We start from the raw sequence: 72,089 nt of genomic DNA on the forward strand, positions 1-72,089 counted from the left end.
TGAATCGGGACGCAGTTTGAGTGATCCATCGTCATTAGGAGGCCCTGAACGTTACAATTCACTATCAGTTTTTTGTCCCATTCGATAATCTAGACTCACAGCAGAACGTCTATAAGGTGCCCGAGGCAGCAATAGACCCATGGAGTAAAGTCGGCTGGAGGACGATGTATTGAATCGGGCCGCAATTTGAGAGATCCATCGTCATTAGGTGGCCCTGAACGTGACAATTCACTATCAGTTTTTCGACCGATTCGAAAATCTTTGACTCACAGCAGAACGGCCATAAGGTGCCCGAGGCAGCAATAGACCCATGAAGTCAAGTGTGCTGGAGGACGATGTATTGAATCGGGACGCAATTTTAGTGTTCCATCGTCATTAGGAGGCCCTGAACGTTACAATTCACTATCAGTTTTTCGTCCGATTCGAAAATCTTTGACTCACAGCAGAACGGCCATAAGGTGCCCGAGGCAGCAATAGACCCATGGAGACAAGTCGGCTGGAGGACGATGTATTCAATCGGGACGCAATTTGAGTGATCCATCGTCATTAGGTGGCCCTGAACGTTACAATTCACTATCAGTTTTTCGTCCGAATCGAAAATCTTTGACTCACAGCAGAACGGCCATAAGGTGCCCGAGGCAGCAATAGACCCATGAAGTCAAGTCTGCTGGAGGACGATGTATTGAATCGGGACGCAATTTTAGTGTTCCATCGTCATTAGGAGGCCCTGAACGTTACAATTCACTATCAGTTTTTCGTCCGATTCGAAAATCTTTGACTCACAGCAGAACGGCCATAAGGTGCCCGAGGCAGCAATAGACCCATGGGGACAAGTCGGCTGGAGGACGATGTATTGATTCGGGACGCAATTTGAGTGTTCCATCGTCATTAGGAGGCCCTGAACGTTACAATTCACTATCAGTTTTTCGTCCGATTCGAAAATCTTGGAGTCACAGCTGAACGGCCATAAGGTGCCCGAGGCTGCAATAGACCCAAGGAGACAGTCTGCTGGAGGACGATGTATTGAATCGGGACGCAATTTGAGTGATCCATCGTCATTAGGTGGCCCTGAACGTTACAATTCACTATCAGTTTTTCGTCCGATTCGAAAATCTTTGACTCACAGCAGAACGGCCATAAGGTGCCCGAGGCAGCAATAGACCCATGGAGACAAGTCTGCTGGAGGACGATGTATTGAATCGGGACGCAATTTGAGTGATCCATCGTCATTAGGAGGCCCTGAAAGTTACAATTCACTATCAGTTTTTCGTCCGATTCGAATATCTTTGACTCACAGCAGAACGGCCATAAGGTGCCCGAGGCAGCAATAGACGCATGGAGACAAGTCTGCTGGAGGACGATGTATTGAATCGGGTCGTAATTTGAGTGTTCCATCGTCATTAGGAGGCCCTGAACGTTACAATTCACTATCAGTTTTTCGTCCGATTCGAAAATCTTTGAGTCACAGCAGGCCTGCCATAAGGTGCCCGAGGCAGCAATAGACCCATGGAGACAAGTCTGCTGGAGGACGATGTATTGAATCGGGACGCAATTTGAGTGATCCATCGTCATTAGGTGGCCCTGAACGATACAATTCACTATCAGTTTTTCGTCCGATTCGAAAATCTTTGACTCACAGCAGAACGGCCATAAGGTGCCCGAGGCAGCAATAGATCCATGGAGACAAGTCGGCTGGGGACGATGTATTGAATCGGGACGCAATTTGAGTGATCCATCGTCATTAGGTGGCCCTGAACGTTACAATTCACTATCAGTTTTTCGTCCCATTCGATAATCTAGATTCACAGCAGAACGGCCATAAGGTGCCCGAGGCAGCAATAGACCCATGGAGTCAACTCGGCTGGAGGACGATGTATTGAATCGGGACGCAATTTGCATGGTCCATCGTCATTAGGTGGCCCTGAATGTTACAATTCACTATCAGTTTTTCGTCCGATTCGAAAATCTTTGACTCACAGCAGAACGGCCATTTGGTGCCCGAGGCAGCAATCGACCCATGGAGACAAGTCTGCTGGAGGACGATGTATTGAATCGGGACGCAATTTGAGTGATCCATCGTCATTAGGAGGCCCCGAACGTTACAATTCACTATCAGTTTTTCGTCCCATTCGATAATCTAGACTCACAGCAGAACGGCCATTTGGTGCCCGAGGCAGCAATCGACCCATGGAGACAAGTCTGCTGGAGGACGATGTATTGAATCGGGACGCAATTTGAGTGATCCATCGTCATTAGGAGGCCCTGAACGTTACAATTCACTATCAGTTTTTCGTCCCATTCGATAATCTAGACTCACAGCAGAACGGCCATAAGGTGCCCGAGGCAGCAATAGACCCATGGAGACAAGTCGGCTGGGGACGATGTATTGAATCGGGACGCAATTTGAGTGATCCATCGTCATTAGGTGGCCCTGAACGTTACAATTGACTATCAGTTTTTCGTCCCATTCGATAATCTAGATTCACAGCAGAACGACCATAAGGTGCCCGAGGCAGCAATAGACCCATGGAGTCAACTCGGCTTGAGGACGATGTATTGAATCGGGACGCAATTTGAGTGATCCATCGTCATTAGGTGGCCCTGAACGTCACAATTCACTATCAGTTATTCGTCCGATTCGATAGTCTTTGACTCACAGCAAAACGGCCATAAGGTGCCAAGGCAGCAATAGACCCATGGAGACATGTCGGCTGGAGGACGATGTATTGATTCGGGACGCAATTTGAGTGTTCCATCGTCATTAGGAGGCCCTGAACGTTACAATTCACTATCAGTTTTTCGTCCGATTCGAAAATCTTGGAGTCACAGCTGAACGGCCATAAGGTGCCCGAGGCTGCAATAGACCCAAGGAGACAGTCTGCTGGAGGACAATGTATTGAATCGGGACGCAATTTGAGTGATCCATCGTCATTAGGTGGCCCTGAACGTCACAATTCACTATCAGTTTTTCGTCCGATTCGAAAGTCTTTGACTCACAGCAGAACGGCCATAAGGTGCCAAGGCAGCAATAGACGCATGGAGACAAGTCTGCTGGAGGACGATGTATTGAATCGGGACGTAATTTGAGTGTTCCATCGTCATTAGGAGGCCCTGAAAGTTACAATTCACTATCAGTTTTTCGTCCGATTCGAAAATCTTTGACTCACAGCAGAACGGCCATAAGGTGCCCGAGGCAGCAATAGACCCATGGACACAAGTCGGCTGGTGGACGATGTATTGAATCGGGACGCAATTTGAGTGATCCATCGTCATTAGGTGGCCCTGAAAGTTACAATTCACTATCAGTTTTTCGTCCGATTCGAAAATCTTTGACTCACAGCAGAACGGCCATAAGGTGCCCGAGGCAGCAATAGACCCATGGAGACAAGTCTGCTGGAGGACGATGTATTGAATCGGGACGCAATTTGAGTGATCCATCGTCATTAGGAGGCCCTGAACGTTACAATCCACTATAATTTTTTTGTCCCATTCGATAATCTAGACTCACAGCAGAACGGCCATAAGGTGCCCGAGGCAGCAATAGACCCATGGAATCAAGTCTGCTGGAGGACGATGTATTGAATCGGGACGCAATTTGAGTGATCCATCGTCAGTAGGTGGCCCTGAACGATACATTTCACTATCAGTTTTTCGTCTGATTCGAAAATCTTTGAGTCACAGCAGAACGGCCATAAGGTGCCCGAGGCAGCAATAGATCCATGGAGACAAGTCGGCTGGGGACGATGTATTGAATCGGGACGCAATTTGAGTGATCCATCGTCATTAGGTGGCCCTGAACGTTACAATTCACTATCAGTTTTTCGTCCCATTCGATAATCAAGATTCACAGCAGAACGGCCATAAGGTGCCCGAGGCAGCAATAGACCCATGGAGTCAACTCGGCTGGAGGACGATGTATTGAATCGGGACGCAATTTGAGTGATCCATCGTCATTAGGTGGCCCTGAACGTCACAATTCACTATCAGTTTTTCGTCCGATTCGAAAATCTTTGACTCACAGCAGAACGGTCATAAGGTGCCCGAGGCAGCAATAGACCCATGGAGACAAGTCTGCTGGAGGACGATGTATTGAATCGGGACGCAATTTGAGTGTTCCATCGTCATTAGGAGGCCCTGAAAGTTACAATTCACTATCAGTTTTTCGTACGATTCGAAAATCTTTCACTCACAGCAGAACGGCCATAAGGTGCCCGAGGCAGCAATAGACGCATGGAGACAAGTCTGCTGGAGGACGATGTATTGAATCGGGACGTAATTTGAGTGTTTCATCGTCATTAGGAGGCCCTGAACATTACAATTCACTATCAGTTTTTCGTCCGATTCGAAAATCTTTGACTCACAGCAGAACGGCCATAAGGTGCCCGAGGCAGCAATAGACCCATGGAGACAAGTCTGCTGGAGGACGATGTATTGAATCGGGACGCAATTTGAGTGATCCATCGTCATTAGGTGGCCCTGAACGATACAATTCACTATTAGTTTTTCGTCCGATTCGAAAATCTTTGACTCACAGCAGGCCTGCCATAAGGTACCCGAGGCAGCAATACCCATGGAGACAAGTCTGCTAGATGACGATGTATTGAATCGGGACGCAATTTGAGTGATCCATCGTCATTAGGAGGCCCTGAACGTTACAATTAACTATCAGTTTTTCGTCCCATTCGATAATCTAGACTCACAGCAGAACGGCCATAAGGTGCCCGAGGCAGCAATAGACCCATGGAGTCAACTCGGCCGGAGGACGATGTATTGAATCGGGACGCAATTTGCGTGGTCCATCGTCATTAGGTGGCCCTGAATGTTACAATTCACTATCAGTTTTTCGTCCGATTCGAAAATCTTTGACTCACAGCAGAACGGCCATTAGGTGCCCGAGGCAGCAATCTACCCATGGAGACAAGTCTGCTGGAGGACGATGTATTGAATCGGGACGCAATTTGAGTGATCCATCGTCATAAGGAGGCCCTGAACGTTACAATTCACTATCAGTTTTTCGTCCCATTCGATAATCTAGACTCACAGCAGAACGGCCATAAGGTGCCCGAGGCAGCAATAGACCCATGGAGTCAAGTCGGCTGGAGGACGATGTATTGAATCGGGACGCAATTTGAGAGATCCATCGTCATTAGGTGGCCCTGAACGTTACAATTCACTATCAGTTTTTCGTCCGATTCGAAAATCATTGAGTCACAGCAGGCCTGCCATAAGGTGCCCGAGGCAGCAATAGACCCATGGAGACAAGTCTGCTGGAGGACGATGTATTGAATCGGGACGCAATTTGAGTGATCCATCGTCATTAGGTGGCCCTGAACGTTACAATTCACTATCAGTTTTTCGTCCGATTCGAAAATCTTTGACTCACAGCAGAACGGCCATAAGGTGCCCGAGGCAGCAATAGACCCATGGAGACAAGTCGGCTGGGGACGATGTATTGAATCGGGACGCAATTTGAGTGATCCATCGTCATTAGGTGGCCCTGAACGTTACAATTCACTATCAGTTTTTCGTCCCATTCGATAATCTAGATTCACAGCAGAACGTCCATAAGGTGCCCGAGGCAGCAATAGACCCATGGAGTCAACTCGGCTGGAGGACGATGTATTGAATCGGGACGCAATTTGCATGGTCCATCGTCATTAGGTGGCCCTGAATGTTACAATTCACTATCAGTTTTTCGTCCGATTCGAAAATCTTTGACTCACAGCAGAACGGCCATTAGGTGCCCGAGGCAGCAATCGACCCATGGAGACAAGTCTGCTGGAGGACGATGTATTGAATCGGGACGCAATTTGAGTGATCCATCGTCATTAGGAGGCCCTGAACGTTACAATTCACTATCAGTTTTTCGTCCCATTCGTTAATCTAGACTCACAGCAGAACGGCCATAAGGTGCCCGAGGCAGCAATAGACCCATGGAGTCAAGTCGGCTGGAGGACGATGTATTGAATCGGGACGCAATTTGAGTGATCCATCGTCATTAGGTGGCCCTGAACGTTACAATTCACTATCAGTTTTTCGTCCCATTCGATAATCTAGACTCACAGCAGAACGGCCATAAGGTGCCCGAGGCAGCAATAGACCCATGGAGACAAGTCTGCTGGAGGACGATGTATTGAATCGGGACGCAATTTGAGTGATCCATCGTCATTAGGAGGCCCTGAACGTTACAATTCACTATCAGTTTTTTGTCCCATTCGATAATCTAGACTCACAGCAGAACGGCCATAAGGTGCCCGAGGCAGCAATAGACCCATGGAGTCAAGTCGGCTGGAGGACGATGTATTGAATCGGGACGCAATTTGAGTGATCCATCGTCATTAGGTGGCCCTGAACGTTACAATTCACTATCAGTTTTTCGTCCGATTCGAAAATCTTTGACTCACAGCCGAACGGCCATAAGGTGCCCGAGGCAGCAATAGACCCATGGAGACAAGTCTGCTGGAGGACGATGTATTGAATCGGGACGCAATTTGAGTGTTCCATCGTCATTAGGAGGCCCTGAACGTTACAATTCACTATGAGTTTTTCGTCCGATTCGAAAATCTTTGAGTCACAGCAGGCCTGCCATAAGGTGCCCGAGGCAGCAATAGACCCATGAAGTCAAGTCTGCAGGAGGACGATGTATTGAATCAGGACGCAATTTGAGTGATCCATCGTCATTAGGTGGCCCTGAACATTACAATTCACTATCAGTTTTTCGTCCCATTCGATAATCTAGACTCACCGCAGAACGGCCATAAGGTGCCCGAGGCAGCAATAAACCCATGGGGACAAGTCGGCTGGGGACGATGTATTGAATCGGGACGCAATTTGAGTGATCCATCGTCATTAGGTGGCCCTGAACGTTACAATTGACTATCAGTTATTCGTCCCATTCGATAATTAAGATTCACAGCAGAACGGCCATAAGGTGCCCGAGGCAGCAATAGACCCATGGAGACAAGTCTGCTGGAGGACGATGTATTGAATCAGGACGCAATTTGAGTGAACCATCGTCATTAGGTGGCCCTGAACGTTACAATTCACTATCAGTTTTTCGTCCCATTCGATAATCTAGACTCACCGCAGAACGGCCATAAGGTGCCTGAGGCAGCAATAAACCCATGGAGACAAGTCGGCTGGGGACGAAGTATTGAATCGGGACGCAATTTGAGTGATCCATCGTCATTAGGTGGCCCTGAACGTTACAATTCACTATCAGTTTTTCGTCCCATTCGATAATCTAGACTCACAGCAGAACGGCCATAAGGTGCCCGAGGCAGCAATAGACCCATGGAGACAAGTCTGCTGGAGGACGATGTATTGAATCGGGACGCAATTTGAGTGATCCATCGTCATAAGGAGGCCCTGAACGTTACAATTCGCTATCAGTTTTTCATCCCATTCTATAATCTAGACTCACAGCAGAACGGCCATAAGGTGCCCGAGGCAGCAATCGACCCATGGAGACAAGTCTGCTGGAGGACGATGTATTGAATCGGGATGCAATTTGAGTGATCCATCGTCATTAGGTGGCCCTGAAAGTTACAATTCACTATCAGTTTTTCGTCCGATTCGAAAATCTTTGACTCACAGCAGAACGGCCATAAGGTGCCCGAGGCAGCAATCGACCCATGGAGACAAGTCTGCTGGAGGACGATGTATTGAATCGGGACGCAATTTGAGTGATCCATCGTCATTAGGTGGCGCTGAAAGTTACAATTCACTATCAGTTTTTCGTCCGATTCGAAAATCTTTGACTCACAGCAGAACGGTCATAAGGTGCCCGAGGCAGCAATAGACCCATGAAGTCAAGTCTGCTGGAGGACGATGTATTGAATCAGGACGCAATTTGAGTGAACCATCGTCATTAGGTGGCCCTGAACGTTACAATTCACTATCAGTTTTTCGTCCCATTCGATAATCTAGACTCACCGCAGAACGGCCATAAGGTGCCTGAGGCAGCAATGAACCCATGGAGACAAGTCGGCTGGGGACGAAGTATTGAATCGGGACGCAATTTGAGTGATCCATCGTCATTAGGTGGCCCTGAACGTTACAATTCACTATCAGTTTTTCGTCCCATTCGATAATCTAGATTCACAGCAGAACGGCCATAAGGTGCCCGAGGCAGCAATAGACCCATGGAGTCAACTCGGCTGGAGGACGATGTATTGAATCGGGACGCAATTTGCGTGGTCCATCGTCATTAGGTGGCCCTGAATGTTACGATTCCCTATCAGTTTTTCGTCCGATTCGAAAATCTTTGACTCACAGCAGAACGGGCATTAGGTGCCCGAGGCAGCAATCGACCCATGGTGACAAGTCTGCTGGAGGACGATGTATTGAATCTGGACGCAATTTGAGTGATCCATCGTCATTAGGAGGCCCTGAACGTTACAATTCACTATCAGTTTTTCGTCCCATTCGATAATCTAGACTCACAGCAGAACGGCCATAAGGTGCCCGAGGCAGCAATAGACCCATGGAGTCAAGTCGGCTGGAGGACGATGTATTGAATCGGGACGCAATTTGAGTGATCCATCGACATTAGGTGGCCCTGAACGTTACAATTCACTATCAGTTTTTCGTCCGAATCGAAAATCTTTGACTCACAGCAGAACGGCCATTAGGTGCCCGAGGCAGCAATCGACCCATGGAGACAAGTCTGCTGGAGGACTATGTATTTAATCGGGACGCAATTTGCGTGGTCCATCGTCATTAGGTGGCCCTGAATGTTACAATTAACTATCAGTTTTGCGTCCGATTCGAAAATCTCTGACTCACAGCAGAACGGCCATTAGGTGCCCGAGGCAGCAATCGACCCATGGAGACAAGTCTGCTGGAGGACGAGGTAGTGAATCGGGACGCAATTTGAGTGATCCATCGTCATTAGGTGGCCCTGAATGTTAAAATTCGCTATCAGTTTTCCGTCCGATTCGAAAATCTTTGTCTCACAGCATAACGGCCATTAGGTGCCCGAGGCAGCAATCGACCCATGGAGACAAGTCTGCTGGAGGACGATGTATTGAATCGGGACGCAATTTGAGTGTTCCATCGTCATTAGGAGGCCCTGAACGTTACAATTCACTATGAGTTTTTCGTCCGATTCGAAAATCTTTGAGTCACAGCAGGCCTGCCATAAGGTGCCCGAGGCAGCAATAGACCCATGAAGTCAAGTCTGCAGGAGGACGATGTATTGAATCAGGACGCAATTTGAGTGATCCATCGTCATTAGGTGGCCCTGAACATTACAATTCACTATCAGTTTTTCGTCCCATTCGATAATCTAGACTCACCGCAGAACGGCCATAAGGTGCCCGAGGCAGCAATAAACCCATGGGGACAAGTCGGCTGGGGACGATGTATTGAATCGGGACGCAATTTGAGTGATCCATCGTCATTAGGTGGCCCTGAACGTTACAATTCACTATCAGTTATTCGTCCCATTCGATAATTAAGATTCACAGCAGAACGGCCATAAGGTGCCCGAGGCAGCAATAGACCCATGGAGACAAGTCTGCTGGAGGACGATGTATTGAATCGGGACGCAATTTGAGTGATCCATCGTCATTAGGAGGCCCTGAACGTTACAATTCACTATCAGTTTTTTGTCCCATTCGATAATCTAGACTCACAGCAGAACGGCCATAAGGTGCCCGAGGCAGCAATAGACCCATGGAGTCAAGTCGGCTGGAGGACGATGTATTGAATCGGGACGCAATTTGAGTGATCCATCGTCATTAGGTGGCCCTGAACGTTACAATTCACTATCAGTTTTTCGTCCGATTCGAAAATCTTTGACTCACAGCCGAACGGCCATAAGGTGCCCGAGGCAGCAATAGACCCATGGAGACAAGTCTGCTGGAGGACGATGTATTGAATCGGGACGCAATTTTAGTGTTCCATCGTCATTAGGGGCCCTGAACGTTACAATTCACTATCAGTTTTTCGTCCGATTCGAAAATCTTTGAGTCTCAGCAGAATGGCCATAAGGTGCCCGAGGCAGCAATAGACCCATGAAGTCAAGTCTGCAGGAGGACGATGTATTGAATCAGGACGCAATTTGAGTGATCCATCGTCATTAGGTGGCCCTGAACATTACAATTCACTATCAGTTTTTCGTCCCATTCGATAATCTAGACTCACCGCAGAACGGCCATAAGGTGCCCGAGGCAGCAATAAACCCATGGGGACAAGTCGGCTGGGGACGATGTATTGAATCGGGACGCAATTTGAGTGATCCATCGTCATTAGGTGGCCCTGAACGTTACAATTCACTATCAGTTATTCGTCCCATTCGATAATTAAGATTCACAGCAGAACGGCCATAAGGTGCCCGAGGCAGCAATAGACCCATGGAGTCAAGTCGGCTGGAGGACGATGTATTGAATCGGGACGAAATTTGAGTGATCCATCGTCATTAGGTGGCCCTGAATGTTACAATTCACTATCAGTTTTTCGTCCGAATCGAAAATCTTTGACTCACAGCAGAACGGCCATTAGGTGCCCGAGGCAGCAATCGACCCATGGAGACAAGTCGGCTGGAGGACGATGTATTGAATCGGGACGCAATTTGAGTGATCCATCGTCATTAGGTGGCCCTGAACGTTACAATTCACTATCAGTTTTTCGTCCCATTCGATAATCTAGACTCACAGCAGAACGGCCATAAGGTGCCCGAGGCAGCAATAGACCCATGGAGACAAGTCTGCTGGAGGACGATGTATTGAATCGGGACGCAATTTGAGTGATCCATCGTCATAAGGAGGCCCTGAACGTTACAATTCGCTATCAGTTTTTCATCCCATTCTATAATCTAGACTCACAGCAGAACGGCCATAAGGTGCCCGAGGCAGCAATCGACCCATGGAGACAAGTCTGCTGGAGGACGATGTATTGAATCGGGATGCAATTTGAGTGATCCATCGTCATTGGGTGGCCCTGAAAGTTACAATTCACTATCAGTTTTTCGTCCGATTCGAAAATCTTTGACTCACAGCAGAACGGCCATAAGGTGCCCGAGGCAGCAATAGACCCATGGAGACAAGTCTGCTGGAGGACGATGTATTGAATCGGGACGCAATTTGAGTGATCCATCGTCATTAGGTGGCCCTGAAAGTTACAATTCACTATCAGTTTTTCGTCCGATTCGAAAATCTTTGACTCACAGCAGAACGGTCATAAGGTGCCCGAGGCAGCAATAGACCCATGAAGTCAAGTCTGCTGGAGGACGATGTATTGAATCAGGACGCAATTCGAGTGAACCATCGTCATTAGGTGGCCCTGAACGTTACAATTCACTATCAGTTTTTCGTCCCATTCGATAATCTAGACTCACCGCAGAACGGCCATAAGGTGCCTGAGGCAGCAATAAACCCATGGAGACAAGTCGGCTGGGGACGAAGTATTGAATCGGGACGCAATTTGAGTGATCCATCGTCATTAGGTGGCCCTGAACGTTACAATTCACTATCAGTTTTTCGTCCCATTCGATAATCTAGATTCACAGCAGAACGGCCATAAGGTGCCCGAGGCAGCAATAGACCCATGGAGTCAAGTCGGCTGGAGGACGATGTATTGAATCGGGACGCAATTTGAGTGATCCATCGTCATTAGGTGGCCCTGAACGTTACAATTCACTATCAGTTTTTCGTCCGAATCGAAAATCTTTGACTCACAGCAGAACGGCCATTAGGTGCCCGAGGCAGCAATCGACCCATGGAGACAAGTCTGCTGGAGGACGATGTATTGAATCTGGACGCAATTTGAGTGATCCATCGTCATTAGGAGGCCCTGAACGTTACAATTCACTATCAGTTTTTCGTCCCATTCGATAATCTAGACTCACAGCAGAACGGCCATAAGGTGCCCGAGGCAGCAATAGACCCATGGAGTCAAGTCGGCTGGAGGACGATGTATTGAATCGGGACGCAATTTGAGTGATCCATCGTCATTAGGTGGCCCTGAACGTTACAATTCACTATCAGTTTTTCGTCCGAATCGAAAATCTTTGACTCACAGCAGAACGGCCATTAGGTGCCCGAGGCAGCAATCGACCCATGGAGACAAGTCTGCTGGAGGACTATGTATTTAATCGGGACGCAATTTGCGTGGTCCATCGTCATTAGGTGGCCCTGAATGTTACAATTAACTATCAGTTTTGCGTCCGATTCGAAAATCTTTGACTCACAGCAGAACGGCCATTAGGTGCCCGAGGCAGCAATCGACCCATGGAGACAAGTCTGCTGGAGGACGATGTAGTGAATCGGGACGTAATTTGAGTGTTTCATCGTCATTAGGAGGCCCTGAACATTACAATTCACTATCAGTTTTTCGTCCGATTCGAAAATCTTTGTCTCACAGCATAACGGCCATTAGGTGCCCGAGGCAGCAATCGACCCATGGAGACAAGTCTGCTGGAGGACGATGTATTGAATCGGGACGCAATTTGAGTGTTCCATCGTCATTAGGAGGCCCTGAACGTTACAATTCACTATGAGTTTTTCGTCCGATTCGAAAATCTTTGAGTCACAGCAGGCCTGCCATAAGGTGCCCGAGGCAGCAATAGACCCATGAAGTCAAGTCTGCAGGAGGACGATGTATTGAATCAGGACGCAATTTGAGTGATCCATCGTCATTAGGTGGCCCTGAACATTACAATTCACTATCAGTTTTTCGTCCCATTCGATAATCTAGACTCACCGCAGAACGGCCATAAGGTGCCCGAGGCAGCAATAAACCCATGGGGACAAGTCGGCTGGGGACGATGTATTGAATCGGGACGCAATTTGAGTGATCCATCGTCATTAGGTGGCCCTGAACGTTACAATTCACTATCAGTTATTCGTCCCATTCGATAATTAAGATTCACAGCAGAACGGCCATAAGGTGCCCGAGGCAGCAATAGACCCATGGAGACAAGTCTGCTGGAGGACGATGTATTGAATCGGGACGCAATTTGAGTGATCCATCGTCATTAGGAGGCCCTGAACGTTACAATTCACTATCAGTTTTTTGTCCCATTCGATAATCTAGACTCACAGCAGAACGGCCATAAGGTGCCCGAGGCAGCAATAGACCCATGGAGTCAAGTCGGCTGGAGGACGATGTATTGAATCGGGACGCAATTTGAGTGATCCATCGTCATTAGGTGGCCCTGAACGTTACAATTCACTATCAGTTTTTCGTCCGATTCGAAAATCTTTGACTCACAGCCGAACGGCCATAAGGTGCCCGAGGCAGCAATAGACCCATGAAGTCAAGTCTGCTGGAGGACGATGTATTGAATCAGGACGCAATTTGAGTGAACCATCGTCATTAGGTGGCCCTGAACGTTACAATTCACTATCAGTTTTTCGTCCCATTCGATAATCTAGACTCACCGCAGAACGGCCATAAGGTGCCTGAGGCAGCAATAAACCCATGGAGACAAGTCGGCTGGGGACGAAGTATTGAATCGGGACGCAATTTGAGTGATCCATCGTCATTAGGTGGCCCTGAACGTTACAATTCACTATCAGTTTTTCGTCCCATTCGATAATCTAGATTCACAGCAGAACGGCCATAAGGTGCCCGAGGCAGCAATAGACCCATGGAGTCACCTCGGCTGGAGGACGATGTATTGAATCGGGACGCAATTTGCGTGGTCCATCGTCATTAGGTGGCCCTGAATGTTACGATTCCCTATCAGTTTTTCGTCCGATTCGAAAATCTTTGACTCACAGCAGAACGGCCATTAGGTGCCCGAGGCAGCAATCGACCCATGGTGACAAGTCTGCTGGAGGACGATGTATTGAATCTGGACGCAATTTGAGTGATCCATCGTCATTAGGAGGCCCTGAACGTTACAATTCACTATCAGTTTTTCGTCCCATTCGATAATCTAGACTCACAGCAGAACGGCCATAAGGTGCCCGAGGCAGCAATAGACCCATGGAGTCAAGTCGGCTGGAGGACGATGTATTGAATCGGGACGCAATTTGAGTGATCCATCGTCATTAGGTGGCCCTGAACGTTACAATTCACTATCAGTTTTTCGTCCGAATCGAAAATCTTTGACTCACAGCAGAACGGCCATTAGGTGCCCGAGGCAGCAATCGACCCATGGAGACAAGTCTGCTGGAGGACTATGTATTTAATCGGGACGCAATTTGCGTGGTCCATCGTCATTAGGTGGCCCTGAATGTTACAATTAACTATCAGTTTTGCGTCCGATTCGAAAATCTTTGACTCACAGCAGAACGGCCATTAGGTGCCCGAGGCAGCAATCGACCCATGGAGACAAGTCTGCTGGAGGACGATGTATTGAATCGGGACGCAATTTGAGTGTTCCATCGTCATTAGGAGGCCCTGAACGTTACAATTCACTATGAGTTTTTCGTCCGATTCGAAAATCTTTGAGTCACAGCAGGCCTGCCATAAGGTGCCCGAGGCAGCAATAGACCCATGAAGTCAAGTCTGCAGGAGGACGATGTATTGAATCAGGACGCAATTTGAGTGATCCATCGTCATTAGGTGGCCCTGAACATTACAATTCACTATCAGTTTTTCGTCCCATTCGATAATCTAGACTCACCGCAGAACGGCCATAAGGTGCCCGAGGCAGCAATAAACCCATGGGGACAAGTCGGCTGGGGACGATGTATTGAATCGGGACGCAATTTGAGTGATCCATCGTCATTAGGTGGCCCTGAACGTTACAATTCACTATCAGTTATTCGTCCCATTCGATAATTAAGATTCACAGCAGAACGGCCATAAGGTGCCCGAGGCAGCAATAGACCCATGGAGACATGTCTGCTGGAGGACGATGTATTGAATCGGGACGCAATTTGAGTGATCCATCGTCATTAGGAGGCCCTGAACGTTACAATTCACTATCAGTTTTTTGTCCCATTCGATAATCTAGACTCACAGCAGAACGGCCATAAGGTGCCCGAGGCAGCAATAGACCCATGGAGTCAAGTCGGCTGGAGGACGATGTATTGAATCGGGACGCAATTTGAGTGATCCATCGTCATTAGGTGGCCCTGAACGTTACAATTCACTATCAGTTTTTCGTCCGATTCGAAAATCTTTGACTCACAGCCGAACGGCCATAAGGTGCCCGAGGCAGCAATAGACCCATGGAGACAAGTCTGCTGGAGGACGATGTATTGAATCGGGACGCAATTTTAGTGTTCCATCGTCATTAGGGGCCCTGAACGTTACAATTCACTATCAGTTTTTCGTCCGATTCGAAAATCTTTGAGTCTCAGCAGAATGGCCATAAGGTGCCCGAGGCAGCAATAGACCCATGAAGTCAAGTCTGCAGGAGGACGATGTATTGAATCAGGACGCAATTTGAGTGATCCATCGTCATTAGGTGGCCCTGAACATTACAATTCACTATCAGTTTTTCGTCCCATTCGATAATCTAGACTCACCGCAGAACGGCCATAAGGTGCCCGAGGCAGCAATAAACCCATGGGGACAAGTCGGCTGGGGACGATGTATTGAATCGGGACGCAATTTGAGTGATCCATCGTCATTAGGTGGCCCTGAACGTTACAATTCACTATCAGTTTTTCGTCCCATTCGATAATCTAGATTCACAGCAGAACGGCCATAAGGTGCCCGAGGCAGCAATAGACCCATGGAGTCAACTCGGCTGGAGGACGATGTATTGAATCGGGACGCAATTTGCGTGGTCCATCGTCATTAGGTGGCCCTGAATGTTACGATTCCCTATCAGTTTTTCGTCCGATTCGAAAATCTTTGACTCACAGCAGAACGGCCATTAGGTGCCCGAGGCAGCAATCGACCCATGGTGACAAGTCTGCTGGAGGACGATGTATTGAATCTGGACGCAATTTGAGTGATCCATCGTCATTAGGAGGCCCTGAACGTTACAATTCACTATCAGTTTTTCGTCCCATTCGATAATCTAGACTCACAGCAGAACGGCCATAAGGTGCCCGAGGCAGCAATAGACCCATGGAGTCAAGTCGGCTGGAGGACGATGTATTGAATCGGGACGCAATTTGAGTGATCCATCGTCATTAGGTGGCCCTGAACGTTACAATTCACTATCAGTTTTTCGTCCGAATCGAAAATCTTTGACTCACAGCAGAACGGCCATTAGGTGCCCGAGGCAGCAATCGACCCATGGAGACAAGTCTGCTGGAGGACGATGTATTGAATCTGGACGCAATTTGAGTGATCCATCGTCATTAGGAGGCCCTGAACGTTACAATTCACTATCAGTTTTTCGTCCCATTCGATAATCTAGACTCACAGCAGAACGGCCATAAGGTGCCCGAGGCAGCAATAGACCCATGGAGTCAAGTCGGCTGGAGGACGATGTATTGAATCGGGACGCAATTTGAGTGATCCATCGTCATTAGGTGGCCCTGAACGTTACAATTCACTATCAGTTTTTCGTCCGAATCGAAAATCTTTGACTCACAGCAGAACGGCCATTAGGTGCCCGAGGCAGCAATCGACCCATGGAGACAAGTCTGCTGGAGGACTATGTATTTAATCGGGACGCAATTTGCGTGGTCCATCGTCATTAGGTGGCCCTGAATGTTACAATTAACTATCAGTTTTGCGTCCGATTCGAAAATCTTTGACTCACAGCAGAACGGCCATTAGGTGCCCGAGGCAGCAATCGACCCATGGAGACAAGTCTGCTGGAGGACGATGTAGTGAATCGGGACGCAATTTGAGTGATCCATCGTCATTAGGTGGCCCTGAATGTTAAAATTCGCTATCAGTTTTCCGTCCGATTCGAAAATCTTTGTCTCACAGCATAACGGCCATTAGGTGCCCGAGGCAGCAATCGACCCATGGAGACAAGTCTGCTGGAGGACGATGTATTGAATCGGGACGCAATTTGAGTGTTCCATCGTCATTAGGAGGCCCTGAACGTTACAATTCACTATGAGTTTTTCGTCCGATTCGAAAATCTTTGAGTCACAGCAGGCCTGCCATAAGGTGCCCGAGGCAGCAATAGACCCATGAAGTCAAGTCTGCAGGAGGACGATGTATTGAATCAGGACGCAATTTGAGTGATCCATCGTCATTAGGTGGCCCTGAACATTACAATTCACTATCAGTTTTTCGTCCCATTCGATAATCTAGACTCACCGCAGAACGGCCATAAGGTGCCCGAGGCAGCAATAAACCCATGGGGACAAGTCGGCTGGGGACGATGTATTGAATCGGGACGCAATTTGAGTGATCCATCGTCATTAGGTGGCCCTGAACGTTACAATTCACTATCAGTTATTCGTCCCATTCGATAATTAAGATTCACAGCAGAACGGCCATAAGGTGCCCGAGGCAGCAATAGACCCATGGAGACAAGTCTGCTGGAGGACGATGTATTGAATCGGGACGCAATTTGAGTGATCCATCGTCATTAGGAGGCCCTGAACGTTACAATTCACTATCAGTTTTTTGTCCCATTCGATAATCTAGACTCACAGCAGAACGGCCATAAGGTGCCCGAGGCAGCAATAGACCCATGGAGTCAAGTCGGCTGGAGGACGATGTATTGAATCGGGACGCAATTTGAGTGATCCATCGTCATTAGGTGGCCCTGAACGTTACAATTCACTATCAGTTTTTCGTCCGATTCGAAAATCTTTGACTCACAGCCGAACGGCCATAAGGTGCCCGAGGCAGCAATAGACCCATGAAGTCAAGTCTGCTGGAGGACGATGTATTGAATCAGGACGCAATTTGAGTGAACCATCGTCATTAGGTGGCCCTGAACGTTACAATTCACTATCAGTTTTTCGTCCCATTCGATAATCTAGACTCACCGCAGAACGGCCATAAGGTGCCTGAGGCAGCAATAAACCCATGGAGACAAGTCGGCTGGGGACGAAGTATTGAATCGGGACGCAATTTGAGTGATCCATCGTCATTAGGTGGCCCTGAACGTTACAATTCACTATCAGTTTTTCGTCCCATTCGATAATCTAGATTCACAGCAGAACGGCCATAAGGTGCCCGAGGCAGCAATAGACCCATGGAGTCACCTCGGCTGGAGGACGATGTATTGAATCGGGACGCAATTTGCGTGGTCCATCGTCATTAGGTGGCCCTGAATGTTACGATTCCCTATCAGTTTTTCGTCCGATTCGAAAATCTTTGACTCACAGCAGAACGGCCATTAGGTGCCCGAGGCAGCAATCGACCCATGGTGACAAGTCTGCTGGAGGACGATGTATTGAATCTGGACGCAATTTGAGTGATCCATCGTCATTAGGAGGCCCTGAACGTTACAATTCACTATCAGTTTTTCGTCCCATTCGATAATCTAGACTCACAGCAGAACGGCCATAAGGTGCCCGAGGCAGCAATCGACCCATGGAGACAAGTCTGCTGGAGGACTATGTATTTAATCGGGACGCAATTTGCGTGGTCCATCGTCATTAGGTGGCCCTGAATGTTACAATTAACTATCAGTTTTGCGTCCGATTCGAAAATCTTTGACTCACAGCAGAACGGCCATTAGGTGCCCGAGGCAGCAATCGACCCATGGAGACAAGTCTGCTGGAGGACGATGTATTGAATCGGGACGCAATTTGAGTGTTCCATCGTCATTAGGAGGCCCTGAACGTTACAATTCACTATGAGTTTTTCGTCCGATTCGAAAATCTTTGAGTCACAGCAGGCCTGCCATAAGGTGCCCGAGGCAGCAATAGACCCATGAAGTCAAGTCTGCAGGAGGACGATGTATTGAATCAGGACGCAATTTGAGTGATCCATCGTCATTAGGTGGCCCTGAACATTACAATTCACTATCAGTTTTTCGTCCCATTCGATAATCTAGACTCACCGCAGAACGGCCATAAGGTGCCCGAGGCAGCAATAAACCCATGGGGACAAGTCGGCTGGGGACGATGTATTGAATCGGGACGCAATTTGAGTGATCCATCGTCATTAGGTGGCCCTGAACGTTACAATTCACTATCAGTTATTCGTCCCATTCGATAATTAAGATTCACAGCAGAACGGCCATAAGGTGCCCGAGGCAGCAATAGACCCATGGAGACAAGTCTGCTGGAGGACGATGTATTGAATCGGGACGCAATTTGAGTGATCCATCGTCATTAGGAGGCCCTGAACGTTACAATTCACTATCAGTTTTTTGTCCCATTCGATAATCTAGACTCACAGCAGAACGGCCATAAGGTGCCCGAGGCAGCAATAGACCCATGGAGTCAAGTCGGCTGGAGGACGATGTATTGAATCGGGACGCAATTTGAGTGATCCATCGTCATTAGGTGGCCCTGAACGTTACAATTCACTATCAGTTTTTCGTCCGATTCGAAAATCTTTGACTCACAGCCGAACGGCCATAAGGTGCCCGAGGCAGCAATAGACCCATGGAGACAAGTCTGCTGGAGGACGATGTATTGAATCGGGACGCAATTTTAGTGTTCCATCGTCATTAGGGGCCCTGAACGTTACAATTCACTATCAGTTTTTCGTCCGATTCGAAAATCTTTGAGTCTCAGCAGAATGGCCATAAGGTGCCCGAGGCAGCAATAGACCCATGAAGTCAAGTCTGCAGGAGGACGATGTATTGAATCAGGACGCAATTTGAGTGATCCATCGTCATTAGGTGGCCCTGAACATTACAATTCACTATCAGTTTTTCGTCCCATTCGATAATCTAGACTCACCGCAGAACGGCCATAAGGTGCCCGAGGCAGCAATAAACCCATGGGGACAAGTCGGCTGGGGACGATGTATTGAATCGGGACGCAATTTGAGTGATCCATCGTCATTAGGTGGCCCTGAACGTTACAATTCACTATCAGTTATTCGTCCCATTCGATAATTAAGATTCACAGCAGAACGGCCATAAGGTGCCCGAGGCACCAATAGACCCATGGAGTCAAGTCGGCTGGAGGACGATGTATTGAATCGGGACGAAATTTGAGTGATCCATCGTCATTAGGTGGCCCTGAATGTTACAATTCACTATCAGTTTTTCGTCCGAATCGAAAATCTTTGACTCACAGCAGAACGGCCATTAGGTGCCCGAGGCAGCAATCGACCCATGGAGACAAGTCGGCTGGAGGACGATGTATTGAATCGGGACGCAATTTGAGTGATCCATCGTCATTAGGTGGCCCTGAACGTTACAATTCACTATCAGTTTTACGTCCCATTCGATAATCTAGACTCACAGCAGAACGGCCATAAGGTGCCCGAGGCAGCAATAGACCCATGGAGACAAGTCTGCTGGAGGACGATGTATTGAATCGGGACGCAATTTGAGTGATCCATCGTCATAAGGAGGCCCTGAACGTTACAATTCGCTATCAGTTTTTCATCCCATTCTATAATCTAGACTCACAGCAGAACGGCCATAAGGTGCCCGAGGCAGCAATCGACCCATGGAGACAAGTCTGCTGGAGGACGATGTATTGAATCGGGATGCAATTTGAGTGATCCATCGTCATTGGGTGGCCCTGAAAGTTACAATTCACTATCAGTTTTTCGTCCGATTCGAAAATCTTTGACTCACAGCAGAACGGCCATAAGGTGCCCGAGGCAGCAATAGACCCATGGAGACAAGTCTGCTGGAGGACGATGTATTGAATCGGGACGCAATTTGAGTGATCCATCGTCATTAGGTGGCCCTGAAAGTTACAATTCACTATCAGTTTTTCGTCCGATTCGAAAATCTTTGACTCACAGCAGAACGGTCATAAGGTGCCCGAGGCAGCAATAGACCCATGAAGTCAAGTCTGCTGGAGGACGATGTATTGAATCAGGACGCAATTTGAGTGAACCATCGTCATTAGGTGGCCCTGAACGTTACAATTCACTATCAGTTTTTCGTCCCATTCGATAATCTAGACTCACCGCAGAACGGCCATAAGGTGCCTGAGGCAGCAATAAACCCATGGAGACAAGTCGGCTGGGGACGAAGTATTGAATCGGGACGCAATTTGAGTGATCCATCGTCATTAGGTGGCCCTGAACGTTACAATTCACTATCAGTTTTTCGTCCCATTCGATAATCTAGATTCACAGCAGAACGGCCATAAGGTGCCCGAGGCAGCAATAGACCCATGGAGTCAACTCGGCTGGAGGACGATGTATTGAATCGGGACGCAATTTGCGTGGTCCATCGTCATTAGGTGGCCCTGAATGTTACGATTCCCTATCAGTTTTTCGTCCGATTCGAAAATCTTTGACTCACAGCAGAACGGCCATTAGGTGCCCGAGGCAGCAATCGACCCATGGTGACAAGTCTGCTGGAGGACGATGTATTGAATCTGGACGCAATTTGAGTGATCCATCGTCATTAGGAGGCCCTGAACGTTACAATTCACTATCAGTTTTTCGTCCCATTCGATAATCTAGACTCACAGCAGAACGGCCATAAGGTGCCCGAGGCAGCAATAGACCCATGGAGTCAAGTCGGCTGGAGGACGATGTATTGAATCGGGACGCAATTTGAGTGATCCATCGTCATTAGGTGGCCCTGAACGTTACAATTCACTATCAGTTTTTCGTCCGAATCGAAAATCTTTGACTCACAGCAGAACGGCCATTAGGTGCCCGAGGCAGCAATCGACCCATGGAGACAAGTCTGCTGGAGGACTATGTATTTAATCGGGACGCAATTTGCGTGGTCCATCGTCATTAGGTGGCCCTGAATGTTACAATTAACTATCAGTTTTGCGTCCGATTCGAAAATCTTTGACTCACAGCAGAACGGCCATTAGGTGCCCGAGGCAGCAATCGACCCATGGAGACAAGTCTGCTGGAGGACGATGTAGTGAATCGGGACGCAATTTGAGTGATCCATCGTCATTAGGTGGCCCTGAATGTTAAAATTCGCTATCAGTTTTCCGTCCGATTCGAAAATCTTTGTCTCACAGCATAACGGCCATTAGGTGCCCGAGGCAGCAATCGACCCATGGAGACAAGTCTGCTGGAGGACGATGTATTGAATCGGGACGCAATTTGAGTGATCCATCGTCATTAGGTGGCCCTGAAAGTTACAATTCACTATCAGTTTTTCGTCCGATTCGAAAATCTTTGACTCACAGCAGAACGGCCATAAGGTGCCCGAGGCAGCAATAGACCCATGGAGACAAGTCTGCTGGAGGACGATGTATTGAATCGGGACGCAATTTGAGTGATCCATCGTCATTAGGAGGCCCTGAACGTTACAATCCACTATAATTTTTTTGTCCCATTCGATAATCTAGACTCACAGCAGAACGGCCATAAGGTGCCCGAGGCAGCAATAGACCCATGGAATCAAGTCTGCTGGAGGACGATGTATTGAATCGGGACGCAATTTGAGTGATCCATCGTCAGTAGGTGGCCCTGAACGATACATTTCACTATCAGTTTTTCGTCTGATTCGAAAATCTTTGAGTCACAGCAGGCCTGCCATAAGGTGCCCGAGGCAGCAATAGACCCATGGAGACAAGTCTGCTGGAGGACGATGTATTGAATCGGGACGCAATTTGAGTGATCTATCGTCATTAGGTGGCCCTGAACGATACAATTCACTATTAGTTTTTCGTCCGATTCGAAAATCTTTGACTCACAGCAGAACGGCCATAAGGTGCCCGAGGCAGCAATAGATCCATGGAGACAAGTCGGCTGGGGACGATGTATTGAATCGGGACGCAATTTGAGTGATCCATCGTCATTAGGTGGCCCTGAACGTTACAATTCACTACCAGTTTTTCGTCCCATTCGATAATCTAGATTCACAGCAGAACGGCCATAAGGTGCCCGAGGCAGCAATAGACGCATGGAGTCAACTCGGCTGGAGGACGATGTATTGAATCGGGACGCAATTTGAGTGATCCATCGTCATTAGGTGGCCCTGAACGTCACAATTCACTACCAGTTTTTCGTCCCATTCGATAATCTAGATTCACAGCAGAACGGCCATAAGGTGCCCGAGGCAGCAATAGACGCATGGAGTCAACTCGGCTGGAGGACGATGTATTGAATCGGGACGCAATTTGAGTGATCCATCGTCATTAGGTGGCCCTGAACGTCACAATTCACTATCAGTTTTTCGTCCGATTCGAAAGTCTTTGACTCACAGCAGAACGGCCATAAGGTGCCAAGGCAGCAATAGACCCATGGAGACATGTCGGCTGGAGGACGATGTATTGAATCGGGAAGCAATTTGAGTGATCCATCGTCATTAGGTGGCCCTGAACGTTACAATTCACTATCAGTTTTTCGTCCGATTCGAAAATCTTTGACTCACAGCAGAACGGTCATAAGGTGCCCGAGGCAGCAATAGACCCATGGAGACAAGTCTGCTGGAGGACGATGTATTGAATCGGGACGCAATTTGAGTGTTCCATCGTCATTAGGAGGCCCTCAAAGTTACAATTCACTATCAGTTTTTCGTACGATTCGAAAATCTTTCACTCACAGCAGAACGGCCATAAGGTGCCCGAGGCAGCAATAGACGCATGGAGACAAGTCTGCTGGAGGACGATGTATTGAATCGGGACGTAATTTGAGTGTTTCATCGTCATTAGGAGGCCCTGAACATTACAATTCACTATCAGTTTTTCGTCCGATTCGAAAATCTTTGACTCACAGCAGAACGGCCATAAGGTGCCCGAGGTAGCAATAGACCCATGGAGACAAGTCTGCTGGAGGACGATGTATTGAATCGGGACGCAATTTGAGTGATCCATCGTCATTAGGTGGCCCTGAACGATACAATTCACTATTAGTTTTTCGTCCGATTCGAAAATCTTTGACTCACAGCAGGCCTGCCATAAGGTACCCGAGGCAGCAATCTACCCATGGAGACAAGTCTGCTAGATGACGATGTATTGAATCGGGACGCAATTTGAGTGATCCATCGTCATTAGGAGGCCCTGAACGTTACAATTAACTATCAGTTTTTCGTCCCATTCGATAATCTAGACTCACAGCAGAACGGCCATAAGGTGCCCGAGGCAGCAATAGACCCATGGAGTCAACTCGGCTGGAGGACGATGTATTGAATCGGGACGCAATTTGCGTGGTCCATCGTCATTAGGTGGCCCTGAATGTTACAATTCACTATCAGTTTTTCGTCCGATTCGAAAATCTTTGACTCACAGCAGAACGGCCATTAGGTGCCCGAGGCAGCAATCTACCCATGGAGACAAGTCTGCTGGAGGACGATGTATTGAATCGGGACGCAATTTGAGTGATCCATCGTCATAAGGAGGCCCTGAACGTTACAATTCACTATCAGTTTTTCGTCCCATTCGATAATCTAGACTCACAGCAGAACGGCCATAAGGTGCCCGAGGCAGCAATAGACCCATGGAGTCAAGTCGGCTGGAGGACGATGTATTGAATCGGGACGCAATTTGAGAGATCCATCGTCATTAGGTGGCCCTGAACGTTACAATTCACTATCAGTTTTTCGTCCCATTCGATAATCTAGACTCACAGCAGAACGGCCATAAGGTGCCCGAGGCAGCAATAGACCCATGCAGACAAGTCTGCTGGAGGACGATGTATTGAATCGGGACGCAATTTGAGTGATCCATCGTCATTAGGAGGCCCTGAAAGTTACAATTCACTATCAGTTTTTTGTCCCATTCGATAATCTAGACTCACAGCAGAACGGCCATAAGGTGCCCGAGGCAGCAATAGACCCATTGAGTCAAGTCTGCTGGAGGACGATGTATTGAATCGGGACGCAATTTGAGTGATCCATCGTCATTAGGTGGCCCTGAACGATACAATTCACTATCAGTTTTTCGTCCGATTCGAAAATCATTGAGTCACAGCAGGCCTGCCATAAGGTGCCCGAGGCAGCAATAGACCCATGGAGACAAGTCTGCTGGAGGACGATGTATTGAATCGGGACGCAATTTGAGTGATCCATCGTCATTAGGTGGCCCTGAACGTTACAATTCACTATCAGTTTTTCGTCCGATTCGAAAATCTTTGACTCACAGCAGAACGGCCATAAGGTGCCCGAGGCAGCAATCGACCCATGGAGACAAGTCTGCTGGAGGACGATGTATTGAATCGGGACGCAATTTGAGTGATCCATCGTCATTAGGAGGCCCTGAACGTTACAATTCACTATCAGTTTTTCGTCCCATTCGATAATCTAGACTCACAGCAGAACGGCCATAAGGTGCCCGAGGCAGCAATAGACCCATGGAGTCAAGTCGGCTGGAGGACGATGTATTGAATCGGGACGCAATTTGAGTGATCCATCGTCATTAGGTGGCCCTGAACGTTACAATTCACTATCAGTTTTTCGTCCCATTCGATAATCTAGACTCACAGCAGAACGGCCATAAGGTGCCCGAGGCAGCAGTAGACCCATGGAGACAAGTCTGCTGGAGGACGATGTATTGAATCGGGACGCAATTTGAGTGATCCATCGTCATTAGGAGGCCCTGAACGTTACAATTCACTATCAGTTTTTTGTCCCATTCGATAATCTAGACTCACAGCAGAACGGCCATAAGGTGCCCGAGGCAGCAATAGACCCATGGAGTCAAGTCGGCTGGAGGACGATGTATTGAATCGGGACGCAATTTGAGTGATCCATCGTCATTAGGTGGCCCTGAACGTTACAATTCACTATCAGTTTTTCGTCCGATTCGAAAATCTTTGACTCACAGCCGAACGGCCATAAGGTGCCCGAGGCAGCAATAGACCCATGGAGACAAGTCTGCTGGAGGACGATGTATTGAATCGGGACGCAATTTGAGTGTTCCATCGTCATTAGGAGGCCCTGAACGTTACAATTCACTATGAGTTTTTCGTCCGATTCGAAAATCTTTGACTCACAGCAGAACGGCCATAAGGTGCCCGAGGCAGCAATAGACCCATGGAGACAAGTCGGCTGGGGACGATGTATTGAATCGGGACGCAATTTGAGTGATCCATCGTCATTAGGTGGCCCTGAACGTTACAATTCACTATCAGTTTTTCGTCCCATTCGATAATCTAGATTCACAGCAGAACGTCCATAAGGTGCCCGAGGCAGCAATAGACCCATGGAGTCAACTCGGCTGGAGGACGATGTATTGAATCGGGACGCAATTTGCATGGTCCATCGTCATTAGGTGGCCCTGAATGTTACAATTCACTATCAGTTTTTCGTCCGATTCGAAAATCTTTGACTCACAGCAGAACGGCCATTAGGTGCCCGAGGCAGCAATCGACCCATGGAGACAAGTCTGCTGGAGGACGATGTATTGAATCGGGACGCAATTTGAGTGATCCATCGTCATTAGGAGGCCCTGAACGTTACAATTCACTATCAGTTTTTCGTCCCATTCGATAATCTAGACTCACAGCAGAACGGCCATAAGGTGCCCGAGGCAGCAATAGACCCATGGAGTCAAGTCGGCTGGAGGACGATGTATTGAATCGGGACGCAATTTGAGTGATCCATCGTCATTAGGTGGCCCTGAACGTTACAATTCACTATCAGTTTTTCGTCCCATTCGATAATCTAGACTCACAGCAGAACGGCCATAAGGTGCCCGAGGCAGCAATAGACCCATGGAGACAAGTCTGCTGGAGGACGATGTATTGAATCGGGACGCAATTTGAGTGATCCATCGTCATTAGGAGGCCCTGAACGTTACAATTCACTATCAGTTTTTGTCCCATTCGATAATCTAGACTCACAGCAGAACGGCCATAAGGTGCCCGAGGCAGCAATAGACCCATGGAGTCAAGTCGGCTGGAGGACGATGTATTGAATCGGGACGCAATTTGAGTGATCCATCGTCATTAGGTGGCCCTGAACGTTACAATTCACTATCAGTTTTTCGTCCGATTCGAAAATCTTTGACTCACAGCCGAACGGCCATAAGGTGCCCGAGGCAGCAATAGACCCATGGAGACAAGTCGGCTGGAGGACGATGTATTGAATCGGGACGCAATTTGAGTGTTCCATCGTCATTAGGAGGCCCTAAACGTTACAATTCACTATGAGTTTTTCGTCCGATTCGAAAATCATTGAGTCACAGCAGGCCTGCCATAAGGTGCCCGAGGCAGCAATAGACCCATGGAGACAAGTCTGCTGGAGGACGATGTATTGAATCGGGACGCAATTTGAGTGATCCATCGTCATTAGGAGGCCCTGAACGTTACAATTCACTATCAGTTTTTCGTCCGATTCGAAAATCTTTGACTCACAGCAGAACGGCCATAAGGTGCCCGAGGCAGCAATAGACCCATGGAGACAAGTCGGCTGGGGACGATGTATTGAATCGGGACGCAATTTGAGTGATCCATCGTCATTAGGTGGCCCTGAACGTTACAATTCACTATCAGTTTTTCGTCCCATTCGATAATCTAGATTCACAGCAGAACGTCCATAAGGTGCCCGAGGCAGCAATAGACCCATGGAGTCAACTCGGCTGGAGGACGATGTATTGAATCGGGACGCAATTTGCATGGTCCATCGTCATTAGGTGGCCCTGAATGTTACAATTCACTATCAGTTTTTCGTCCGATTCGAAAATCTTTGACTCACAGCAGAACGGCCATTAGGTGCCCGAGGCAGCAATCGACCCATGGAGACAAGTCTGCTGGAGGACGATGTATTGAATCGGGACGCAATTTGAGTGATCCATCGTCATTAGGAGGCCCTGAACGTTACAATTCACTATCAGTTTTTCGTCCCATTCGATAATCTAGACTCACAGCAGAACGGCCATAAGGTGCCCGAGGCAGCAATAGACCCATGGAGTCAAGTCGGCTGGAGGACGATGTATTGAATCGGGACGCAATTTGAGTGATCCATCGTCATTAGGTGGCCCTGAACGTTACAATTCACTATCAGTTTTTCGTCCCATTCGATAATCTAGACTCACAGCAGAACGGCCATAAGGTGCCCGAGGCAGCAATAGACCCATGGAGACAAGTCTGCTGGAGGACGATGTATTGAATCGGGACGCAATTTGAGTGATCCATCGTCATTAGGAGGCCCTGAACGTTACAATTCACTATCAGTTTTTTGTCCCATTCGATAATCTAGACTCACAGCAGAACGGCCATAAGGTGCCCGAGGCAGCAATAGACCCATGGAGTCAAGTCGGCTGGAGGACGATGTATTGAATCGGGACGCAATTTGAGTGATCCATCGTCATTAGGTGGCCCTGAACGTTACAATTCACTATCAGTTTTTCGTCCGATTCGAAAATCTTTGACTCACAGCCGAACGGCCATAAGGTGCCCGAGGCAGCAATAGACCCATGGAGACAAGTCTGCTGGAGGACGATGTATTGAATCGGGACGCAATTTGAGTGTTCCATCGTCATTAGGAGGCCCTGAACGTTACAATTCACTATGAGTTTTTCGTCCGATTCGAAAATCTTTGAGTCACAGCAGGCCTGCCATAAGGTGCCCGAGGCAGCAATAGACCCATGAAGTCAAGTCTGCAGGAGGACGATGTATTGAATCAGGACGCAATTTGAGTGATCCATCGTCATTAGGTGGCCCTGAACATTACAATTCACTATCAGTTTTTCGTCCCATTCGATAATCTAGACTCACCGCAGAACGGCCATAAGGTGCCCGAGGCAGCAATAAACCCATGGGGACAAGTCGGCTGGGGACGATGTATTGAATCGGGACGCAATTTGAGTGATCCATCGTCATTAGGTGGCCCTGAACGTTACAATTCACTATCAGTTATTCGTCCCATTCGATAATTAAGATTCACAGCAGAACGGCCATAAGGTGCCCGAGGCAGCAATAGACCCATGGAGACAAGTCTGCTGGAGGACGATGTATTGAATCGGGACGCAATTTGAGTGATCCATCGTCATTAGGAGGCCCTGAACGTTACAATTCACTATCAGTTTTTTGTCCCATTCGATAATCTAGACTCACAGCAGAACGGCCATAAGGTGCCCGAGGCAGCAATAGACCCATGGAGTCAAGTCGGCTGGAGGACGATGTATTGAATCGGGACGCAATTTGAGTGATCCATCGTCATTAGGTGGCCCTGAACGTTACAATTCACTATCAGTTTTTCGTCCGATTCGAAAATCTTTGACTCACAGCCGAACGGCCATAAGGTGCCCGAGGCAGCAATAGACCCATGGAGACAAGTCTGCTGGAGGACGATGTATTGAATCGGGACGCAATTTTAGTGTTCCATCGTCATTAGGGGCCCTGAACGTTACAATTCACTATCAGTTTTTCGTCCGATTCGAAAATCTTTGAGTCTCAGCAGAATGGCCATAAGGTGCCCGAGGCAGCAATAGACCCATGAAGTCAAGTCTGCAGGAGGACGATGTATTGAATCAGGACGCATTTTGAGTGATCCATCGTCATTAGGTGGCCCTGAACATTACAATTCACTATCAGTTATTCGTCCCATTCGATAATCTAGACTCACCGCAGAACGGCCATAAGGTGCCCGAGGCAGCAATAAACCCATGGGGACAAGTCGGCTGGGGACGATGTATTGAATCGGGACGCAATTTGAGTGATCCATCGTCATTAGGTGGCCCTGAACGTTACAATTCACTATCAGTTATTCGTCCCATTCGATAATTAAGATTCACAGCAGAACGGCCATAAGGTGCCCGAGGCAGCAATAGACCCATGGAGTCAAGTCGGCTGGAGGACGATGTATTGAATCGGGACGAAATTTGAGTGATCCATCGTCATTAGGTGGCCCTGAATGTTACAATTCACTATCAGTTTTTCGTCCGAATCGAAAATCTTTGACTCACAGCAGAACGGCCATTAGGTGCCCGAGGCAGCAATCGACCCATGGAGACAAGTCGGCTGGAGGACGATGTATTGAATCGGGACGCAATTTGAGTGATCCATCGTCATTAGGTGGCCCTGAACGTTACAATTCACTATCAGTTTTTCGTCCCATTCGATAATCTAGACTCACAGCAGAACGGCCATAAGGTGCCCGAGGCAGCAATAGACCCATGGAGACAAGTCTGCTGGAGGACGATGTATTGAATCGGGACGCAATTTGAGTGATCCATCGTCATTAGGAGGCCCTGAACGTTACAATTCACTATCAGTTTTTTGTCCCATTCGATAATCTAGACTCACAGCAGAACGGCCATAAGGTGCCCGAGGCAGCAATAGACCCATGGAGTCAAGTCGGCTGGAGGACGATGTATTGAATCGGGACGCAATTTGAGTGATCCATCGTCATTAGGTGGCCCTGAACGTTACAATTCACTATCAGTTTTTCGTCCGATTCGAAAATCTTTGACTCACAGCCGAACGGCCATAAGGTGCCCGAGGCAGCAATAGACCCATGGAGACAAGTCTGCTGGAGGACGATGTATTGAATCGGGACGCAATTTTAGTGTTCCATCGTCATTAGGGGCCCTGAACGTTACAATTCACTATCAGTTTTTCGTCCGATTCGAAAATCTTTGAGTCTCAGCAGAATGGCCATAAGGTGCCCGAGGCAGCAATAGACCCATGAAGTCAAGTCTGCAGGAGGACGATGTATTGAATCAGGACGCATTTTGAGTGATCCATCGTCATTAGGTGGCCCTGAACATTACAATTCACTATCAGTTATTCGTCCCATTCGATAATCTAGACTCACCGCAGAACGGCCATAAGGTGCCCGAGGCAGCAATAAACCCATGGGGACAAGTCGGCTGGGGACGATGTATTGAATCGGGACGCAATTTGAGTGATCCATCGTCATTAGGTGGCCCTGAACGTTACAATTCACTATCAGTTATTCGTCCCATTCGATAATTAAGATTCACAGCAGAACGGCCATAAGGTGCCCGAGGCAGCAATAGACCCATGGAGTCAAGTCGGCTGGAGGACGATGTATTGAATCGGGACGAAATTTGAGTGATCCATCGTCATTAGGTGGCCCTGAATGTTACAATTCACTATCAGTTTTTCGTCCGAATCGAAAATCTTTGACTCACAGCAGAACGGCCATTAGGTGCCCGAGGCAGCAATCGACCCATGGAGACAAGTCGGCTGGAGGACGATGTATTGAATCGGGACGCAATTTGAGTGATCCATCGTCATTAGGTGGCCCTGATCGTTACAATTCACTATCAGTTTTTCGTCCCATTCGATAATCTAGACTCACAGCAGAACGGCCATAAGGTGCCCGAGGCAGCAATAGACCCATGGAGACAAGTCTGCTGGAGGACGATGTATTGAATCGGGACGCAATTTGAGTGATCCATCGTCATAAGGAGGCCCTGAACGTTACAATTCGCTATCAGTTTTTCATCCCATTCTATAATCTAGACTCACAGCAGAACGGCCATAAGGTGCCCGAGGCAGCAATCGACCCATGGAGACAAGTCTGCTGGAGGACGATGTATTGAATCGGGATGCAATTTGAGTGATCCATCGTCATTAGGTGGCCCTGAAAGTTACAATTCACTATCAGTTTTTCGTCCGATTCGAAAATCTTTGACTCACAGCAGAACGGCCATAAGGTGCCCGAGGCAGCAATCGACCCATGGTGACAAGTCTGCTGGAGGACGATGTATTGAATCTGGACGCAATTTGAGTGATCCATCGTCATTAGGAGGCCCTGAACGTTACAATTCACTATCAGTTTTTCGTCCCATTCGATAATCTAGACTCACAGCAGAACGGCCATAAGGTGCCCGAGGCAGCAATAGACCCATGGAGTCAAGTCGGCTGGAGGACGATGTATTGAATCGGGACGCAATTTGAGTGATCCATCGTCATTAGGTGGCCCTGAACGTTACAATTCACTATCAGTTTTTCGTCCGAATCGAAAATCTTTGACTCACAGCAGAACGGCCATTAGGTGCCCGAGGCAGCAATCGACCCATGGAGACAAGTCTGCTGGAGGACTATGTATTTAATCGGGACGCAATTTGCGTGGTCCATCGTCATTAGGTGGCCCTGAATGTTACAATTAACTATCAGTTTTGCGTCCGATTCGAAAATCTTTGACTCACAGCAGAACGGCCATTAGGTGCCCGAGGCAGCAATCGACCCATGGAGACAAGTCTGCTGGAGGACGATGTAGTGAATCGGGACGCAATTTGAGTGATCCATCGTCATTAGGTGGCCCTGAATGTTAAAATTCGCTATCAGTTTTCCGTCCGATTCGAAAATCTTTGTCTCACAGCATAACGGCCATTAGGTGCCCGAGGCAGCAATCGACCCATGGAAACAAGTCTGCTGGAGGACGATGTATTGAATCGGGACGCAATTTGAGTGATCCATCGTCATTAGGTGGCCCTGAAAGTTACAATTCACTATCAGTTTTTCGTCCGATTCGAAAATCTTTGACTCACAGCAGAACGGTCATAAGGTGCCCGAGGCAGCAATAGACCCATGAAGTCAAGTCTGCTGGAGGACGATGTATTGAATCGGGACGCAATTTGAGTGTTCCATCGTCATTAGGAGGCCCTAAACGTTACAATTCACTATGAGTTTTTCGTCCGATTCGAAAATCATTGAGTCACAGCAGGCCTGCCATAAGGTGCCCGAGGCAGCAATAGACCCATGGAGACAAGTCTGCTGGAGGACGATGTATTGAATCGGGACGCAATTTGAGTGATCCATCGTCATTAGGAGGCCCTGAACGTTACAATTCACTATCAGTTTTTCGTCCGATTCGAAAATCTTTGACTCACAGCAGAACGGCCATAAGGTGCCCGAGGCAGCAATAGACCCATGGAGACAAGTCGGCTGGGGACGATGTATTGAATCGGGACGCAATTTGAGTGATCCATCGTCATTAGGTGGCCCTGAACGTTACAATTCACTATCAGTTTTTCGTCCCATTCGATAATCTAGATTCACAGCAGAACGTCCATAAGGTGCCCGAGGCAGCAATAGACCCATGGAGTCAACTCGGCTGGAGGACGATGTATTGAATCGGGACGCAATTTGCATGGTCCATCGTCATTAGGTGGCCCTGAATGTTACAATTCACTATCAGTTTTTCGTCCGATTCGAAAATCTTTGACTCACAGCAGAACGGCCATTAGGTGCCCGAGGCAGCAATCGACCCATGGAGACAAGTCTGCTGGAGGACGATGTATTGAATCGGGACGCAATTTGAGTGATCCATCGTCATTAGGAGGCCCTGAACGTTACAATTCACTATCAGTTTTTCGTCCCATTCGATAATCTAGACTCACAGCAGAACGGCCATAAGGTGCCCGAGGCAGCAATAGACCCATGGAGTCAAGTCGGCTGGAGGACGATGTATTGAATCGGGACGCAATTTGAGTGATCCATCGTCATTAGGTGGCCCTGAACGTTACAATTCACTATCAGTTTTTCGTCCCATTCGATAATCTAGACTCACAGCAGAACGGCCATAAGGTGCCCGAGGCAGCAATAGACCCATGGAGACAAGTCTGCTGGAGGACGATGTATTGAATCGGGACGCAATTTGAGTGATCCATCGTCATTAGGAGGCCCTGAACGTTACAATTCACTATCAGTTTTTTGTCCCATTCGATAATCTAGACTCACAGCAGAACGGCCATAAGGTGCCCGAGGCAGCAATAGACCCATGGAGTCAAGTCGGCTGGAGGACGATGTATTGAATCGGGACGCAATTTGAGTGATCCATCGTCATTAGGTGGCCCTGAACGTTACAATTCACTATCAGTTTTTCGTCCGATTCGAAAATCTTTGACTCACAGCCGAACGGCCATAAGGTGCCCGAGGCAGCAATAGACCCATGGAGACAAGTCTGCTGGAGGACGATGTATTGAATCGGGACGCAATTTGAGTGTTCCATCGTCATTAGGAGGCCCTGAACGTTACAATTCACTATGAGTTTTTCGTCCGATTCGAAAATCTTTGAGTCACAGCAGGCCTGCCATAAGGTGCCCGAGGCAGCAATAGACCCATGAAGTCAAGTCTGCAGGAGGACGATGTATTGAATCAGGACGCAATTTGAGTGATCCATCGTCATTAGGTGGCCCTGAACATTACAATTCACTATCAGTTTTTCGTCCCATTCGATAATCTAGACTCACCGCAGAACGGCCATAAGGTGCCCGAGGCAGCAATAAACCCATGGGGACAAGTCGGCTGGGGACGATGTATTGAATCGGGACGCAATTTGAGTGATCCATCGTCATTAGGTGGCCCTGAACGTTACAATTCACTATCAGTTATTCGTCCCATTCGATAATTAAGATTCACAGCAGAACGGCCATAAGGTGCCCGAGGCAGCAATAGACCCATGGAGACAAGTCTGCTGGAGGACGATGTATTGAATCGGGACGCAATTTGAGTGATCCATCGTCATTAGGAGGCCCTGAACGTTACAATTCACTATCAGTTTTTTGTCCCATTCGATAATCTAGACTCACAGCAGAACGGCCATAAGGTGCCCGAGGCAGCAATAGACCCATGGAGTCAAGTCGGCTGGAGGACGATGTATTGAATCGGGACGCAATTTGAGTGATCCATCGTCATTAGGTGGCCCTGAACGTTACAATTCACTATCAGTTTTTCGTCCGATTCGAAAATCTTTGACTCACAGCCGAACGGCCATAAGGTGCCCGAGGCAGCAATAGACCCATGGAGACAAGTCTGCTGGAGGACGATGTATTGAATCGGGACGCAATTTTAGTGTTCCATCGTCATTAGGGGCCCTGAACGTTACAATTCACTATCAGTTTTTCGTCCGATTCGAAAATCTTTGAGTCTCAGCAGAATGGCCATAAGGTGCCCGAGGCAGCAATAGACCCATGAAGTCAAGTCTGCAGGAGGACGATGTATTGAATCAGGACGCAATTTGAGTGATCCATCGTCATTAGGTGGCCCTGAACATTACAATTCACTATCAGTTATTCGTCCCATTCGATAATCTAGACTCACCGCAGAACGGCCATAAGGTGCCCGAGGCAGCAATAAACCCATGGGGACAAGTCGGCTGGGGACGATGTATTGAATCGGGACGCAATTTGAGTGATCCATCGTCATTAGGTGGCCCTGAACGTTACAATTCACTATCAGTTATTCGTCCCATTCGATAATTAAGATTCACAGCAGAACGGCCATAAGGTGCCCGAGGCAGCAATAGACCCATGGAGTCAAGTCGGCTGGAGGACGATGTATTGAATCGGGACGAAATTTGAGTGATCCATCGTCATTAGGTGGCCCTGAATGTTACAATTCACTATCAGTTTTTCGTCCGAATCGAAAATCTTTGACTCACAGCAGAACGGCCATTAGGTGCCCGAGGCAGCAATCGACCCATGGAGACAAGTCGGCTGGAGGACGATGTATTGAATCGGGACGCAATTTGAGTGATCCATCGTCATTAGGTGGCCCTGAACGTTACAATTCACTATCAGTTTTTCGTCCCATTCGATAATCTAGACTCACAGCAGAACGGCCATAAGGTGCCCGAGGCAGCAATAGACCCATGGAGACAAGTCTGCTGGAGGACGATGTATTGAATCGGGACGCAATTTGAGTGATCCATCGTCATAAGGAGGCCCTGAACGTTACAATTCGCTATCAGTTTTTCATCCCATTCTATAATCTAGACTCACAGCAGAACGGCCATAAGGTGCCCGAGGCAGCAATCGACCCATGGAGACAAGTCTGCTGGAGGACGATGTATTGAATCGGGATGCAATTTGAGTGATCCATCGTCATTAGGTGGCCCTGAAAGTTACAATTCACTATCAGTTTTTCGTCCGATTCGAAAATCTTTGACTCACAGCAGAACGGCCATAACGTGCCCGAGGCAGCAATCGACCCATGGTGACAAGTCTGCTGGAGGACGATGTATTGAATCTGGACGCAATTTGAGTGATCCATCGTCATTAGGAGGCCCTGAACGTTACAATTCACTATCAGTTTTTCGTCCCATTCGATAATCTAGACTCACAGCAGAACGGCCATAAGGTGCCCGAGGCAGCAATAGACCCATGGAGTCAAGTCGGCTGGAGGACGATGTATTGAATCGGGACGCAATTTTAATGATCCATCGTCATTAGGTGGCCCTGAACGTTACAATTCACTATCAGTTTTTCGTCCGAATCGAAAATCTTTGACTCACAGCAGAACGGCCATTAGGTGCCCGAGGCAGCAATCGACCCATGGAGACAAGTCTGCTGGAGGACTATGTATTTAATCGGGACGCAATTTGCGTGGTCCATCGTCATTAGGTGGCCCTGAATGTTACAATTAACTATCAGTTTTGCGTCCGATTCGAAAATCTTTGACTCACAGCAGAACGGCCATTAGGTGCCCGAGGCAGCAATCGACCCATGGAGACAAGTCTGCTGGAGGACGATGTAGTGAATCGGGACGCAATTTGAGTGATCCATCGTCATTAGGTGGCCCTGAATGTTAAAATTCGCTATCAGTTTTCCGTCCGATTCGAAAATCTTTGTCTCACAGCATAACGGCCATTAGGTGCCCGAGGCAGCAATCGACCCATGGAAACAAGTCTGCTGGAGGACGATGTATTGAATCGGGACGCAATTTGAGTGATCCATCGTCATTAGGTGGCCCTGAAAGTTACAATTCACTATCAGTTTTTCGTCCGATTCGAAAATCTTTGACTCACAGCAGAACGGTCATAAGGTGCCCGAGGCAGCAATAGACCCATGAAGTCAAGTCTGCTGGAGGACGATGTATTGAATCAGGACGCAATTTGAGTGAACCATCGTCATTAGGTGGCCCTGAACGTTACAATTCACTATCAGTTTTTCGTCCCATTCGATAATCTAGACTCACCGCAGAACGGCCATAAGGTGCCCGAGGCAGCAATAAACCCATGGAGACAAGTCGGCTGGGGACGATGTATTGAATCGGGACGCAATTTGAGTGATCCATCGTCATTAGGTGGCCCTGAACGTTACAATTCACTATCAGTTTTTCGTCCCATTCGATAATCTAGATTCACAGCAGAACGGCCATAAGGTGCCCGAGGCAGCAATAGACCCATGGAGTCAACTCGGCTGGAGGACGATGTATTGAATCGGGACGCAATTTGCGTGGTCCATCGTCATTAGGTGGCCCTGAATGTTACGATTCCCTATCAGTTTTTCGTCCGATTCGAAAATCTTTGACTCACAGCAGAACGGCCATTAGGTGCCCGAGACAGCAATCGACCCATGGAGACAAGTCTGCTGGTGGACGATGTATTGAATCTGGACGCAATTTGAGTGATCCATCGTCATTAGGAGGCCCTGAACGTTACAATTCACTATCAGTTTTTCGTCCGAATCGAAAATCTTTGACTCACAGCAGAACGGCCATTAGGTGCCCGAGGCAGCAATCGACCCATGGAGACAAGTCTGCTGGAGGACTAGGTATTGAATCGGGACGCAATTTGCGTGGTCCATCGTCATTAGGTGGCCCTGAATGTTACAATTAACTATCAGTTTTTCGTCCGATTCGAAAATCTTTGACTCACAGCAGAACGGCCATTAGGTGCCCGAGGCAGCAATCGACCCATGGAGACAAGTCTGCTGGAGGACGATGTATTGAATCGGGACGCAATTTGAGTGTTCCATCGTCATTAGGAGGCCCTGAACGTTACAATTCACTATCAGTTTTTCGTCCGATACGAAAATCTTTGAGTCACAGCAGGCCTGCCATAAGGTGCCCGAGGCAACAATAGACCCATGGAGACAAGTCTGCTGGAGGACGATGTATTGAATCGGGATGCAATTTGAGTGATCCATCGTCATTAGGTGGCCCTGAACGTTACAATTCGCTATCAGTTTTTCATCCCATTCTATAATCTAGACTCAAAGCAGAACGGCCATAAGGTGCCCGAGGCAGCAATAGTCCCATGGATTCAAGTCGGCTAGTGGACGATGTACTGAATCGGAGCGCAATTTGTGTGGTCCATCGTCATTAGGTGGCCCTGAATGTTACAAATCACTATCAGTTTTCCGTCCGATTCGAAAATCTTTGACTCACAGCAGAACGGCCATAAGGTGCCCGAGGCAGCAATCGACCCATGGAGACAAGTCTGCTGGAGGACGATGTATTGAATCGGGACGCAATTTGAGTGATCCATCGTCATTAGGAGGCCCTGAACGTTACAATTCACTATCAGTTTTTCGTCCCATTCGATAATCTAGACTCACAGCAGAACGGCCATAAGGTGCCCGAGGCAGCAATAGACCCATGGAGTCAAGTCGGCTGGAGGACGATGTAATGAATCGGGACGCAATTTGAGTGATCCATCGTCATTAGGAGGCCCTGAACGTTACAATTCACTATCAGTTTTTCGTCCCATTCGATAATCTAGACTCACAGCAGAACGGGCATAAGGTGCCCGAGGCAGCAATAGACCCATGGAGTCAACTCGGCTGGAGGACGATGTATTGAATCGGGACAAAATTTGAGTGATCCATCGTCATTAGGTGGCCCTGAATGTTACAATTCGCTATCAGTTTTTCATCCCATTCTATAATCTAGATTCACAGCAGAACGTCCATAAGGTGCCCGAGGCAGCAATAGACCCATGGAGTCAACTCGGCTGGAGGACGATGTATTGAATCGGGACGCAATTTGCGTGGTCCATCGTCATTAGGTGGCCCTGAATGTTACAATTCACTATCAGTTTTTCGTCCGATTCGAAAATCTTTGACTCACAGCAGAACGGCCATTAGGTGCCCGAGGCAGCAATCGACCCATGGAGACAAGTCTGCTGGAGGACGATGTATTGAATCGGGACGCAATTTGAGTGATCCATCGTCATTAGGAGGCCCTGAACGTTACAATTCACTATCAGTTTTTCGTCCCATTCGATAATCTAGACTCACAGCAGAACGGCCATAAGGTGCCCGAGGCAGCAATAGACCCATGGAGTCAAGTCGGCTGGAGGACGATGTAATGAATCGGGACGCAATTTGAGTGATCCATCGTCATTAGGAGGCCCTGAACGTTACAATTCACTATCAGTTTTTCGTCCCATTCGATAATCTAGACTCACAGCAGAACGGCCATAAGGTGCCCGAGGCAGCAACAGACCCATGGAGTCAACTCGGCTGGAGGACGATGTATTGAATCGGGACGCAATTTGAGTGATCCATCGTCATTAGGTGGCCCTGAATGTTACAATTCACTATCAGTTTTTCGTCCGAATCGAAAATCTTTGACTCACAGCAGAAATGCCATTAGTTGCCCGAGGCAGCAATCGACCCATGGAGACAAGTCTGCTGGAGGACGATGTATTGAATCGGGACGCAATTTGAGTGATCCATCGTCATTAGGAGGCCATGAACGTTACAATTCACTATCAGTTTTTCGTCCCATTCGATAATCTAGACTCACAGCAGAACGGCCATAAGGTGCCCGAGGCAGCAATAGACCCATGGAGTCAAGTCGGCTGGAGGACGATGTATTGAATCGGGACGCAATTTGAGTGATCCATCGTCATTAGGTGGCCCTGAACGTTACAATTCGCTATCAGTTTTTCATCCCATTCTATAATCTAGACTCACAGCAGAACGGCCATAAGGTGCCCGAGGCAGCAATAGTCCCATGGAGTCAAGTCGGCTAGTGGACGATGTACTGAATCGGGACGCAATTTGTGTGGTCCATCGTCATTAGGTGGCCCTGAATGTTGCAATTCACTATCAGTTTTCCGTACGATTCGAAAATCTTTGACTCACAGCAGAACGGCCATAAGGTGCCCGAGGCAGCAATCGACCCATGGAGACAAGTCTGCTGGAAGACGATGTATTGAATCGGGACGCAATTTGAGTGATCCATCGTCATTAGGTGGCCCTGAACGTTACAATTCACTATCAGTTTTTCGTCCGATTCGAAAATCTTTGACTCACAGTAGAACGGCCATAAGGTGCCCGAGGCAGCAATAGACCCATGAATTCAAGTCTGCTGGAGGACGATGTATTGAATCGGGACGCAATTTTAGTGTTCCATCGTCATTAGGAGGCCCTGAACGTTACAATTCACTATCAGTTTTTCGTCCGATTCGAAAATCTTTGACTCACAGCAGAATGGCCATAAGGTGCCCGAGGCAGCAATAGACCCATGGAGACAAGTCGGCTGGAGGACGATGTATTTAATCGGGACGCAATTTGAGTGATCTATCGTCATTAGGTGACCCTGAAAGTTACAATTCACTATCAGTTTTTCGTCCGATTCGAAAATCTTTGAGTCACAGCTGAACGGCCATAGGGTGCCCGAGGCTGCAATAGACCCATGGAGACAAGTCGGCTGGAGGACGATGTATTGAATCGGGACGCAATTTGAGTGTCCCATCGTCATTAGGAGGCCCTGAACGTTACAATTCACTATCAGTTTTTCGTCCGATTCGAAAATCTTTGAGTCATAGCTGAACGGCCATAAGGTGCCCGAGGCAGCAATAGACCCATGGAGACAAGTCTGCTGGAGGACGATGTATTGAATCGGGACGCAATTTGAGTGATCCATCGTCATTAGGTGGCCCTGATAGTTACAATTCACTATCAGTTTTTCGTCCCATTCGATAATCTAGACTCACAGCAGAACGGCCATAAGGTGCCCGAGGCAGCAATAGACCCATGGAGACAAGTCGGCTGGAGGACGATGTATTGAATCGGGACGCAATTTGAGTGATCCATCGTCATTAGGTTGCCCTGAAAGTTACAATTCACTATCAGTTTTTCGTCCGATTCGAAAATCTTTGACTCACAGCAGAACGGCCATAAGGTGCCGAGGCAACAATAGACCCATGGAAACATGTCTGCTGGAGGACGATATATTGAATCGGGACGCAATTTGAGTGATCCATCGTCATTAGGTGGCGCTGAACGTTACAATTCACTATCAGTTTTTCGTCCCATTCGATAATCTAGACTCACAGCAGAACGGCCATAAGGTGCCTGAGGCAGCAATAGACCCATGGAGTCAGGTCGGCTGGAGGACGATGTACTGAATCGGGACGCAATTTGTGTGGTCCATCGTCATTAGGTGGCCCTGAATGTTACAATTCACTATCAGTTTTTCGTCCGATTCGAAAATCTTTGACTCACAGCAGAACGGCCATAAGGTGCCCGAGGCAGCAATAGACCCATGGAGACAAGTCTGCTGGAGGACGATGTATTGAATCGGGACGCAATTTGAGTGTTCCATCGTCATTAGGAGGCCCTGAACGTTACAATTCACTATCAGTTATTCGTCCGATTCGAAAATCTTTGAGTCACAGCAGGCCTGCCATAAGTTGCCCGAGGCAGCAATAGACCCATGGAGACAAGTCTGCTGGATGACGATGTATTGAATCAGGACGCAATTTGAGTTATCCATCGTCATTAGGTGGCCCTGAACGTTAGAATTCACTATCAGTTTTTCATCCCATTCTATAATCTAGACTCACAGCAGAACGGCCATAAGGTGCCCGAGGCAGCAATAGTCCCATGGAGTCAAGTCGGCTAGTGGACGATGTACTGAATCGGGACGCAATTTGTGTGGTCCATCGTCATTAGGTGGCCCTGAATGTTACAAATCACTAACAGTTTTTCGTCCGATTCGAAAATCTTTGACTCACAGCAGAACGGCCATAAGGTGCCCGTGGCAGCAATCGACCCATGGAGTCAAGTCGGCTGGAGGACGATGTATTGAATCGGGACGCAATTTGAGTGATCCATCGTCATTAGGTGGCCCTGAAAGTTACAATTCACTATCAGTTTTTCGTCCGATTCGAAAATCTTTGACACTCAGCAGAACGCCCATAAGGTGCCCGAGGCAGCAATAGACCCATGGAGTCAAGTCGGCTGGAGGACGATGTATTGAATCGGGACGCAATTTGCGTGGTCCATCGTCATTAGGTGGCCCTGAATGTTACAATTCACTATCAGTTTTTCGTCCGATTCGAAAATCTTTGACTCACAGCAGAACGGCCATTAGGGGCCCGAGGCAGCAATCGACCCATGGAGTCAAGTCGGCCGGAGGACGATGTAATGAATCGGGACGCAATTTGAGTGATCCATCGTCATTAGGAGGCCCTGAACGTTACAATTCACTATCAGTTTTTCGTCCCATTCGATAATCTAGACTCACAGCAGAACGGCCATAAGGTGCCCGAGGCAGCAATAGACCCATGGAGTCAACTCGGCTGGAGGACGATGTATTGAATCGGGACGCAATTAGAGTGATCCATCGTCATTAGGTGGCCCTGAACGTTACAATTCACTATCAGTTTTTCGTCCCATTCGATAATCTAGACTCACAGCAGAACGGCCATAAGGTGCCCGAGGCAGCAATAGACCCATGGAGACAAGTCTGCTGGTGGACGATGTATTGAATCGGGACGCAGTTTGAGTGATCCATCGTCATTAGGAGGCCCTGATCGATACAATTCACTATCAGTTTTTTGTCCCATTCGATAATCTAGACTCACAGCAGAACGGCCATAAGGTGCCCGAGGCAGCAATAGACCCATGGAGTAAAGTCGGCTGGAGGACGATGTATTGAATCGGGACGCAATTTGAGTGTTCCATCGTCATTAGGTGGCCCTGAAAGTTACAATTCACTATCAGTTTTTCGTCCGATTCGAAAATCTTTGACTCACAGCAGAACGGCCATAAGGTGCCCGAGGCAGCAATAGACCCATGGAGACAAGTCGGCTGGAGGACGATGTATTGAATCGGGACGCAATTTGAGTGTTCCATCGTCATTAGGAGGCCCTGAACGTTACAATTCACTGTCAGTTTTTCGTCCGATTCGAAAATCTTTGAGTCACAGCTGAACGGCCATAAGGTGCCCGAGGCTGCAATAGACCCCTGGAGACAGTCTGCTGGAGGACAATGTATTGAATCGGGACGCAATTTGAGTGTTCCATCGTCATTAGGAGGCCCTGAACGTTACAATTCACTATCAGTTTTTCGTCCGATTCGAAAATCTTTGAGTCACAGCTGAACGGCCATAAGGTGCCCGAGGCAGCAATAGACCCATGGAGTCAGGTCGGCTGGAGGACGATGTACTGAATCGGGACGCAATTTGTGTGGTCCATCGTCATTAGGAGGCCCTGAACGTTATAATTCACTATCAGTTTTTCGTCCGATTCGAAAATCTTTGAGTCACAGCAGGCCTGCCATGAGGTACCCGAGGCAGCAATCGACCCATGGAGACAAGTCTGCTGGAGGACTATGTATTGAATCGGGACGCAATTTGCGTGGTCCATCGTCATTAGGTGGCCCTGAATGTTACAATTAACTATCAGTTTTTCGTCCGATTCGAAAATCTTTGACTCACAGCAGAACGGCCATTAGGTGCCCGAGGCAGCAATAGACCCATGGAGTCAAGTCGGCTGGAGGACGATGTAATGAATCGTGACGCAATTTGAGTGATCCATCGTCATTAGGAGGCCCTGAACGTTACAATTCACTATCAGTTTTTCGTCCCATTCGATAATCTAGACTCACAGCAGAACGACCATAAGGTGCCCGAGGCAGCAATAGACCCATGGAGACAATTCTGCTGGAGGACGATGTATTGAATCGGGACGCAATTTGAGTGATCCATCGTCATTAGGTGGCCCTGATAGTTACAATTCACTATCAGTTTTTCGTCCCATTCGATAATCTAGACTCACAGCAGAACGGCCATAAGGTGCCTGAGGCAGCAATAGACCCATGGAGTCAGATCGGCTGGAGGACGATGTACTGAATCGGGACGCAATTTGTGTGGTCCATCGTCATTAGGTGGCCCTGAATGTTACAATTCACTATCAGTTTTTCTTCCGATTCGAAAATCTTTGACTCACAGCAGAACGGCCATAAGGTGCCCGAGGCAGCAATAGACCCATGGAGACAAGTCTGCTGGAGGACGATGTATTGAATCGGGACGCAATTTGAGTGTTCCATCGCCATTAGGAGGCCCTGAACGTTACAATTCACTATCAGTTATTCGTCCGATTCGAAAATCTTTGAGTCACAGCAGGCCTGCCATAAGGTGCCCGAGGCAGCAATAGACCCATGGAGACAAGTCTGCTGGATGACGATGTATTGAATCAGGACGCAATTTGAGTTATCCATCGTCATTAGGTGGCCCTGAACGTTAGAATTCACTATCAGTTTTTCATCCCATTCTATAATCTAGACTCACAGCAGAACGGCCATAAGGTGCCCGAGGCAGCAATAGTCCCATGGAGTCAAGTCGGCTAGTGGACGATGTACTGAATCGGGACGCAATTTGTGTGGTCCATCGTCATTAGGTGGCCCTGAATGTTACAAATCACTAACAGTTTTTCGTCCGATTCGAAAATCTAGACTCACAGCAGAACGGCCATAAGGTGCCCGAGGCAGCAATAGACCCATGGAGACAAGTCTGCTGGAGGACGATGTATTGAATCGGGACGCAGTTTGAGTGATCCATCGTCATTAGGAGGCCCTGATCGATACAATTCACTATCAGTTTTTTGTCCCATTCGATAATCTAGACTCACAGCAGAACGGCCATAAGGTGCCCGAGGCAGCAATAGACCCATGGAGTAAAGTCGGCTGGAGGACGATGTATTGAATCGGGACGCAATTTGAGTGATCCATCGTCATTAGGTGGCCCTGAACGTTAGAATTCACTATCAGTTTTTCGTCCGATTCGAAAATCTTTGACTCACAGCAGAACGGCCATAAGGTGCCCGAGGCAGCAATAGACCCATGAAGTCAAGTCTGCTGGAGGACGATGTATTGAATCGGGACGCAATTTTAGTGTTCCATCGTCATTAGGGGCCCTGAACGTTACAATTCACTATCAGTTTTTCGTCCGATTCGAAAATCTTTGAGTCTCAGCAGAATGGCCATAAGGTGCCCGAGGCAGCAATAGACCCATGGAGACAAGTCGGCTGGAGGACGATGTATTTAATCGGGACGCAATTTGAGTGATCCATCGTCATTAGGTGGCCCTGAAAGTTACAATTCACTATCAGTTTTTCGTCCGATTCGAAAATCTTTGACTCACAGCAGAACGGCCATAAGGTGCCCGAGGCAGCAATAGACCCATGGAGGCAAGTCGGCTGGAGGACGATGTATTGAATCGGGACGCAATTTGAGTGTTCCATCGTCATTAGGAGGCCCTGAACGTTACAATTCACTGTCAGTTTTTCGTCCGATTCGAAAATCTTTGAGTCACAGCTGAACGGCCATAAGGTGCCCGAGGCTGCAATAGACCCATGGAGACAGTCTGCTGGAGGACAATGTATTGAATCGGGACGCAATTTGAGTGTTCCATCGTCATTAGGAGGCCCTGAACGTTACAATTCACTATCAGTTTTTCGTCCGATTCGAAAATCTTTGAGTCACAGCTGAACGGCCATAAGGTGCCCGAGGCAGCAATAGACCCATGGAGACAAGTCTGCTGGAGGACGATGTATTGAATCGGGACGCAATTTGAGTGATCCATCGTCATTAGGTGGCCCTGATAGTTACAATTCACTATCACTTTTTCGTCCCATTCGATAATCTAAACTCACAGCAGAACGGCCATAAGGTGCCCGAGGCAACAATAGACCCATGGAGACAAGTCGGCTGGAGGACGATGTATTGAATCGGGACGCAATTTGAGTGATCCATCGTCATTAGGTTGCCCTGAAAGTTACAATTCACTATCAGTTTTTCGTCCGATTCGAAAATCTTTGACTCACAGCAGAACGGCCATAAGGTGCCGAGGCAACAATAGACCCATGGAAACAAGTCTGCTGGAGGACGATATATTGAATCGGGACGCAATTTGAGTGATCCATCGTCATTAGGTGGCCCTGAACGTTACAATTCACTATCAGTTTTTCGTCCCATTCGATAATCTAGATTCACAGCAGAACGGCCATAAGGTGCCTGAGGCAGCAATAGACCCATGGAGTCAGGTCGGCTGGAGGACGATGTACTGAATCGGGACGCAATTTGTGTGGTCCATCGTCATTAGGAGGCCCTGAACGTTACAATTCACTATCAGTTTTTCGTCCGATTCGAAAATCTTTGAGTCACAGCAGGCCTGCCATAAGGTACCCGAGGCAGCAATCGACCCATGGAGACAAGTCTGCTGGAGGACTATGTATTGAATCGGGACGCAATTTGCGTGGTCCATCGTCATTAGGTGGCCCTGAATGTTACAATTAACTATCAGTTTTTCGTCCGATTCGAAAATCTTTGACTCACAGCAGAACGGCCATTAGGTGCCCGAGGCAGCAATAGACCCATGGAGTCAAGTCGGCTGGAGGACGATGTAATGAATCGGGACGCAATTTGAGTGATCCATCGTCATTAGGAGGCCCTGAACGTTACAATTCACTATCAGTTTTTCGTCCCATTCGATAATCTAGACTCACAGCAGAACGGCCATTAAGGTGCCCGAGGCAGCAATAGACCCATGGAGTCAAGTCGGCTGGAGGACGATGTATTGAATCGGGACGCAATTTGAGTGATCCATCGTCATTAGGTGGCCCTGAACGTTACAATTCACTATCAGTTTTTCGTCCGAATCGAAAATCTTTGACTCACAGCAGAACGGCCATTAGGTGCCCGAGGCAGCAATCGACCCATGGAGACAAGTCTGCTGGAGGACTATGTATTGAATCGGGACGCAATTTGCGTGGTCCATCGTCATTAGGTGGCCCTGAATGTTACAATTAACTATCAGTTTTTCGTCCGATTCGAAAATCTTTGACTCACAGCAGAACGGCCATTAGGTGCCCGAGGCAGCAATCGACCCATGGAGACAAGTCTGCTGGAGGACGATGTATTGAATCGGGACGCAATTTGAGTGAACCATCGTCATTAGGAGGCCCTGAACGTTACAATTCACTATCAGTTTTTCGTCCCATTCGATAATCTAGACTCACAGCAGAACGGCCATTAAGGTGCCCGAGGCAGCAATAGACCCATGGAGTCAAGTCGGCTGGAGGACGATGTATTGAATCGGGACGCAATTTGCGTGGTCCATCGTCATTAGGTGGCCCTGAATGTTACAATTAACTATCAGTTTTTCGTCCGATTCGAAAATCTTTGACTCACAGCAGAACGGCCATTAGGTGCCCGAGGCAGCAATCGACCCATGGAGACATGTCTGCTGGAGGACGATGTATTGAATCGGGACGCAATTTGAGTGAACCATCGTCATTAGGAGGCCCTGAACGTTACAATTCACTATCAGTTTTTCGTCCCATTCGATAATCTAGACTCACAGCAGAACGGCCATAAGGTGCTCGAGGCAGCAATAGACCCATGGAGTCAAGTCGGCTGGAGGACGATGTATTGAATCGGGACGCAATTTGAGTGATCCATCGTCATTAGGAGGCCCTGAACGTTACAATTCACTATCAGTTTTTCATCCCATTCTATAATCTAGACTCACAGCAGAACGGCCATAAGGTGCCCGAGGCAGCAATAGTCCCATGGAGTCAAGTCGGCTACTGGACGATGTACTGAATCGGGACGCAATTTGTGTGGTCCATCGTCATTAGGAGGCCCTGAACGTTACAATTCACTATCAGTTATTCGTCCGATTCGAAAATCTTTGAGTCACAGCAGGCCTGCCATAAGGTGCCCGAGGCAGCAATAGACCCATGGAGACAAGTCTGCTGGATGACGATGTATTGAATCTGGACGCAATTTGAGTTATCCATCGTCATTAGGTGGCCCTGAACGTTAGAATTCACTATCAGTTTTTCATCCCATTCTATAATCTAGACTCACAGCAGAACGGCCATAAGGTGCCCGAGGCAGCAATAGTCCCATGGAGTCAAGTCGGCTAGTGGACGATGTACTGAATCGGGACGCAATTTGTGTGGTCCATCGTCATTAGGTGGCCCTGAATGTTACAAATCACTAACAGTTTTTCGTCCGATTCGAAAATCTTTGACTCACAGCAGAACGGCCATAAGGTGCCCGAGGCAGCAATCGACCCATGGAGTCAAGTCGGCTGGAGGACGATGTATTGAATCGGGACGCAATTTGAGTGATCCATCGTCATTAGGTGGCCCTGAAAGTTACAATTCACTATCAGTTTTTCGTCCGATTCGAAAATCTTTGACACTCAGCAGAACGCCCATAAGGTGCCCGAGGCAGCAATAGACCCATGGAGTCAACTCGGCTGGAGGACGATGTATTGAATCGGGACGCAATTTGCGTGGTCCATCGTCATTAGGTGGCCCTGAATGTTACAATTCACTATCAGTTTTTCGTCCGATTCGAAAATCTTTGACTCACAGCAGAACGGCCATTAGGGGCCCGAGGCAGCAATCGACCCATGGAGTCAAGTCGGCTGGAGGACGATGTAATGAATCGGGACGCAATTTGAGTGATCCATCGTCATTAGGAGGCCCTGAACGTTACAATTCACTATCAGTTTTTCGTCCCATTCGATAATCTAGACTCACAGCAGAACGGCCATAAGGTGCCCGAGGCAGAAATAGACCCATGGAGTCAACTCGGCTGGAGGACGATGTATTGAATCGGGACGCAATTTGAGTTATCCATCGTCATTAGGTGGCCCTGAACGTTACAATTCACTATCAGTTTTTCGTCCCATTCGATAATCTAGACTCACAGCAGAACGGCCATAAGGTGCCCGAGGCAGCAATAGACCCATGGAGACAAGTCTGCTGGAGGACGATGTATTGAATCGGGACGCAGTTTGAGTGATCCATCGTCATTAGGAGGCCCTGATCGATACAATTCACTATCAGTTTTTTGTCCCATTCGATAATCTAGACTCACAGCAGAACGGCCATAAGGTGCCCGAGGCAGCAATAGACCCATGGAGTAAAGTCGGCTGGAGGACGATGTATTGAATCGGGACGCAATTTGAGTGATCCATCGTCATTAGGTGGCCCTGAACGTTAGAATTCACTATCAGTTTTTCGTCCGATTCGAAAATCTTTGACTCACAGCAGAACGGCCATAAGGTGCCCGAGGCAGCAATAGACCCATCAAGTCAAGTCTGCTGGAGGACGATGTATTGAATCGGGACGCAATTTTAGTGTTCCATCGTCATTAGGAGCCCTGATCGTTACAATTCACTATCAGTTTTTCGTCCGATTCGAAAATCTTTGACTCTCAGCAGAATGGCCATAAGGTGCCCGAGGCAGCAATAGACCCATGGAGACAAGTCGGCTGGAGGACGATGTATTTATTCGGGACGCAATTTGAGTGATCCATCGTCATTAGGTGGCCCTGAAAGTTACAATTCACTATCAGTTTTTCGTCCGATTCGAAAATCTTTGACTCACAGCAGAACGGCCATAAGGTGCCCGAGGCAGCAATAGACCCATGGAGACAAGTCGGCTGGAGGACGATGTATTGAATCGGGACGCAATTTGAGTGTTCCATCGTCATTAGGAGGCCCTGAACGTTACAATTCACTGTCAGTTTTTCGTCCGATTCGAAAATCTTTGAGTCACAGCTGAACGGCCATAAGGTGCCCGAGGCTGCAATAGACCCATGGAGACAGTCTGCTGGAGGACAATGTATTGAATCGGGACGCAATTTGAGTGTTCCATCGTCATTAGGAGGCCCTGAACGTTACAATTCACTATCAGTTTTTCGTCCGATTCGATAATCTTTGAGTCACAGCTGAACGGCCATAAGGTGCCCGAGGCAGCAATAGACCCATGGAGACAAGTCTGCTGGAGGACGATGTATTGAATCGGGACGCAATTTGAGTGATCCATCGTCATTAGGTGGCCCTGATAGTTACAATTCACTATCAGTTTTTCGTCCCATTCGATAATCTAAACTCACAGCAGAACGACCATAAGGTGCCCGAGGCAGCAATAGACCCATGGAGACAAGTCGGCTGGAGGACGATGTATTGAATCGGGACGCAATTTGAGTGATCCATCGTCATTAGGTTGCCCTGAAAGTTACAATTCACTATCAGTTTTTCGTCCGATTCGAAAATCTTTGACTCACAGCAGAACGGCCATAAGGTGCCGAGGCAACAATAGACCCATGGAAACAAGTCTGCTGGAGGACGATATATTGAATCGGGACGCAATTTGAGTGATCCATCGTCATTAGGTGGCCCTGAACGTTACAATTCACTATCAGTTTTTCGTCCCATTCGATAATCTAGATTCACAGCAGAACGGCCATAAGGTGCCTGAGGCAGCAATAGACCCATGGAGTCAGGTCGGCTGGAGGACGATGTACTGAATCGGGACGCAATTTGTGTGGTCCATCGTCATTAGGAGGCCCTGAACGTTACAATTCACTATCAGTTTTTCGTCCCATTCGATAATCTAGACTCACAGCAGAACGGCCATAAGGTGCCCGAGGCAGCAATAGACCCATGGAGACAAGTCTGCTGGAGGACGATGTATTGAATCGGGACGCAATTTGAGTGTTCCATCGTCATTAGGAGGCCCTGAACGTTACAATTCACTATCAGTTATTCGTCCGATTCGAAAATCTTTGAGTCACAGCAGGCCTGCCATAAGGTGCCCGAGGCAGCAATAGACCCATGGAGACAAGTCTGCTGGATGACGATGTATTGAATCAGGACGCAATTTGAGTTATCCATCGTCATTAGGTGGCCCTGAACGTTAGAATTCACTATCAGTTTTTCATCCCATTCTATAATCTAGACTCACAGCAGAACGGCCATAAGGTGCCCGAGGCAGCAATAGTCCCATGGAGTCAAGTCGGCTAGTGGACGATGTACTGAATCGGGACGCAATTTGTGTGGTCCATCGTCATTAGGTGGCCCTGAATGTTACAAATCACTAACAGTTTTTCGTCCGATTCGAAAATCTTTGACTCACAGCAGAACGGCCATAAGGTGCCCGAGGCAGCAATCGACCCATGGAGTCAAGTCGGCTGGAGGACGATGTATTGAATCGGGACGCAATTTGAGTGATCCATCGTCATTAGGTGGCCCTGAAAGTTACAATTCACTATCAGTTTTTCGTCCGATTCGAAAATCTTTGACACTCAGCAGAACGCCCATAAGGTGCCCGAGGCAGCAATAGACCCATGGAGTCAACTCGGCTGGAGGACGATGTATTGAATCGGGACGCAATTTGCGTGGTCCATCGTCATTAGGTGGCCCTGAATGTTACAATTCACTATCAGTTTTTCGTCCGATTCGAAAATCTTTGACTCAGAGCAGAACGGCCATTAGGGGCCCGAGGCAGCAATCGACCCATGGAGTCAAGTCGGCTGGAGTACGATGTAATGAATCGGGACGCAATTTGAGTGATCCATCGTCATTAGGAGGCCCTGAACGTTACAATTCACTATCAGTTTTTCGTCCCATTCGATAATCTAGACTCACAGCAGAACGGCCATAAGGTGCCGAGGCAGCAATAGACCCATGGAGTCAACTCGGCTGGAGGACGATGTATTGAATCGGGACGCAATTAGAGTGATCCATCGTCATTAGGTGGCCCTGAACGTTACAATTCACTATCAGTTTTTCGTCCCATTCGATAATCTAGACTCACAGCAGAACGGCCATAAGGTGCCCGAGGCAGCAATAGACCCATGGAGACAAGTCTGCTGGAGGACGATGTATTGAATCGGGACGCAGTTTGAGTGATCCATCGTCATTAGGAGGCCCTGATCGATACAATTCACTATCAGTTTTTTGTCCCATTCGATAATCTAGACTCACAGCAGAACGGCCATAAGGTGCCCGAGGCAGCAATAGACCCATGGAGTAAAGTCGGCTGGAGGACGATGTATTGAATCGGGACGCAAGTTTAGTGTTCCATCGTCATTAGGGGCCCTGAACGTTACAATTCACTATCAGTTTTTCGTCCGATTCGAAAATCTTTGACTCTCAGCAGAATGGCCATAAGGTGCCCGAGGCAGCAATAGACCCATGGAGACAAGTCGGCTGGAGGACGATGTATTTAATCGGGACGCAATTTGAGTGATCCATCGTCATTAGGTGGCCCTGAAAGTTACAATTCACTATCAGTTTTTCGTCCGATTCGAAAATCTTTGACTCACAGCAGAACGGCCATAAAGTGCCCGAGGCAGCAATAGACCCATGGAGGCAAGTCGGCTGGAGGACGATGTATTGAATCGGGACGCAATTTGAGTGTTCCATCGTCATTAGGAGGCCCTGAACGTTACAATTCACTGTCAGTTTTTCGTCCGATTCGAAAATCTTTGAGTCACAGCTGAACGGCCATAAGGTGCCCGAGGCTGCAATAGACCCATGGAGACAGTCTGCTGGAGGACAATGTATTGAATCGGGACGCAATTTGAGTGTTCCATCGTCATTAGGAGGCCCTGAACGTTACTAATTCACTATCAGTTTTTCGTCCGATTCGGAAATCTTTGAGTCACAGCTGAACGGCCATAAGGTGCCCGAGGCAGCAATAGACCCATGGTGACAAGTCTGCTGGAGGACGATGTATTGAATCGGGACGCAATTTGAGTGATCCATCGTCATTAGGTGGCCCTGAACGTTACAATTCACTATCTGTTTTTCGTCCGATTCGAAAATCTTTGAGTCACAGCAGGCCTGCCATAAGGTGCCCGAGGCAGCAATAGACCCATGGAGACAAGTCTGCTGGAGGACGATGTATTGAATCGGGACGCAATATGAGTGATCCATCGTCATTAGGTGGCCCTGATAGTTACAATTCACTATCAGTTTTTCGTCCCATTCGATAATCTAAACTCACAGCAGAACGGCCATAAGGTGCCCGAGGCAGCAATAGACCCATGGAGACAAGTCGGCTGGAGGACGATGTATTGAATCGGGACGCAATTTGAGTGATCCATCGTCATTAGGTTGCCCTGAAAGTTACAATTCACTATCAGTTTTTCGTCCGATTCGAAAATCTTTGACTCACAGCAGAACGGCCATAAGGTGCCGAGGCAACAATAGACCCATGGAAACAAGTCTGCTGGAGGACGATATATTGAATCGGGACGCAATTTGAGTGATCCATCGTCATTAGGTGGCCCTGAACGTTACAATTCACTATCAGTTTTTCATCCCATTCTATAATCTAGACTCACAGCAGGCCTGCCATAAGGTACCCGAGGCAGCAATCGACCCATGGAGACAAGTCTGCTGGAGGACTATGTATTGAATCGGGACGCAATTTGCGTGGTCCATCGTCATTAGGTGGCCCTGAATGTTACAATTAACTATCAGTTTTTCGTCCGATTCGAAAATCTTTGACTCACAGCAGAACGGCCATTAGGTGCCCGAGGCAGCAATAGACCCATGGAGTCAAGTCGGCTGGAGGACGATGTAATGAATCGGGACGCAATTTGAGTGATCCATCGTCATTAGGAGGCCCTGAACGTTACAATTCACTATCAGTTTTTCGTCCCATTCGATAATCTAGACTCACAGCAGAACGGCCATTAAGGTGCCCGAGGCAGCAATAGACCCATGGAGCCAAGTCGGCTGGAGGACGATGTATTGAATCGGGACGCAATTTGAGTGATCCATCGTCATTAGGTGGCCCTGAACGTTACAATTCACTATCAGTTTTTCGTCCGAATCGAAAATCTTTGACTCACAGCAGAACGGCCATTAGGTGCCCGAGGCAGCAATCGACCCATGGAGACAAGTCTGCTGGAGGACTATGTATTGAATCGGGACGCAATTTGCGTGGTCCATCGTCATTAGGTGGCCCTGAATGTTACAATTAACTATCAGTTTTTCGTCCGATTCGAAAATCTTTGACTCACAGCAGAACGGCCATTAGGTGCCCGAGGCAGCAATCGACCCATGGAGACAAGTCTGCTGGAGGACGATGTATTGAATCGGGACGCAATTTGAGTGAACCATCGTCATTAGGAGGCCCTGAACGTTACAATTCACTATCAGTTTTTCGTCCCATTCGATAATCTAGACTCACAGCAGAACGGCCATTAAGGTGCCCGAGGCAGCAATAGACCCATGGAGTCAAGTCGGCTGGAGGACGATGTATTGAATCGGGACGCAATTTGCGTGGTCCATCGTCATTAGGTGGCCCTGAATGTTACAATTAACTATCAGTTTTTCGTCCGATTCGAAAATCTTTGACTCACAGCAGAACGGCCATTAGGTGCCCGAGGCAGCAATCGACCCATGGAGACAAGTCTGCTGGAGGACGATGTATTGAATCGGGACGCAATTTGAGTGAACCATCGTCATTAGGAGGCCCTGAACGTTACAATTCACTATCAGTTTTTCGTCCCATTCGATAATCTAGACTCACAGCAGAACGGCCATAAGGTGCTCGAGGCAGCAATAGACCCATGGAGTCAAGTCGGCTGGAGGACGATGTATTGAATCGGGACGCAATTTGAGTGATCCATCGTCATTAGGAGGCCCTGAACGTTACAATTCACTATCAGTTTTTCATCCCATTCTATAATCTAGACTCACAGCAGAACGGCCATAAGGTGCCCGAGGCAGCAATAGTCCCATGGAGTCAAGTCGGCTACTGGACGATGTACTGAATCGGGACGCAATTTGAGTGATCCATCGTCATTAGGTGGCCCTGAACGTTACAATTCGCTATCAGTTTTTCATCCCATTCTATAATCTAGACTCAAAGCAGAACGGCCATAAGGTGCCCGAGGCAGCAATAGTCCAATGGATTCAAGTCGGCTAGTGGACGATGTACTGAATCGGAGCGCTATTTGTGTGGTCCATCGTCATTAGGTGGCCCTGAATGTTACAAATCACTATCAGTTTTCCGTCCGATTCGAAAATCTTTGACTCACAGCAGAACGGCCATAAGGTGCCCGAGGCAGCAATCGACCCATGGAGACAAGTCTGCTGGAGGACGATGTATTGAATCGGGACGCAATTTGAGTGATCCATCGTCATTAGGAGGCCCTGAACGTTACAATTCACTATCAGTTTTTCGTCCCATTCGATAATCTAGACTCACAGCAGAACGGCCATAAGGTGCCCGAGGCAGCAATAGACCCATGGAGTCAAGTCGGCTGGAGGACGATGTAATGAATCGGGACGCAATTTGAGTGATCCATCGTCATTAGGAGGCCCTGAACGTTACAATTCACTATCAGTTTTTCGTCCGATTCGAAAATCTTTGACTCACAGCAGAATGGCCATAAGGTGCCCGAGGCAGCAATAGACCCATGGAGACAAGTCGGCTGGAGGACGATGTATTTAATCGGGACGCAATTTGAGTGATCTATCGTCATTAGGTGACCCTGACAGTTACAATTCACTATCAGTTTTTCGTCCGATTCGAAAATCTTTGACTCACAGCAGAACGGCCGTAAGGTGCCCGAGGCAGCAATAGACCCATGGAGACAAGTCGGCTGGAGGACGATGTATTGAATCGGGACGCAATTTGAGTGTTCCATCGTCATTAGGAGGCCCTGATCGTTACAATTCACTATCAGTTTTTCGTCCGATTCGAAAATCTTTGAGTCACAGCTGAACGGCCATAGGGTGCCCGAGGCTGCAATAGACCCATGGAGACAAGTCGGCTGGAGGACGATGTATTGAATCGGGACGCAATTTGAGTGTCCCATCGTCATTAGGAGGCCCTGAACGTTACAATTCACTATCAGTTTTTCGTCCGATTCGAAAATCTTTGAGTCATAGCTGAACGGCCATAAGGTGCCCGAGGCAGCAATAGACCCATGGAGACAAGTCTGCTGGAGGACGATGTATTGAATCGGGACGCAATTTGAGTGATCCATCGTCATTAGGTGGCCCTGATAGTTACAATTCACTATCAGTTTTTCGTCCCATTCGATAATCTAGACTCACAGCAGAACGGCCATAAGGTGCCCGAGGCAGCAATAGACCCATGGAGACAAGTCGGCTGGAGGACGATGTATTGAATCGGGACGCAATTTGAGTGATCCATCGTCATTAGGTTGCCCTGAAAGTTACAATTCACTATCAGTTTTTCGTCCGATTCGAAAATCTTTGACTCACAGCAGAACGGCCATAAGGTGCCGAGGCAACAATAGACCCATGGAAACAAGTCTGCTGGAGGACGATATATTGAATCGGGACGCAATTTGAGTGATCCATCGTCATTAGGTGGCGCTGAACGTTACAATTCACTATCAGTTTTTCGTCCCATTCGATAATCTAGACTCACAGCAGAACGGCCATAAGGTGCCTGAGGCAGCAATAGACCCATGGAGTCAGGTCGGCTGGAGGACGATGTACTGAATCGGGACGCAATTTGTGTGGTCCATCGTCATTAGGTGGCCCTGAATGTTACAATTCACTATCAGTTTTTCTTCCGATTCGAAAATCTTTGACTCACAGCAGAACGGCCATAAGGTGCCCGAGGCAGCAATAGACCCATGGAGACAAGTCTGCTGGAGGACGATGTATTGAATCGGTACGCAATTTGAGTGTTCCATCGTCATTAGGAGGCCCTGAACGTTACAATTCACTATCAGTTATTCGTCCGATTCGAAAATCTTTGAGTCACAGCAGGCCTGCCATAAGGTGCCCGAGGCAGCAATAGACCCATGGAGACAAGTCTGCTGGATGACGATGTATTGAATCAGGACGCAATTTGAGTTATCCATCGTCATTAGGTTGCCCTGAACGTTAGAATTCACTATCAGTTTTTCATCCCATTCTATAATCTAGACTCACAGCAGAACGGCCATAAGGTGCCCGAGGCAGCAATAGTCCCATGGAGTCAAGTCGGCTAGTGGACGATGTACTGAATCGGGACGCAATTTGTGTGGTCCATCGTCATTAGGTGGCCCTGAATGTTACAAATCACTAACAGTTTTTCGTCCGATTCGAAAATCTTTGACTCACAGCAGAACGGCCATAAGGTGCCCGAGGCAGCAATCGACCCATGGAGTCAAGTCGGCTGGAGGACGATGTATTGAATCGGGACGCAATTTGAGTGATCCATCGTCATTAGGTGGCCCTGAAAGTTACAATTCACTATCAGTTTTTCGTCCGATTCGAAAATCTTTGACACTCAGCAGAACGCCCATAAGGTGCCCGAGGCAGCAATAGACCCATGGAGTCAACTCGGCTGGAGGACGATGTATTGAATCGGGACGCAATTTGCGTGGTCCATCGTCATTAGGTGGCCCTGAATGTTACAATTCACTATCAGTTTTTCGTCCGATTCGAAAATCTTTGACTCACAGCAGAACGGCCATTAGGGGCCCGAGGCAGCAATCGACCCATGGAGTCAAGTCGGCTGGAGGACGATGTAATGAATCGGGACGCAATTTGAGTGATCCATCGTCATTAGGAGGCCCTGAACGTTACAATTCACTATCAGTTTTTCGTCCCATTCGATAATCTAGACTCACAGCAGAACGGCCATAAGGTGCCCGAGGCAGCAATAGACCCATGGAGACAAGTCTGCTGGAGGACGATGTATTGAATCGGGACGCAGTTTGAGTGATCCATCGTCATTAGGAGGCCCTGATCGATACAATTCACTATCAGTTTTTTGTCCCATTCGATAATCTAGACTCACAGCAGAACGGCCATAAGGTGCCCGAGGCAGCAATAGACCCATGAAGTCAAGTCTGCTGGAGGACGATGTATTGAATCGGGACGCAATTTTAGTGTTCCATCGTCATTAGGGGCCCTGAACGTTACAATTCACTATCAGTTTTTCGTCCGATTCGAAAATTTTTGACTCTCAGCAGAATGGCCATAAGGTGCCCGAGGCAGCAATAGACCCATGGAGACAAGTCGGCTGGAGGACGATGTATTTAATCGGGACGCAATTTGAGTGATCCATCGTCATTAGGTGGCCCTGAAAGTTACAATTCACTATCAGTTTTTCGTCCGATTCGAAAATCTTTGACTCACAGCAGAACGGCCATAAGGTGCCCGAGGCAGCAATAGACCCATGGAGACAAGTCGGCTGGAGGACGATGTATTGAATCGGGACGCAATTTGAGTGTTCCATCGTCATTAGGAGGCCCTGAACGTTACAATTCACTGTCAGTTTTTCGTCCGATTCGAAAATCTTTGAGTCACAGCTGAACGGCCATAAGGTGCCCGAGGCAGCAATAGACCCATGGAGACAGTCTGCTGGAGGACAATGTATTGAATCGGGACGCAATTTGAGTGTTCCATCGTCATTAGGAGGCCCTGAACGTTACAATTCACTATCAGTTTTTCGTCCGATTCGAAAATCTTTGAGTCACAGCTGAACGGCCATAAGGTGCCCGAGGCAGCAATAGACCCATGGAGACAAGTCTGCTGGAGGACGATGTATTGAATCGGGACGCAATTTGAGTGATCCATCGTCATTAGGTGGCCCTGATAGTTACAATTCACTATCAGTTTTTCGTCCCATTCGATAATCTAAACTCACAGCAGAACGGCCATAAGGTGCCCGAGGCAGCAATAGACCCATGGAGACAAGTCGGCTGGAGGACGATGTATTGAATCGGGACGCAATTTGAGTGATCCATCGTCATTAGGTTGCCCTGAAAGTTACAATTCACTATCAGTTTTTCGTCCGATTCGAAAATCTTTGACTCACAGCAGAACGGCCATAAGGTGCCGAGGCAACAATAGACCCATGGAAACAAGTCTGCTGGAGGACGATATATTGAATCGGGACGCAATTTGAGTGATCCATCGTCATTAGGTGGCCCTGAACGTTACAATTCACTATCAGTTTTTCGTCCCATTCGATAATCTAGATTCACAGCAGAACGGCCATAAGGTGCCTGAGGCAGCAATAGACCCATGGAGTCAGGTCGGCTGGAGGACGATGTACTGAATCGGGACGCAATTTGTGTGGTCCATCGTCATTAGGAGGCCCTGAACGTTACAATTCACTATCAGTTTTTCGTCCGATTCGAAAATCTTTGAGTCACAGCAGGCCTGCCATAAGGTACCCGAGGCAGCAATAGACCCATGGAGACAAGTCTGCTGGAGGACGATGTATTGAATCAGGACGCAATTTGAGTGATCCATCGTCATTAGGTGGCCCTGAACGTTAGAATTCACTATCAGTTTTTCATCCCATTCTATAAGCTAGACTCACAGCAGAACGGCCATAAGGTGCCCGAGGCAGCAATAGTCCCATGGAGTCAAGTCGGCTAGTGGACGATGTACTGAATCGGGACGCAATTTGTGTGGTCCATCGTCATTAGGTGGCCCTGAATGTTACAAATCACTATCAGTTTTTCGTCCGATTCGAAAATCTTTGACTCACAGCAGAACGGCCATAAGGTGCCCGAGGCAGCAATCGACCCATGGAGTCAAGTGGGCTGGAGGACGATGTATTGAATCGGGACGCAATTTGAGTGATCCATCGTCATTAGGTGGCCCTGAAAGTTACAATTCACTATCAGTTTTTCGTCCCATTCGATAATCTAGACTCACAGCAGAACGGCCATAAGGTGCCCGAGGCAGCAATAGACCCATGGAGACAAGTCTGCTGGAGGACGATGTATTGAATCGGGACGCAGTTTGAGTGATCCATCGTCATTAGGAGGCCCCGATCGATACAATTCACTATCAGTTTTTTGTCCCATTCGATAATCTAGACTCACAGCAGAACGGCCATAAGGTGCCCGAGGCAGCAATAGACCCATGGAGTAAAGTCGGCTGGAGGACGATGTATTGAATCGGGACGCAATTTGAGTGATCCATCGTCATTAGGTGGCCCTGAACGTTAGAATTCACTATCAGTTTTTCGTCCGATTCGAAAATCTTTGACTCACAGCAGAACGGCCATAAGGTGCCCGAGGCAGCAATAGACCCATGGAGACAAGTCTGCTGGAGGACGATGTATTGAATCGGTACGCAATTTGAGTGTTCCATCGTCATTAGGAGGCCCTGAACGTTACAATTCACTATCAGTTATTCGTCCGATTCGAAAATCTTTGAGTCACAGCAGGCCTGCCATAAGGTGCCCGAGGCAGCAATAGACCCATGGAGACAAGTCTGCTGGATGACGATGTATTGAATCAGGACGCAATTTGAGTTATCCATCGTCATTAGGTTGCCCTGAACGTTAGAATTCACTATCAGTTTTTCATCCCATTCTATAATCTAGACTCACAGCAGAACGGCCATAAGGTGCCCGAGGCAGCAATAGTCCCATGGAGTCAAGTCGGCTAGTGGACGATGTACTGAATCGGGACGCAATTTGTGTGGTCCATCGTCATTAGGTGGCCCTGAATGTTACAAATCACTAACAGTTTTTCGTCCGATTCGAAAATCTTTGACTCACAGCAGAACGGCCATAAGGTGCCCGAGGCAGCAATCGACCCATGGAGTCAAGTCGGCTGGAGGACGATGTATTGAATCGGGACGCAATTTGAGTGATCCATCGTCATTAGGTGGCCCTGAAAGTTACAATTCACTATCAGTTTTTCGTCCGATTCGAAAATCTTTGACACTCAGCAGAACGCCCATAAGGTGCCCGAGGCAGCAATAGACCCATGGAGTCAACTCGGCTGGAGGACGATGTATTGAATCGGGACGCAATTTGCGTGGTCCATCGTCATTAGGTGGCCCTGAATGTTACAATTCACTATCAGTTTTTCGTCCGATTCGAAAATCTTTGACTCACAGCAGAACGGCCATTAGGGGCCCGAGGCAGCAATCGACCCATGGAGTCAAGTCGGCTGGAGGACGATGTAATGAATCGGGACGCAATTTGAGTGATCCATCGTCATTAGGAGGCCCTGAACGTTACAATTCACTATCAGTTTTTCGTCCCATTCGATAATCTAGACTCACAGCAGAACGGCCATAAGGTGCCCGAGGCAGCAATAGACCCATGGAGACAAGTCTGCTGGAGGACGATGTATTGAATCGGGACGCAGTTTGAGTGATCCATCGTCATTAGGAGGCCCTGATCGATACAATTCACTATCAGTTTTTTGTCCCATTCGATAATCTAGACTCACAGCAGAACGGCCATAAGGTGCCCGAGGCAGCAATAGACCCATGAAGTCAAGTCTGCTGGAGGACGATGTATTGAATCGGGACGCAATTTTAGTGTTCCATCGTCATTAGGGGCCCTGAACGTTACAATTCACTATCAGTTTTTCGTCCGATTCGAAAATTTTTGACTCTCAGCAGAATGGCCATAAGGTGCCCGAGGCAGCAATAGACCCATGGAGACAAGTCGGCTGGAGGACGATGTATTTAATCGGGACGCAATTTGAGTGATCCATCGTCATTAGGTGGCCCTGAAAGTTACAATTCACTATCAGTTTTTCGTCCGATTCGAAAATCTTTGACTCACAGCAGAACGGCCATAAGGTGCCCGAGGCAGCAATAGACCCATGGAGACAAGTCGGCTGGAGGACGATGTATTGAATCGGGACGCAATTTGAGTGTTCCATCGTCATTAGGAGGCCCTGAACGTTACAATTCACTGTCAGTTTTTCGTCCGATTCGAAAATCTTTGAGTCACAGCTGAACGGCCATAAGGTGCCCGAGGCAGCAATAGACCCATGGAGACAGTCTGCTGGAGGACAATGTATTGAATCGGGACGCAATTTGAGTGTTCCATCGTCATTAGGAGGCCCTGAACGTTACAATTCACTATCAGTTTTTCGTCCGATTCGAAAATCTTTGAGTCACAGCTGAACGGCCATAAGGTGCCCGAGGCAGCAATAGACCCATGGAGACAAGTCTGCTGGAGGACGATGTATTGAATCGGGACGCAATTTGAGTGATCCATCGTCATTAGGTGGCCCTGATAGTTACAATTCACTATCAGTTTTTCGTCCCATTCGATAATCTAAACTCACAGCAGAACGGCCATAAGGTGCCCGAGGCAGCAATAGACCCATGGAGACAAGTCGGCTGGAGGACGATGTATTGAATCGGGACGCAATTTGAGTGATCCATCGTCATTAGGTTGCCCTGAAAGTTACAATTCACTATCAGTTTTTCGTCCGATTCGAAAATCTTTGACTCACAGCAGAACGGCCATAAGGTGCCGAGGCAACAATAGACCCATGGAAACAAGTCTGCTGGAGGACGATATATTGAATCGGGACGCAATTTGAGTGATCCATCGTCATTAGGTGGCCCTGAACGTTACAATTCACTATCAGTTTTTCGTCCCATTCGATAATCTAGATTCACAGCAGAACGGCCATAAGGTGCCTGAGGCAGCAATAGACCCATGGAGTCAGGTCGGCTGGAGGACGATGTACTGAATCGGGACGCAATTTGTGTGGTCCATCGTCATTAGGAGGCCCTGAACGTTACAATTCACTATCAGTTTTTCGTCCGATTCGAAAATCTTTGAGTCACAGCAGGCCTGCCATAAGGTACCCGAGGCAGCAATAGACCCATGGAGACAAGTCTGCTGGAGGACGATGTATTGAATCAGGACGCAATTTGAGTGATCCATCGTCATTAGGTGGCCCTGAACGTTAGAATTCACTATCAGTTTTTCATCCCATTCTATAAGCTAGACTCACAGCAGAACGGCCATAAGGTGCCCGAGGCAGCAATAGTCCCATGGAGTCAAGTCGGCTAGTGGACGATGTACTGAATCGGGACGCAATTTGTGTGGTCCATCGTCATTAGGTGGCCCTGAATGTTACAAATCACTATCAGTTTTTCGTCCGATTCGAAAATCTTTGACTCACAGCAGAACGGCCATAAGGTGCCCGAGGCAGCAATCGACCCATGGAGTCAAGTGGGCTGGAGGACGATGTATTGAATCGGGACGCAATTTGAGTGATCCATCGTCATTAGGTGGCCCTGAAAGTTACAATTCACTATCAGTTTTTCGTCCCATTCGATAATCTAGACTCACAGCAGAACGGCCATAAGGTGCCCGAGGCAGCAATAGACCCATGGAGACAAGTCTGCTGGAGGACGATGTATTGAATCGGGACGCAGTTTGAGTGATCCATCGTCATTAGGAGGCCCCGATCGATACAATTCACTATCAGTTTTTTGTCCCATTCGATAATCTAGACTCACAGCAGAACGGCCATAAGGTGCCCGAGGCAGCAATAGACCCATGGAGTAAAGTCGGCTGGAGGACGATGTATTGAATCGGGACGCAATTTGAGTGATCCATCGTCATTAGGTGGCCCTGAACGTTAGAATTCACTATCAGTTTTTCGTCCGATTCGAAAATCTTTGACTCACAGCAGAACGGCCATAAGGTGCCCGAGGCAGTAATAGACCCATGAAGTCAAGTCTGCTGGAGGACGATGTATTGAATCGGGACGCAATTTTAGTGTTCCATCGTCATTAGGAGGCCCTGAACGTTACAATTCACTATCAGTTTTTCGTCCGATTCGAAAATCTTTGACTCTCAGCAGAATGGCCATAAGGTGCCAAGGCAGCAATAGACCCATGGAGACATGTCGGCTGGAGGACGATGTATTGATTCGGGACGCAATTTGAGTGATCCATCGTCATTAGGAGGCCCTGAACGTTACAATTCACTATCAGTTTTTCGTCCCATTCGATAATCTAGACTCACAGCAGAACGGCCATAAGGTGCCCGAGGCAGCAATAGACCCATGGAGACAAGTCGGCTGGGGACGATGTATTGATTCGGGACGCAATTTGAGTGATCCATCGTCATTAGGTGGCCCTGAACGTTACAATTGACTATCAGTTTTTCGTCCCATTCGATAATCTAGATTCACAGCAGAACGACCATAAGGTGCCCGAGGCAGCAATAGACCCATGGAGTCAACTCGGCTGGAGGACGATGTATTGAATCGGGACGCAATTTGAGTGATCCATCGTCATTAGGTGGCCCTGAACGTCACAATTCACTATCAGTTATTCGTCCGATTCGAAAGTCTTTGACTCACAGCAGAACGGCCATAAGGTGCCAAGGCAGCAATAGACCCATGGAGACATGTCGGCTGGAGGACGATGTATTGATTCGGGACGCAATTTGAGTGTTCCATCGTCATTAGGAGGCCCTGAACGTTACAATTCACTATCAGTTTTTCGTCCGATTCGAAAATCTTGGAGTCACAGCTGAACGGCCATAAGGTGCCCGAGGCTGCAATAGACCCAAGGAGACAGTCTGCTGGAGGACAATGTATTGAATCGGGACGCAATTTGAGTGATCCATCGTCATTAGGTGGCCCTGAACGTCACAATTCACTATCAGTTTTTCGTCCGATTCGAAAGTCTTTGACTCACAGCAGAACGGCCATAAGGTGCCAAGGCAGCAATAGACCCATGGAGACATGTCGGCTGGAGGACGATGTATTGAATCGGGACGCAATTTGAGTGATCCATCGTCATTAGGTGGCCCTGAACGTTACAATTCACTATCAGTTTTTCGTCCGATTCGAAAATCTTTGACTCACAGCAGAACGGCCATAAGGTGCCCGAGGCAGCAATAGACGCATGGAGACAAGTCTGCTGGAGGACGATGTATTGAATCGGGACGTAATTTGAGTGTTCCATCGTCATTAGGAGGCCCTGAAAGTTACAATTCACTATCAGTTTTTCGTCCGATTCGAAAATCTTTGACTCACAGCAGAACGGCCATAAGGTGCCCGAGGCAGCAATAGACCCATGGACACAAGTCGGCTGGTGGACGATGTATTGAATCGGGACGCAATTTGAGTGATCCATCGTCATTAGGTGGCCCTGAAAGTTACAATTCACTATCAGTTTTTCGTCCGATTCGAAAATCTTTGACTCACAGCAGAACGGCCATAAGGTGCCCGAGGCAGCAATAGACCCATGGAGACAAGTCTGCTGGAGGACGATGTATTGAATCGGGACGCAATTTGAGTGATCCATCGTCATTAGGAGGCCCTGAACGTTACAATTCACTATAATTTTTTTGTCCCATTCGATAATCTAGACTCACAGCAGAACGGCCATAAGGTGCCCGAGGCAGCAATAGACCCATGGAGTCAAGTCTGCTGGAGGACGATGTATTGAATCGGGACGCAATTTGAGTGATCCATCGTCAGTAGGTGGCCCTGAACGATACATTTCACTATCAGTTTTTCGTCCGATTCGAAAATCTTTGAGTCACAGCAGGCCTGCCATAAGGTGCCCGAGGCAGCAATAGACCCATGGAGACAAGTCTGCTGGAGGACGATGTATTGAATCGGGACGCAATTTGAGTGATCTATCGTCATTAGGTGGCCCTGAACGATACAATTCACTATTAGTTTTTCGTCCGATTCGAAAATCTTTGACTCACAGCAGAACGGCCATAAGGTGCCCGAGGCAGCAATAGACCCATGGAGTCAACTCGGCTGGAGGACGATGTATTGAATCGGGACGCAAGTTGCATGGTCCATCGTCATTAGGTGGCCCTGAATGTTACAATTCACTATCAGTTTTTCGTCCGATTCGAAAATCTTTGACTCACAGCAGAACGGCCATTAGGTGCCCGAGGCAGCAATCGACCCATGGAGACAAGTCTGCTGGAGGACGATGTATTGAATCGGGACGCAATTTGAGTGATCCATCGTCATTAGGTGGCCCTGAAGGTTACAATTCACTATCAGTTTTTCTTCCCATTCGATAATCTAGATTCACAGCAGAACGGCCATAAGGTGCCCGAGGCAGCAATAGACCCATGGAGTCAACTCGGCTGGAGGACGATGTATTGAATCGGGACGCAATTTGAGTGATCCATCGTCATTAGGTGGCCCTGAACGTCACAATTCACTATCAGTTTTTCGTCCGATTCGAAAGTCTTTGACTCACAGCAGAACGGCCATAAGGTGCCAAGGCAGCAATAGACCCATGGAGACATGTCGGCTGGAGGACGATGTATTGAATCGGGAAGCAATTTGAGTGATCCATCGTCATTAGGTGGCCCTGAACGTTACAATTCACTATCAGTTTTTCGTCCGATTCGAAAATCTTTGACTCACAGCAGAACGGTCATAAGGTGCCCGAGGCAGCAATAGACCCATGGAGACAAGTCTGCTGGAGGACGATGTATTGAATCGGGACGCAATTTGAGTGTTCCATCGTCATTAGGAGGCCCTGAAAGTTACAATTCACTATCAGTTTTTCGTCCGATTCGAAAATCTTTGACTCACAGCAGAACGGCCATAAGGTGCCCGAGGCAGCAATAGACGCATGGAGACAAGTCTGCTGGAGGACGATGTATTGAATCGGGACGTAATTTGAGTGTTCCATCGTCATTAGGAGGCCCTGAACATTACAATTCACTATCAGTTTTTCGTCCGATTCGAAAATCTTTGACTCACAGCAGAACGGCCATAAGGTGCCCGAGGCAGCAATAGACCCATGGAGACAAGTCTGCTGGAGGACGATGTATTGAATCGGGACGCAATTTGAGTGATCCATCGTCATTAGGTGGCCCTGAACGATACAATTCACTATTAGTTTTTCGTCCGATTCGAAAATCTTTGACTCACAGCAGGCCTGCCATAAGGTGCCCGAGGCAGCAATCTACCCATGGAGACAAGTCTGCTAGATGACGATGTATTGAATCGGGACGCAATTTGAGTGATCCATCGTCATTAGGAGGCCCTGAACGTTACAATTAACTATCAGTTTTTCGTCCCATTCGATAATCTAGACTCACAGCAGAACGGCCATAAGGTGCCCGAGGCAGCAATAGACCCATGGAGTCAACTCGGCTGGAGGACGATGTATTGAATCGGGACGCAATTTGCGTGGTCCATCGTCATTAGGTGGCCCTGAATGTTACAATTCACTATCAGTTTTTCGTCCGATTCGAAAATCTTTGACTCACAGCAGAACGACCATTAGGGGCCCGAGGCAGCAATCGACCCATGGAGTCAAGTCGGCTGGAGGACGATGTAATGAATCGGGACGCAATTTGAGTGATCCATCGTCATTAGGAGGCCCTGAACGTTACAATTCACTATCAGTTTTTCGTCCCATTCGATAATCTAGACTCACAGCAGAACGGCCATAAGGTGCCCGAGGCAGCAATAGACCCATGGAGACAAGTCTGCTGGAGGACGATGTATTGAATCGGGACGCAGTTTGAGTGATCCATCGTCATTAGGAGGCCCTGATCGATACAATTCACTATCAGTTTTTTGTCCCATTCGATAATCTAGACTCACAGCAGAACGGCCATAAGGTGCCCGAGGCAGCAATAGACCCATGAAGTCAAGTCTGCTGGAGGACGATGTATTGAATCGGGACGCAATTTTAGTGTTCCATCGTCATTAGGGGCCCTGAACGTTACAATTCACTATCAGTTTTTCGTCCGATTCGAAAATTTTTGACTCTCAGCAGAATGGCCATAAGGTGCCCGAGGCAGCAATAGACCCATGGAGACAAGTCGGCTGGAGGACGATGTATTTAATCGGGACGCAATTTGAGTGATCCATCGTCATTAGGTGGCCCTGAAAGTTACAATTCACTATCAGTTTTTCGTCCGATTCGAAAATCTTTGACTCACAGCAGAACGGCCATAAGGTGCCCGAGGCAGCAATAGACCCATGGAGACAAGTCGGCTGGAGGACGATGTATTGAATCGGGACGCAATTTGAGTGTTCCATCGTCATTAGGAGGCCCTGAACGTTACAATTCACTGTCAGTTTTTCGTCCGATTCGAAAATCTTTGAGTCACAGCTGAACGGCCATAAGGTGCCCGAGGCAGCAATAGACCCATGGAGACAGTCTGCTGGAGGACAATGTATTGAATCGGGACGCAATTTGAGTGTTCCATCGTCATTAGGAGGCCCTGAACGTTACAATTCACTATCAGTTTTTCGTCCGATTCGAAAATCTTTGAGTCACAGCTGAACGGCCATAAGGTGCCCGAGGCAGCAATAGACCCATGGAGACAAGTCTGCTGGAGGACGATGTATTGAATCGGGACGCAATTTGAGTGATCCATCGTCATTAGGTGTCCCTGATAGTTACAATTCACTATCAGTTTTTCGTTCCATTCGATAATCTAAACTCACAGCAGAACGGCCATAAGGTGCCCGAGGCAGCAATAGACCCATGGAGACAAGTCGGCTGGAGGACGATGTATTGAATCGGGACGCAATTTGAGTGATCCATCGTCATTAGGTTGCCCTGAAAGTTACAATTCACTATCAGTTTTTCGTCCGATTCGAAAATCTTTGACTCACAGCAGAACGGCCATAAGGTGCCGAGGCAACAATAGACCCATGGAAACAAGTCTGCTGGAGGACGATATATTGAATCGGGACGCAATTTGAGTGATCCATCGTCATTAGGTGGCCCTGAACGTTACAATTCACTATCAGTTTTTCGTCCCATTCGATAATCTAGATTCACAGCAGAACGGCCATAAGGTGCCTGAGGCAGCAATAGACCCATGGAGTCAGGTCGGCTGGAGGACGATGTACTGAATCGGGACGCAATTTGTGTGGTCCATCGTCATTAGGAGGCCCTGAACGTTACAATTCACTATCAGTTTTTCGTCCGATTCGAAAATCTTTGAGTCACAGCAGGCCTGCCATAAGGTACCCGAGGCAGCAATAGACCCATGGAGACAAGTCTGCTGGAGGACGATGTATTGAATCAGGACGCAATTTGAGTGATCCATCGTCATTAGGTGGCCCTGAACGTTAGAATTCACTATCAGTTTTTCATCCCATTCTATAAGCTAGACTCACAGCAGAACGGCCATAAGGTGCCCGAGGCAGCAATAGTCCCATGGAGTCAAGTCGGCTAGTGGACGATGTACTGAATCGGGACGCAATTTGTGTGGTCCATCGTCATTAGGTGGCCCTGAATGTTACAAATCACTATCAGTTTTTCGTCCGATTCGAAAATCTTTGACTCACAGCAGAACGGCCATAAGGTGCCCGAGGCAGCAATCGACCCATGGAGTCAAGTGGGCTGGAGGACGATGTATTGAATCGGGACGCAATTTGAGTGATCCATCGTCATTAGGTGGCCCTGAAAGTTACAATTCACTATCAGTTTTTCGTCCCATTCGATAATCTAGACTCACAGCAGAACGGCCATAAGGTGCCCGAGGCAGCAATAGACCCATGGAGACAAGTCTGCTGGAGGACGATGTATTGAATCGGGACGCAGTTTGAGTGATCCATCGTCATTAGGAGGCCCCGATCGATACAATTCACTATCAGTTTTTTGTCCCATTCGATAATCTAGACTCACAGCAGAACGGCCATAAGGTGCCCGAGGCAGCAATAGACCCATGGAGTAAAGTCGGCTGGAGGACGATGTATTGAATCGGGACGCAATTTGAGTGATCCATCGTCATTAGGTGGCCCTGAACGTTAGAATTCACTATCAGTTTTTCGTCCGATTCGAAAATCTTTGACTCACAGCAGAACGGCCATAAGGTGCCCGAGGCAGTAATAGACCCATGAAGTCAAGTCTGCTGGAGGACGATGTATTGAATCGGGACGCAATTTTAGTGTTCCATCGTCATTAGGAGGCCCTGAACGTTACAATTCACTATCAGTTTTTCGTCCGATTCGAAAATCTTTGACTCTCAGCAGAATGGCCATAAGGTGCCAAGGCAGCAATAGACCCATGGAGACATGTCGGCTGGAGGACGATGTATTGATTCGGGACGCAATTTGAGTGATCCATCGTCATTAGGAGGCCCTGAACGTTACAATTCACTATCAGTTTTTCGTCCCATTCGATAATCTAGACTCACAGCAGAACGGCCATAAGGTGCCCGAGGCAGCAATAGACCCATGGAGACAAGTCGGCTGGGGACGATGTATTGATTCGGGACGCAATTTGAGTGATCCATCGTCATTAGGTGGCCCTGAACGTTACAATTGACTATCAGTTTTTCGTCCCATTCGATAATCTAGATTCACAGCAGAACGACCATAAGGTGCCCGAGGCAGCAATAGACCCATGGAGTCAACTCGGCTGGAGGACGATGTATTGAATCGGGACGCAATTTGAGTGATCCATCGTCATTAGGTGGCCCTGAACGTCACAATTCACTATCAGTTATTCGTCCGATTCGAAAGTCTTTGACTCACAGCAGAACGGCCATAAGGTGCCAAGGCAGCAATAGACCCATGGAGACATGTCGGCTGGAGGACGATGTATTGATTCGGGACGCAATTTGAGTGTTCCATCGTCATTAGGAGGCCCTGAACGTTACAATTCACTATCAGTTTTTCGTCCGATTCGAAAATCTTGGAGTCACAGCTGAACGGCCATAAGGTGCCCGAGGCTGCAATAGACCCAAGGAGACAGTCTGCTGGAGGACAATGTATTGAATCGGGACGCAATTTGAGTGATCCATCGTCATTAGGTGGCCCTGAACGTCACAATTCACTATCAGTTTTTCGTCCGATTCGAAAGTCTTTGACTCACAGCAGAACGGCCATAAGGTGCCAAGGCAGCAATAGACCCATGGAGACATGTCGGCTGGAGGACGATGTATTGAATCGGGACGCAATTTGAGTGATCCATCGTCATTAGGTGGCCCTGAACGTTACAATTCACTATCAGTTTTTCGTCCGATTCGAAAATCTTTGACTCACAGCAGAACGGCCATAAGGTGACCGAGGCAGCAATAGACGCATGGAGACAAGTCTGCTGGAGGACGATGTATTGAATCGGGACGTAATTTGAGTGTTCCATCGTCATTAGGAGGCCCTGAAAGTTACAATTCACTATCAGTTTTTCGTCCGATTCGAAAATCTTTGACTCACAGCAGAACGGCCATAAGGTGCCCGAGGCAGCAATAGACCCATGGACACAAGTCGGCTGGTGGACGATGTATTGAATCGGGACGCAATTTGAGTGATCCATCGTCATTAGGTGGCCCTGAAAGTTACAATTCACTATCAGTTTTTCGTCCGATTCGAAAATCTTTGACTCACAGCAGAACGGCCATAAGGTGCCCGAGGCAGCAATAGACCCATGGAGACAAGTCTGCTGGAGGACGATGTATTGAATCGGGACGCAATTTGAGTGATCCATCGTCATTAGGAGGCCCTGAACGTTACAATTCACTATAATTTTTTTGTCCCATTCGATAATCTAGACTCACAGCAGAACGGCCATAAGGTGCCCGAGGCAGCAATAGACCCATGGAGTCAAGTCTGCTGGAGGATGATGTATTGAATCGGGACGCAATTTGAGTGATCCATCGTCATTAGGTGGCCCTGAACGATACAATTCACTATTAGTTTTTCGTCCGATTCGAAAATCTTTGACTCACAGCAGGCCTGCCATAAGGTGCCCGAGGCAGCAATCTACCCATGGAGACAAGTCTGCTAGATGACGATGTATTGAATCGGGACGCAATTTGAGTGATCCATCGTCATTAGGAGGCCCTGAACGTTACAATTAACTATCAGTTTTTCGTCCCATTCGATAATCTAGACTCACAGCAGAACGGCCATAAGGTGCCCGAGGCAGCAATAGACCCATGGAGTCAACTCGGCTGGAGGACGATGTATTGAATCGGGACGCAATTTGCGTGGTCCATCGTCATTAGGTGGCCCTGAATGTTACAATTCACTATCAGTTTTTCGTCCGATTCGAAAATCTTTGACTCACAGCAGAACGGCCATTAGGGGCCCGAGGCAGCAATCGACCCATGGAGTCAAGTCGGCTGGAGGACGATGTAATGAATCGGGACGCAATTTGAGTGATCCATCGTCATTAGGAGGCCCTGAACGTTACAATTCACTATCAGTTTTTCGTCCCATTCGATAATCTAGACTCACAGCAGAACGGCCATAAGGTGCCCGAGGCAGCAATAGACCCATGGAGACAAGTCTGCTGGAGGACGATGTATTGAATCGGGACGCAGTTTGAGTGATCCATCGTCATTAGGAGGCCCTGATCGATACAATTCACTATCAGTTTTTTGTCCCATTCGATAATCTAGACTCACAGCAGAACGGCCATAAGGTGCCCGAGGCAGCAATAGACCCATGAAGTCAAGTCTGCTGGAGGACGATGTATTGAATCGGGACGCAATTTTAGTGTTCCATCGTCATTAGGGGCCCTGAACGTTACAATTCACTATCAGTTTTTCGTCCGATTCGAAAGTCTTTGACTCACAGCAGAACGGCCATAAGGTGCCAAGGCAGCAATAGACCCATGGAGACATGTCGGCTGGAGGACGATGTATTGAATCGGGAAGCAATTTGAGTGATCCATCGTCATTAGGTGGCCCTGAACGTTACAATTCACTATCAGTTTTTCGTCCGATTCGAAAATCTTTGACTCACAGCAGAACGGTCATAAGGTGCCCGAGGCAGCAATAGACCCATGGAGACAAGTCTGCTGGAGGACGATGTATTGAATCGGGACGC

This window comes from Schistocerca cancellata, chromosome 7 (genome assembly GCF_023864275.1).
Source record: "Schistocerca cancellata isolate TAMUIC-IGC-003103 chromosome 7, iqSchCanc2.1, whole genome shotgun sequence".
Lineage (NCBI taxonomy): Eukaryota > Metazoa > Arthropoda > Insecta > Orthoptera > Acrididae > Schistocerca > Schistocerca cancellata.